Source organism: Xiphias gladius, chromosome 18 (genome assembly GCF_016859285.1).
Source record: "Xiphias gladius isolate SHS-SW01 ecotype Sanya breed wild chromosome 18, ASM1685928v1, whole genome shotgun sequence".
Classification (NCBI taxonomy): domain Eukaryota; kingdom Metazoa; phylum Chordata; class Actinopteri; order Istiophoriformes; family Xiphiidae; genus Xiphias; species Xiphias gladius.
In genome coordinates, this window is record NC_053417.1 from 19,176,502 (window position 1) to 19,247,020 (window position 70,519).

General features: G+C 39.5%; 6 protein-coding genes across 27 annotated transcripts in view; 3 read left to right on the forward strand and 3 right to left on the reverse strand.

Annotated features, from left to right (window-relative positions):
- Positions 1–630: 630 nt before the first annotated feature.
- On the reverse strand, positions 631–8,879 carry eif2d (eukaryotic translation initiation factor 2D). 2 transcript variants are annotated; one of them, XM_040151583.1, is made up of 15 exons: positions 8,570–8,876; positions 7,493–7,683; positions 7,306–7,389; positions 7,121–7,211; positions 6,928–7,035; positions 5,419–5,693; positions 4,971–5,088; positions 4,847–4,892; positions 4,644–4,750; positions 4,375–4,521; positions 3,404–3,493; positions 2,663–2,758; positions 1,507–1,627; positions 947–1,121; positions 631–833 (listed from the first exon to the last, which is right to left on the reverse strand). In XM_040151583.1, exons 1-15 carry the CDS (start codon positions 8,623–8,625, stop codon positions 763–765), a joined length of 1,776 nt encoding a protein of 591 aa, XP_040007517.1. In that variant the 5' UTR covers positions 8,626–8,876; the 3' UTR covers positions 631–762. The 2 variants fall into 2 exon arrangements, 1 of the variants encoding a protein (XP_040007517.1); XR_005709316.1 differs by lacking the exon at positions 631–833 and adding an exon at positions 2,019–2,191 and having other exon boundaries at positions 1,008–1,121; positions 8,570–8,879.
- Positions 8,880–9,549: 670 nt separating this feature from the next.
- LOC120804154 (MAP kinase-activated protein kinase 2-like) lies at positions 9,550–20,518 on the forward strand. 5 transcript variants are annotated; one of them, XM_040153401.1, is made up of 10 exons: positions 9,550–9,902; positions 14,533–14,672; positions 15,364–15,428; positions 15,573–15,652; positions 16,515–16,641; positions 17,837–17,912; positions 18,058–18,182; positions 18,726–18,811; positions 18,916–18,996; positions 19,307–20,518. In XM_040153401.1, the coding sequence occupies exons 2-10, from the start codon at positions 14,533–14,535 to the stop codon at positions 19,445–19,447; spliced, it is 921 nt and encodes a 306-aa protein (XP_040009335.1). In that variant the 5' UTR covers positions 9,550–9,902; the 3' UTR covers positions 19,448–20,518. The 5 variants fall into 5 exon arrangements, with proteins under 5 accessions (XP_040009335.1, XP_040009333.1, XP_040009334.1 ...); XM_040153399.1 differs by lacking the exon at positions 9,550–9,902 and adding an exon at positions 10,943–11,505 and having other exon boundaries at positions 18,919–18,996; XM_040153398.1 differs by lacking the exon at positions 9,550–9,902 and adding an exon at positions 10,953–11,505.
- Positions 20,519–24,048: 3,530 nt separating this feature from the next.
- Positions 24,049–27,734, forward strand: fmodb (fibromodulin b). Its single transcript, XM_040151840.1, has 3 exons — positions 24,049–24,061; positions 24,273–25,166; positions 27,500–27,734. Exons 2-3 carry the CDS (start codon positions 24,278–24,280, stop codon positions 27,649–27,651), a joined length of 1,041 nt encoding a protein of 346 aa, XP_040007774.1. The 5' UTR covers positions 24,049–24,061; positions 24,273–24,277; the 3' UTR covers positions 27,652–27,734.
- A 2,043-nt stretch (positions 27,735–29,777) lies between these two features.
- csf1b (colony stimulating factor 1b (macrophage)) lies at positions 29,778–36,071 on the reverse strand. Of its 4 annotated transcripts, none has more exons than XM_040151842.1 (9): positions 35,855–36,071; positions 34,044–34,163; positions 33,895–33,957; positions 33,596–33,766; positions 33,223–33,421; positions 32,995–33,131; positions 30,681–30,724; positions 30,549–30,583; positions 29,778–30,376 (listed from the first exon to the last, which is right to left on the reverse strand). In XM_040151842.1, the coding sequence occupies exons 1-8, from the start codon at positions 35,894–35,896 to the stop codon at positions 30,550–30,552; spliced, it is 810 nt and encodes a 269-aa protein (XP_040007776.1). In that variant the 5' UTR covers positions 35,897–36,071; the 3' UTR covers positions 29,778–30,376; position 30,549. The 4 variants fall into 4 exon arrangements, with proteins under 4 accessions (XP_040007776.1, XP_040007775.1, XP_040007778.1 ...); XM_040151841.1 differs by having other exon boundaries at positions 30,549–30,586; XM_040151844.1 differs by having other exon boundaries at positions 30,549–30,586; positions 35,851–35,884.
- Positions 36,072–41,456: 5,385 nt separating this feature from the next.
- On the reverse strand, positions 41,457–46,313 carry ren (renin). Its single transcript, XM_040153093.1, has 9 exons — positions 46,185–46,313; positions 45,599–45,743; positions 44,980–45,103; positions 44,371–44,489; positions 44,057–44,253; positions 43,445–43,567; positions 43,165–43,306; positions 42,968–43,066; positions 41,457–41,948 (listed from the first exon to the last, which is right to left on the reverse strand). Exons 1-9 carry the CDS (start codon positions 46,259–46,261, stop codon positions 41,787–41,789), a joined length of 1,188 nt encoding a protein of 395 aa, XP_040009027.1. The 5' UTR covers positions 46,262–46,313; the 3' UTR covers positions 41,457–41,786.
- A 17,942-nt stretch (positions 46,314–64,255) lies between these two features.
- Positions 64,256–70,519, forward strand: part of LOC120804342 (membrane-associated guanylate kinase, WW and PDZ domain-containing protein 1-like) — a 100,092-nt gene continuing 93,828 nt past the window's right edge. For all 14 annotated transcript variants that reach the window (XM_040153744.1, XM_040153747.1, XM_040153746.1 and 11 more), the window contains exon 1: positions 64,256–65,046. In XM_040153744.1, coding sequence (XP_040009678.1) covers positions 64,749–65,046 — 298 coding nt within the window. In that variant the 5' untranslated portion in view covers positions 64,256–64,748. The remainder of the gene's footprint in view (positions 65,047–70,519) is intronic.

The following is a 70,519-nucleotide window of genomic DNA, read 5'->3' on the forward strand; positions in this document are numbered from 1 at the left end:
TCCACTGTTGCAGAGATTGAGGACTGTCCTCTCAAATGTTTTTACGACTGAAAATATAAAACATTCTTGGTCGCAGCAATAAACTGGGTGTAAGACACTTGCACTACCTCTTCTTACACATTCCTGTATAGTTCCCATTGAATTGTAATAGTGGTTTGTTTATTATGTTTCCTCTGCTTATCATTGGTGTACCTTGTCAAATGATCTACTTATTGACTTGTCTTTTTGTCAATAGTCATTATTACTTATTTTAGTCTTAATCTCATTGTTATGAGTTTTTATTTTGGCTTTTATTGCCATAACTGTTATTACTTCAGTTGTTTGGTTTGCACTGGTTTGTTTTGTCTGTACTGAATAAGATACTGGATTTGCTTTGGGATTAATTAAATTTCTATCTAATACAATCTATGCTTACATCAGTGTTTGACCAGTTTGGCGGTTTCACTGTATGTTTAATGGTTTTGATGATCTAAATCTGAGATAAGAGTTTTGTCCTCATGTTCTTTCAACATCAGAAATGAATTACCTTGGAGTGAAACAATGCTCGTCTGGTTTAACTGCCCCATCAGTAACTTTACTCTGAAATATCTCTGGTAGCCAACTCAGAACAATAAAGCAGTAACAACGTCATTCATCAACCTTCAGAAGTTGACAGTGAATCAACTTTATTACATGAAAGGTGAACAGTTTGTTGTTGTTATGTTTACATACAGTAAAGCAGCTTTAAAAGAAAGTAAACAGCTTGTATAGCAGGTAGAAATGCTACTTCTTCTTGCCACCTTTCAGAGCTTTGTCTAGTCCTTGGATGTACTTGCGAGGAATTTGATAGTGATCTAAAATTTAAATAAAAGATTAGACAAACTTAATTTCTTGGTACAAATAAAGCAATTGAGAGAAACAATTGAGAGAAATTGTGAGATATTTTAAGTATTATTAAGTTTCAAACCTAAAAGTAAATTGCCAGCTTGGTGAATCTGGTTGCCTTGGATCTGGACCAGGACTTTATCCTTGGCCCCAGGGATGGGATGTAAGACGGAGCTGGCCTGGACTCTGTACTGCAAAGCAGTGGCCACAACAGCAGGATCCAAACCGTACACTTCCAGGTTTTTTATTAGAGTCACCTACAGAATACCACATGGAAACTGTTATACCAATAAATCAGCCAGGCTGATAGAAAAACTGATAATTTTTGGGAACCCTTAACTGTTAATCTCATGGCATCGTTAGGTCAAAATTTAAATTTTGCAATTTAAACATGCTAAACTAAGATGGCAAAAATAGTCAACATTATATCTGCTGAACAAACAGCATGTTAGCATTGTCACCGTGAGTATGTTAGCATGCTACAGTTATCATTTAGCTCAAAGCACAGCTGTTTCTAAATACAGCCTCAGAGTATTTAGCATGGAAGTTGACTGTAAACTAGTGAATATAAAAAGACTTTTGAAAAAATCTACAATGGTCTATAGCTGGGAAAATGAAAGAGATTGTAGCTTAAGTTGTCACCTTTTTATTGGAGCCTCGAGAAGCCACAGAGATCTCTATGGGCTCAATGTGGCCCTTCTTTATTATGGGTGTTTGTCCAGGGAACATAACTTGATAGCATTCTTGCATTCTTCCCAACGTCCTGTGAAAATGAGGTTTAATTGGTTAATCAGCACCAAATGTTGGATGATAGAGAGATGGACACTGGCAGAGGATAGGAGATACTGTTGAATTGTGTCTACTAATTTATCTACTGTACATGTCCGTCTAACATAGCAATGTATAGCATGTGATTATCAAAAACACATGTAAACTAAAATTGTACTTATACTTCTTTCATTCACATTCAGTGAGATAATGTGAAGGTCTGCACTTGAAATGTTATTGCTACCTTCAAAGGAGATGATAACCAAGCCATGCAATCTTCATTTACCCAAAGTAATAAGGACTGCCCTGAAAAAGTCTTTGCTACATCACAAATATATATATGTCTAGCGTTTCTGAAAAGACACGAACACTGGACCTTTCTTCACCTTGCTCTGTTGTCTTCGCTATCAACAATCTCTCCTGGCCAAGCAAATCACAGCAAATCTTGTGGTCTCCATGTGGTATCTTCGTAGCCCACAATGTGTATTCACATGTTTTGAGGAGGTGCATGTCAGCCTCAGCAGCACCTCCAGTGGAGCTACAGACCTTCTGCAACACCCTGATGCAGACGTATAAATCTGGCTTAAAAATAGACACTCCCACTTCACTCATCAAAGTCATCAGAAATCCTTCAAATAGATGACGACACTGTTAATTCTTAAAAACTCCCGGGATTGGAAAAAGAAATGCAAGGGAGGTCTTTGCTTTTTTCCGGCCAGGGCCACAGATTATATCACTGCTGCTCAGACTTAAAAGCAGCAGTGATACTGTTGTTTACATATCAGATCTGGATTAAAGGTGGCATTAGGGTGATTATTTTATCCCATGCTCCTCCCACAGTGATGATGCTGACTGCCTCCATCTGCCGGAATTAGTAAATACAGTATGTTCGCTGCTGACTCAGGCTGGTATAATGGATGATGGTATTCAAGAACTGAATGGAATGGGTAATGACAGCATTTTTGTTCAATATTGTACATGGTCCCTTAAAGAACAAAATGAGATATAAAATAATAAAATAAGTCTTAACCTGCTGAAGAGGTCATCCCACTTGAGAGACTCTACCTCCTGGTACTCTGATTTCTCCAGCAAGCAGTCACATAGAGTCGGGTTTATGGTCACGTAACTGTCAGAGGTGAGAAAAGCTTATTAAGGTACTTGTAATGGGGGGGGGGTCACATCATACAGTTGATGGCTCTCAACATGTCAACAGGAAACGTGCTGTCCAGGACCATGACAGATTTTATTTAATTTCTCACGTCAGTCATTACCAATTTGTTTCACATCAGATGATGCACAAATTTTCATGAGAAACATGAGATGTCTCCTCAGTTTCTGAGTCACATTTAAGCATTTTAGCCAGTTATAAAAACATCATATGTCCTGAGGTCAGCTCTATATTTGTTCAGTGGCCACTAAGCCTGTCCTTTAACTACTGCATCCAGTTATGAATAAACTGGCAGGGTGGTTATATTTAAACCATCACTGAGCTCAGTGTCTTCAGTGTTGTGTTGATTATTCCAAGAATGGAGATTCCTCTTCCTCTTGTGTCAGCTGACAGACACAGAGTTTGATTGTCAGATGCAAATTCATTAAATCATTCTTAGAACATCCTCATAGACAAACACAAAATACAGCAAAACCATGAGCTCTACCAAACTCTGTTGGTGGAGGTAACACTGACATTATGTGCTGATATCTGTTGTTTTCAGATGCACTCTATGTCGTCAACACACCGATTTCCCTTAAGAGAATTTAAGCACCTACTTACTTTTTATTATTTTCAACCACCAGTTCATTCTTCTTCACATACTCCATGACAATACTTCTCACTTCAGCAGGCTGCAGGATTGTTCCTTTCCTGCAGGGAACCAAAGCACAAATGTATCAAGGTATCTTCAGTTTGAGTTTCCATATATTTTTGTAATGCTACTGAATTCAATTCAATTCAATTCAATTCAATTCAATTTTATTTATATAGTGCCAAATCATAGGTTTATCTCAGGGCAATTTTAATATAGAGTAGGTCGACAGTGTCGCAACATCATGCTCATGCTCATATACACGCCTTAAACTCATATTTAAAACGGTCAGAGAAACTTTCCAACTTCAGCAGATGAATGTGCAAACAAACTGTGCACAGAGAAGGTCAAACATCCAAGAGAAGTGGTGTTGTGCATGCTGGCTCACTGTCACACTGTCATTTCTTAGTGGGATTCTTGAATAAAACTGAACTACTGTTAAGGTTATTAGTAACATCTGCGCTTTTCCTACCGCGACATGTCAGAATGACTGTACACTACTTTCTATCAGCTCTCCCCCAAATGCAGAGCGTCATATTTTATAGATGCGGAAAATAACAGTCTCATGACACTGTGGTTGTCAGTAATGACACAAAATGATTCTGCAGCATGAAAAATTTCAATTTAGTGCCTAGAGAGAAAACTATTGAGTGACTATTATAGAGTATATGGAGTAGTAAATGAGTGAGCAAAGGACTGATTTGGAAAAAGTTTTTACGATAAAGAATTGTGTGGGAATATTGTCTTATTCCCTCGCAGGAAGCTCAGAGGTCGAGGTCAGCTACAGCGCAGCCCTCCCGGAGCTGGTAGGGATTTTCAGTCTCATTCAAGTGAACTTGAAACTTGTGGATGTTTGCTTACACGCAGGATTACACTCTCCCTTCTATGTCCCCCCACTGTCAGAAGGGGAAGCAGAAGCATGCACTCACACACACCCCACCTCTTGTTTGCATCCAGAAAGAGAGGCTCCAGCCGAGCAGACACCGAGTACAGATATGTGATCTCAGGAGGATGGTACGGAGTTTCTCCTTCCTGAACAGGAGCTGCTTCACCATCCGTTTCCTTAGGAACGTTGAACAAACGCAGTCTATAAAGTGTTAGAGTAATGCAACAGAAAAAAAAGAGGGCCTTGTCAGTGTGGATGTGGACAGGTTGTGAGTTTGAATCTCAACCAAGAACTACCTTAAGGTTAGGCAGGGCTTGACTCACTCTGGATTTTTCCAGTCGACCTCCACAATGCTCTCCACACCCTTGGCCAGTTCTTTCACTCGCACAAGGTTGTGCTGCTGCTGCATGGCCTGAAGAAACTTGGACAGCTGTTTGGGGAAAAACAGTGAATAGATGCCTAGTGGAGGAGTTATAAATTAGTCTATTTATATGTGTAAATGTCACATTCTGGTCATCTGCTATACCTTTTTATAGCTGGATTTCTTGATATCAAGTTGCTTTCCACTTGGGCTGAAAAAATACAACGTAATTTTCAGTACTAAATTTAATTCCTCCCCAGCACTTCTTAAAAGATGAACTGTACTTTACCAGCAGGAGAACATGTGGTTGCGGAGAAATGTACTGGTCAGTAGAGGGAGCTCTGATTTCTTCACCTTGCTCTTAAGGGCATGCAGAAAACACTGCACGAGTAGGGCATCCATTACCTCTGTGAAATCAGGGTACGGTATCTGCGTCAAAAACTTCTCTCTCTCAACAGGCTCATGTTTTGCCACATGCGAAAATATTATTCTTCACTTGAATTAACAAAACAGAACCATGGTCACATTGCCCCATAAACCATTTAGTAGTGAATATGTGAAAAATTGATTTCAAGCTGAGATAACAGGACTTATGAAGCTGTGGATAAATCTTATTAAAAGAACATTTTGCATAACTGTGGTGGTAAGTTCTTCAAAGTGAGATGTACAATCTGAAATAATTCCCTTTTAAATTAAATTTTAACAAACGTGATGGGAGATGTGACTAAATCTGGTACCTTGTGGCGTTTTCTGCTCGTCCTGGTTTTTATCGTCTTCCTCATTGCCCTTTTCACCCTTCTCTTCCTCCTGCTCAGCTAGACTCAGCTCCTCAATACGAGAAAAGACTGGATCTGTGACCGTTTCCCCAGGAATCTGCTCCTCCTCCACACACTTCTCAACCTCCTCCTTCTCTTCGTCCTCCTCATTATCCTCATATTCTTCTCCATTCATCCCATGTCCTTCGCTATCTGCATCCGATAAAGTAGGAGGACCTGACTTATCCCCAAAAGCCCTAAAAAAAAAAAAGGATATAAAAAACCACATGTGCAACGTTTACTCGACTCGACTTAGAGAATGATTGAACATTAAAAAAAAAGAAAAGAAATGGGTGAGTGATTGTGATAAATGTGATGTGAATCTTCTGAGCTGGTTAACCCGTGATGGAAGACCCAGATGTTTTAAGCAGAAGCGTTTCTTGAAGCTTGGCCGAGGAGAATAGAGATGAGCAATACAAGTTAATGCCACCCAATTCTGAAGGTCATCTTCTTTGCAGAGCATATTTAAACCCATGCAAAACTCATACAAAACTTGCTACATGTCAAAATAAGGATATTCTTCATGGGACCACAGCAGCTATTCATGCATGTGTGAAGGTTCTATTAGGTACAAAATCCTAAACATTCAACCACATTAACCTAGCTCACATTGTATATTTCATGCCGTACTTTCCCAGGGGCCCTTCAGAAGCTGAAGGACCCCTCTGTTATGACTGTTCACTCCCATGACCGGAGTCTCGGTCCTTCGTATCTTTACAACCTTGGTTGTTATTACAATGGCCATTGGGGACTGGGTCAGCTTTGCTCTATCAACTTCACAGCAGTCCCTGAGATGGACACAGGAGTGGTGCGCTTAGGGCCTACTTATACTTTCCACCTGAAGAAGGAAAAATATGCTTATGAGTGAGGCTAAACTGTCCGGGGGCAACTGTCCTAAGGGTAGCTCACCTGGAAGGTTACACAAGCCATATTACTGTCTCATCTTGATTTACTGGCAAGAATAGATAAAATGCATAATCATCACCAATGGCTGAGGGCTGAAGACAGGTAATAGCAATGGCGATGTAACTGCATTGTTTGCTGTATCTATTGCAAGTGCAAACTTGTTGATTAATTTGGATCCCTGGAAGGCCACAACTTATGGGGATCTCAATAATCAATAGACAACAGCAATATCACTCTCACATCTCTCTGGTAAATATACAGCTACAGCCCCTAGATGGTTAGCTTAGCTTAGCCCAAAGACTGGAAACAGGGGGAAAAAAAGCTAGCCTGGCTCTGTCCAGTTACAGTCTTAAAGGTAAGCTAATCGGCTGCTGGCAGTAGCTTCATATTTGATGAACAGTTATGAGAGTGGTATCGATCTTTTCATCAAACTTTCGTCAAGCTAAGACGACACATATTTCCCAAAATGTCATACTCTGCTGGAAATGGTCATTCACACAATGTAAGGGGATGGAAGCTACTCACCAGAGATTATCCATGTATGTGTGGAGAACACACACTCCTCTTCCTTTCATGCCTGAACTGCGCATATCTGCACTGGACACTGCAGCTGTGCCGACTGCAACAGGGGCTCTACAATCAACCAGGAGAACAGTGTCACAATTTAATCTGTGAGGAACGTGTTAGAAATCTTTCCAAGTCTTTTAGAATAACTTACCTATTGTTCACTAATGTAACAGCACAGCAGTCGCCCTGTGTCACATCGGGAAGACCACTTGTAGGCACCACTACGCCTGGCAGCATGAGATCTTTGGGGAAACACAGTTTTTTTTACTTAACGTCAATTTAAATGTTCAGTATTAAACATCAGACCAGGTCTTGATCATAGAAAAAGGAACATACCTGCTCCGCCGATCAACTTCTGAAGCACAGGAGGCCATGTCCTGAATGTTGGCAGGAGAGCAGGGTAGCGCCACAGCACATACACTGAAAAATATAACAATGCAAAGTCAAAATAAGTCACTTAAAGGAGCTTTCAGCATCACAGCAACTCAGTCATCTCAGTGTTACTTAATAGCCAGCTTACTACCTGTAGGATGAAGTCGTTTCTCTAGTTCAAAGAACAGTGGATTTTTGTGAAGAACATAAAGTGTCACAGCATCGCCTTTATGTGCATAAATCTTCACTACATTTAATTCCTCTTTGTTGGGGACCAGCTCCGACAGCTCTTCAGCAGAGAGTGAAGGAAAGGCTGCAGATACGTCAGCTTTGAGCTTTCTCCTAAAGACAGTAACAAAAACAAGTCTCATTCAGTGGGTAATGTCACACTTTCAATACCTACTGCTACAGATAAGGTACATATTTTGCATATTTTAGAGATGCAATATTTAATACAAGGCCTGCTTGCCAAAGAAATATAAATGTCCTCTGAAATTTTGGTGTTATTTGTGCCCTCTTTCTATGAATGCTGAGTGATTGGTGAATAATCTGTCCCAGTGAACAGGAATTTGCAGGCATTTACCTACTAAATCAGTGCGACTCTAGCCACCAGGGCTGAGCGATATCATAACCAGAAGTTGCTATTCATCCTGGAGCTGAAACGATTAATCAATTAGTTCGTCAAAAGGAAAATAACTGGCAACTATTATGATAATGAAATAATAGTTTAATTACTTTTTCAAGCAGTAATGCAAAATATTTGATTGTTACAGATTCTCAAATTTGAGATGAATTTGATTTGTTGGCTTTGCACTGTTAATTTCGAAAGAAAAGTCTTGTATTTAATTACAGCATGAACAAAAATTCTAAAATAACATTACAATGATAAACAATATTTAGCTGGATACTGACACACTGTCAGCTAATCATGTGCTGATTTTTTCCATCTCAGTCCAGATGCTGGGATTTACAGGAAATTCAAGATAGCTAAATACAACTAACTAGCAAATACACACAGCTTGGGTGTGAATCTATTACACACGGAGCGTCGTGGACAAACATGAAGTTTAACACAAGCAGTACGCTGGGAATGTCAGTTGAGGTCTTCGGCGGCCTTTAGATGGTGAGAGTATTTTGCAATAATTGACTACATTGAAAAAAACACAGAATAAATGGCTCCGAGTAAAAGTAACTATTTTGGTTTGAGCTGGCTGCAGCACTGACTCACCTGTCTGATCCTTTTATCACCGTGTTAGATTTGACACGGAACGGTTTGGCAAACATCTTCTAAGAAAACGAACAACTACTGCAACAAGCTCAACATGTCCGCTTCTGAAATAATGTAACCGTTTTCAGTACACCAGCAAAGATAACCTAAAACAACGCCTATGAACCGGAGACACTGACTAGCATGTTTCTTATTTTGGATTTACACTGATCAACTGTTCCTCTCTGGGTATGATGGTCCGACGCATATTTATTTCCGATGTGAAACTGTAACTCGACAATTGGACATAACGTTAGTTCCGCGAGACGAATGAAACACATAGATTATTATGACGACAAAAATGAGTTTATCTATTTATTTATACTTCTGTTTTAAACTTGTCAGTAATATATCGCCCCCAACCCAACACAAGTACAGCTGAAACGATTTGTTCATTAATCGATTACTTGAGTGACGGAAAAATAATTGGCAACTCTCTTGATTATTAGTTTAAGTTATGGAAAAATGCCAAATATTTCTTGGTTCCAGCTTGCAAAAAGTGAGGATTTGCTACTTTTCCCTTTAATTATTTGAAAAATAGTAACTTGTTTTTAATAATAATAATAATAATAATAATAATAATAATAATAATAATAATAATAATTTGAGGTTTGGACTGTTGGTTGGACAAAGTAAGCATTGTGAAGGTGTCACTTTGAACTTTAGGTAATTGTGACAGTCATTTATCACTACTGTCTGAAATTTTACAAAACAAACAATCTATTGATTAATCGTGAAAATAATCAGCAGATGCATAATGAACATAATCATTAGTTGCAGTGTTATGCAAAACAGTTTTAAAAAAAAAAAGTGGCTCCACCTCAATCAACTACATCAGCAAAATCCTGCTTTTCCATTAATGCACGAGTAATGATAATCAAATGATATATGATGGTGTTACACTCACAGGGAGTGCATTTTCTGCATTGAGTGGTTTTGCTTGTAATACTTTAAGGACAGTGAGGACGTTCCAGTTCAGGATTTTACTTGTAATGGAGATTTTTTTACAGTGTGACACTAATACTTTTACTTGAGTCCAGGATCTGAGTGCTGCCCTCCATCACTGATCAGGATTTGCCCAGTGCAGTTGTAAAAACTGCTTCGAGCACAGTCAGATGACTAACGTTTGGAGTGCCCCCTTGTTGAACAGTGTCCAGCAGAGAGTCAACCGCTCAGCAGTTAATCAAAAATACTGCTGCAGCCGTGACAACCCATCGCCAGAGCTACAAAGAAAACGTCCTTGCTCTTTGCTAAGGAGTCACAGCGAGACGTTGAGCCGCCACGGAGGGATCCTGTGAGTAAAGAGAGACCGAGGGAGGGAGGAAGTGTGTTTTGTATGTACTGAAGTAGGCTACCTTTGAATAGGTGATGCGTCCACTTACCTTTGTACATACCGAAGTCGGCTATCTTTGAGTGGTGGTGCGTTCACTTACAAATACCCTTTGTACACCAAAATAAGCCGGTATATGCAGTTTTTTAAACGCTGGTAAACCCGCTAAAAAAAAAAACAGAAAAAGAAAAAAAAGGGCGATTGGCTAGTTTCCCATTGCCTTTTTTTTTCTGGTGTATCAGTTCAACCTCACAAACGCGCTGGAAAACAGGTTTATTAAAGAGTATAACGTAGCACGGGGGGCAGTGACTGTGACACATCAGACACTTTTGTTACATCTTTTACTTCAGTCTCTTCAAAACTCAAAGCATGCGGTGTTGCACACGAGTAACAAAAACAATAAACAGGCTATTTACGGACCAATCTCCAGAACCATATGATGCGGTGATGCTTTCACTCACTTCTGGTTGTACTGAAGAAGGCCACGTTTGAGTGGTGATGCGTGAACTAATCTACACACACATACCTGAGTGCATCTGAGAAGTGATGATTTCACTTTGCCTTCGTACTTAGCGAAGTGCCCTCAAATAGTGGCGTGTTCACTCGCAGACGTAGACACACTGGGGTGCATTTGAATGGTGATGTGACCTGTTATCGTCAGTAAAGAGGTGAACAAACTGCATAGTCAGTGACCACGAAAGTCTGAACCGAACGAGCAAAGTGAATCACGTCAACACGATTTCCACCTCTTTTCTGCGTGACTCGGGTATCTGGTTTTTCACAAAAACCTGCGGGCCTGGTAGTCCCAAAAGGCCTGACTTGGGGTTTGGGGTGGCAGCCGGGTGGCAGAGTGAGTGACACCCCCCCACCCCACCCACACACACACACACACACACACACACACACACACACCCTACCGGCACGCCCCTGCCCGGCCGTCGGACAGAGATGCTGCTTTAACGTCCACCATTTCAGCCCGGAAGTTTGGCCTTTTTTTTTTTTTTTTTTTTAAATCGATCAAATGACAATCATATTTATGTAATGTTATTTATGGAGTTAAATTAGCGGAGCCAGCCGCTAAACTGCCTCGCCGTGTGACGGGGAACCGCAGTTGGAAGCGGACTTTCTGGACAGCCACCCGGCCGGTACAGCTGCCCGTCGCAGGACTTGAGTCAGAGCTGCGTCGCTGCCCTGCTAGCGGTGGGCTAATGTCACACAAGGACAACAAGAGCCATCTGTTGGGTGCAACGCCCAGCCAAGACAGTGACTTGCAGTGAGGCGAGACAAGGATCGCACCTGTTGGACACCCCTTTGTCTCACTCATGTGTGGCCGTCAGTTAACATGTCGAATCAACACCAGCCGGTTTTCCCGATCCAACAGCAGCCTAGTCTCAACTCCGCTCCTTTCCCACAATTTTTCGTGAAACCTTTTAACAGCCCTCTTGAAATGAGAAGGAATGTGATAACAGACGATTACCGTGTAACGAGTCAGGTGCTCGGGATGGGGATAAATGGCAGAGTGTTGGAAATATTCCACAAAGAGAGTGGAGAAAAGTATGCACTCAAGGTAAACATGTTGTTGTCTTAATCTCACTGGTTTGTGCAATAACGTAGTAATCATCACGACCACAAACGACCACAGGTCTATGGAGTGTGAATTGAAAGAGGTGTAGTCTTCTTCAGAGAGTAAACACGCACTTGCAGCGCCTATTACTACCAGGAGCTCAGCTCTCACCGGTTTTCCCAAGTAATAACAGAGATCTCAGTCGGCGCACTGAGGGATTGTCGAGTTTATTGTGATTTTCTGCCTACTTTTAGTTTCAAGGTCATTTAAAAACTCCAATCCAGTAGTTTGGAATAGATTGCACAGAACTGAGCCACGTAGGGCTGCAACTAACTATTATTTCCATTATAGATCATTCTGCTAATTATTTTATTTACAATTAAGTGATGAACCGTTTTGTCTATGAAATGTCAAAAGATATTGAAAAATGCCCGCTCAAATTTCCCAGAGCCCAAGGTGAGGTCTCCATAGGTCCCGTTTTGTCCGATCGACAGTCTAAAATCCAAAGATATTCAGTTTACTCTCATGCATGACAAAGCAAAGCATTAAGTCCTCACATTTGAGAATCAATTTTGATATTTTTGCTGAAAAAATGACTAAAACGGTTATTCGATTATAGAAATATTTGCTGATTAATTACGTGTCGATCGACTAATCAGTTAATCAACTAATCATGGCAGCTGTACGTGCATGTAGATTTTTTTGGGATAACAAAACAGCATTGTGCATCAATGCCGTGTGCACGTATCTAACATTTCCTTTAGCTGTTGGGCTACTCTTGCGCCATTTACTTGATATCTACATATATACGTATTTAGAGGAAGATTTTCTTAGAGGCCTTTGAAACTCGGTTTTCATTATTTGTGTACAGTAACCAGGACTGAAGTCTGGCTGTCACTGACTAACAACCTTCGTTCATCGAGCTTGTCTGCTATTTGTCACATTCTAAGAACCGGACTAGGAAAGTACAGGTGAGGCTGAACTCAGACTGTGTCAAGCTGAGATGAAAATTAACGGATGCTTGTTTCTTATCTTTGATTTTTAAGAAATTTTTGACAGTCAGTCAGTCAGTCCAGTTTCACAGGACAGTCCTCAGGACAGTGTGCATCCTCCATTAAAATGCCTGAGTTTCAGCCAGTGGGGAGCGATAAATGAATAAGTATGTTACCCCACTGCATTCTTCTGGGATCAAGTAGTCACTCCCAGGGCATGTGTGAGGTGTGTCCAACTACAGAGTAACCATTTTCTTGGTGCATCTGGAGTGACAGGCGAGTATTTCGGAGTTCTACCCGAGTTCAAGAGGTGGAGTCACTGTTGGCATCAAATGTGATTTGTAGAATTTCTTTATCACAGAAACCTGTAATTTTCTGGCATTTAGGTGTTCGTAGACAACAGACGGCTTTCTCAGGGTGTAATTTCTGTTCCAGAGTTTGTAAATCATACATTACCAATAGCTCTGGCCTGTGGCCTACCATGTTCAGGTGTCTGTTTTTAAAGAGGAGCGTTGACTTTTCCTCTCCGAAGGCTGCCAGCCAGAGAGAGAGGGAGGGGGGAAAATGCCTGTGTCTAAAAGTAGCTTCATGCGAGAGGCCGGAGATGACTGAGAGATGATGACTTATGGTGGGGTACAGCAGGACAAGGTATCATGCAGATAGGATACTCTCAGCTTTTATTAGGCTGTGAAGGTGCTTTAAGATGGCCGAACAAAGTGAAGAAACCTGCAAATGACCAATCTTTTTACCTGACCTTTGTTTGTTTAAAACAAGCATAGTGATTATTGAGTTGTCCCTTTTTTTCGGGCTATTTTGGAGAGCCATATATTTGTATAGACTTTAAATGCTAATCTGTTATATAAAACACAAGTGTCTCCCACCCACTTTTCTGTGCTTGCGTGCCTCCTAGTTTGTAGCTGCATTTGTCAGGTAAGGTATATCCACCCCCTTCAGCAGCAGTATAGAGGTTTATGGTATTTATATTGAAAAGAAAAACACTTAATTAGTGTGAAAGGTAGGTCAGCGGCAGCTTTACAGAAACTTCTTTGCCAAATTTACAGGCGGAGTTTGACCCAAAATGGACAGACATGAATGCAGCGAAATATACAGTGTCTACAGCATAAGTATGTAGTTAAACATCCAGTTATAGATTGTGACACTTTGATTCAAGTTTGCCTTCCTCGTCTTATCCTTCAAGTCAAGTCAAGAATTCATCAGTAAACCTATTGCACCCTGTTAAATAAGCCACTAACATTTGTGAGGTATTGTGAAGGGGCATCCTATTATGGGTTATAGTGTGTGAGGCAGACTAATACAAATATAAAAGTCAAGGAAATGATTGTTTCTGAATGTACCACAGTAAATCTTAATGTGAGGTCCCCTGATAGAGTCTGATAATTGTATTGTAAAATTGACATCCCCGAGATTGCTACGGATTGATGTTGTGAAAATATCACAGAGCAGTTCACCTGAAATGCAGCATGCAGTTATTTCTTCTCCTAATATAAGGTTATTCAATTTTTTGCTAGAATTAACAGTATTCTCATTGTTCTACACCCAAAATTGCAATGAGAAAGGATCAAATCTTCACATCTGACAAATTAGAGGCAGCAAATGTTTGGAAATTTTTCTTTCAATTGTCAAAATAATTAGTTTCAGTTAAGGTCATTCACCTAATCCATTAATTGACTAAAAACAGCTCCATTTGTAAGTGGGGCATAGTGTTCCTGCAGAGATGGAAAATGGCATTTAATTTAGCTAAATTCAAACAAAATATGATCGTATTACCAGCTAGAGCCGCTTTACATGGCTACATTTGGAACTGAAATCTCGTCATGCTTTCAGATTTATTCATTTCTTTGCTTTTGCTGGGGTTTTTTTTTGCTGGTCTGCAACAGCAGGGCCAGCCCTATAAACGCGAATGTCTGTGACTGACTGACTGGGCGAGTATTGGAGATTCCCCTTTGGCTGTTGCTCTTTCAAAATGAATTGGCACAAGTCTGAGACCTAGTCATTTTTTTGGCAATCTGTGTTTCAGATGCTGCAGGATTGTCCGGAGGCCAGACGAGAGGTGGAGCTCCACCGGAGGGTGTCACCTTGCCCCCACATTGTGCCCATCATAGATGTTTATGAGAATCTCTACCAGGGCAAGAAGTGCCTCCTCATTGTGATGGAGTGGTGTGTTAGCTGATAATCTGTGTGTGGTCTTAAAAAATGAAAGATTATGTTGACAAAAGTAGATTTCCTTCCCTGGACATTGTTCATTTTTGAATGGCTCCTGGGAGTTGTGGCTTGTACGTATTAGTTGCTCTGCGTGATGATGGAGCCAGCTTCTTTTTTTAATGCACACCAACTGAGGTGAGTAGTTTCAAGAACCCTTCAGGGCAGAGAGTAATAAAAAGCAGGCAGAGGCTGCTTGGTATAGAATGTAACACGGCAGGCGTCTTCCTGATGTCTTCAGCCACCACATACGAAAGCACAGAAAATGTACTCGAAGGTGGATATGATATGAGCAATGTGGTGTCATGATGGACTGTAAACAATAAAAGTGAGTAGACTGAGATAATGACGGAGTTTTCAGTCAAGTGGTTGCAAGTGTGGAATGTTCAGCCACAGTAGATTTAGATTAATAGTTTTCTAATTAAAGAGTTAACTGGCAGGGTATTATTTTGGACAGAGAAAATGGGAGAAAATGCTACGATTGGCCGGATCTTAATTAAATTCTGTGTGCACAAAATATGTAGCCTTTAGACAGCCTCGTGCTACTGCGGCCACATATGTTATCACCTTTGCACTGAGGTGAACTAGAGGAAAATAAACATACCCTTAAACCTTTACACACATAATTCTTCTGTTTTTTCATTTACAGCATGGATGGGGGTGAATTATTCAGTCATATCCAAGACAGAGGGAATCATGCCTTTACAGAAAGAGGTAGGAGGAACAGATTATCGTTATTATTATCATCTATTATCATCATTAAAATATGCTGCTGAATAATTGTTTAATCTTTTTCTATTTTTCTGTATGAACTCTTGTCCATGTTATTTCTCTCTCCTCTGCTCCCTTGTTATTCAGAGGCCTCGGACATCATGAAAAGTATAGGAGAAGCCATACATTTCTTGCATTCCATCAATATTGCTCACAGAGACATCAAGGTAATACCTCTCTGTATATACTGTATGCCAGACTTACCCTGCAATAGAAAACAAAAAGCGCGGACTATTTTTGTGGACCAAATGTTAGATTATTCTTAAGAAATGAAAAGCATTGAGTAAAATTGTTATTTTTCTCTTATGCTTAAGTTTTACTGACAATTTAATATCTTGAATATGTCAAAGAGCCCGTATTTAGAGATTGATTACACTGACAGTCTACGTCCAACCTGCATTATTCCACTTGAGTGGAACCACCAGATGGGATATGGAAGCTGATTTATTTACGTGCTTGCCTTTAGTTGATAGTCTGGGGCAACAGAAACTATGGGGAGAAAGAGAGGGAGATAACATGTGACAGAGGTTCCTGGCCAAACTAAACCGGGGACTTCAAAGTGTTAACTTCATACAACGTATGCGTTGTTGTGTCACCGGGTAGTCTGCAAAATGAGAGAACTGAGCATATAATCAGCATATCTGTAGCATTTTTAACTGTGGTCCCACCTCCTGTTCCTCAAGAATAGAGTTCTACATGTCTCCCTCTCTATTTTGAAATTGTCAGTGGTTATCACCTCTTCAATAGCTTCTCAAGCTAGGAAAAAAGGTTTTTTAAGTATTACCAGACAAATGTGACCGGTGAGCTGGTGAACATCTTTAATTAGATCTGTAGGTCATATTGTTTCTTACTTTCAAAAGAAATGGCGCGACTTGCACGTCATTATGAAACACACATAACTTTTGTTTAGGTTTGCATGTGTTATTAATTCTATTTCTGTTTCTTAATAATTTTCTTCTCTTGTAGCTGATCAGCTGAACAGTTATTCAATTTCTGTTGTCCAAAATCTTTTTTTCCTTTTTCTTTCAGCCCGAAAACCTGCTGTACACCTCTAGAAGACAAGATGCCCTCCTCAAGCTGACTGATTTTGGGTTTGCCAAAGAAATCACCACTTTGAACTCATTGGCAACGCCATGTTTTACCCCCTACTACGTTGGTAAGACCACCGAACTTAAGAATGTAATTATATCAGGTTGAAGATACACTAGGGAATTTGTCCATGCAGACCATGTACATTTATTCAGATGCTTTTATCCAAAGTGACGTACAAATCAGGTACAAACCATGTGGTTGGTGTAAGTGCATAACAGCAATGAATTCGGAGTCAAAGGAATAGTTCAACATTTTGGGAAAGTTTCGCTGAGGGTTCGACGGAAAGATCGTTACCATTCTCGATCGATACCACGCTTCAGTCTTTATGCTAAGCTAAGGTAAGTGGCTGCTGGCCTCAGCTTTATATTTTCTGTACAGACGTGTCGCTGGATGTAGCTTCATATTTACGGTACAGATATGAGAGTGGTATTGTTCTGTTCTCGCCTAACTTTCAGCAAGAAAGTGAATCAGTGTATTTCCCAAAATGTTGATCTATTCTTTCACTGGATGGTTTTTAAGACTGGTCTCAGCTGCCCCACTATCCAACATTTTTGATATCTGTATCACAAAAACTCCTCTTTTCAACACTCTAATGTAACCCCTGTGGTGTTTGGCAGTCACAGCTGTGAACACGCATTTTTGCTTTGAAGAACGTCAAATTGAATTGTGTGAGGTCCTGGGAGATTTGACCTCCTGATGTCAGTGATAGCCATAGGTCAGTAGAAACAACTGTGTCCACAGGATAGTCTCTGTTATATGAATTTTTGTGGGTGTGAGACAAAAATCTGTGGAATTTTGTGTTTGTGCAATACAATATAGTTTAAATATTGTCTTCTGTTAAGTGCAAAGCATTACTTGTCTTGGGACTGCACCGAACATACTGTTTTGGGTAATTACGTGTGTAACTTTGTGATGTGTAATTATGTAATTACAATATACAAGCTACCTGCATTTTCTTTCCATTGTCTCTAGAGTTCAACAGTGTCAAGTTTTTTATAACCAGATTTTGAATCATAAAATTTTGGCATGTGCTTTTTCAAACTTAACTTGACACAGTCATTTTATTGCATGAATTCCCTGAGGGTATTTAAAATTTAAAACATCTGCAGACAGTTTGCTTCCTGTGGAAAGTGGCTACTTTAATGACCTGTGTTTTTTGCAGTCATCTGTCTTTCCGAAGAATGATGAAAGACATTAAATGTGAAAAAGAAGCAATTTCTCCAGTCTAATTTAAATATTTTCTCTCAAAACTGTGGCAGCTCCAGAAGTTCTTGGTCCAGAGAAGTATGACAGATCCTGTGACATGTGGTCTCTGGGTGTCATTATGTATATTCTGTAAGTCAATCAGTGTGGTGTATTTTTTTGTGATTTACTATTTTAATTTTGCAGCGACACGTCTTTCCCACTGAAACTTCTCTAAATGACCGCCACTAACAGGATCCGTCTTGTCATCAGACATTTCTTTCCGTCTTACACACAGACTTTGTGGATATCCTCCTTTTTTCTCATATCATGGTCTGGCGATATCCCCAGGGATGAAAAGACGGATATGTAATGGACAGTACGAGTTCCCCAACCCAGAGTGGTCTGATGTGTCTGAAGAAGGTAAGAGGGAAGCATGTTAGAAATTGAAATAGGAAATGGTTTATCTGTATCTGTTATCTGTAAAGCTCTTTCTTAACTCTACTTTCTGTTTTACTTTGAATGTATGCTCCCACACCTTTCATTGTTGAATATCTTTGGATTTTATACTGTTGGTCAGACAAAACAAAAAATTTGAAGATGTCCCCTTGGTCTGTGGAAAATTATAACAGGCATTCTTCCCTATCTTCTGGCATTTTATAGAAAAAACAATAAATCAGTTAATCAAAAAAAAAACAGCAAATTAATCAATTATGAAAATAATCATAAGTTACTGCTCTACGTGATTCGGTATATTATGCGTTGCAGAACCATTCAGATTTTATCACTTTATTTAACATTCATTTAAATGTTTTCATAGGAATTGGCGACCAGATTGATTACATTTGGAAATAATAAAAGTCCCTGTATTTGCAGCTACTGCAAAATCTTCAAGTATATTGCGTATGATAATGGGACACATGAACAATGAACAATGATGATAATGATGGTGATTTCTTGTTGCAGCCAAACAGCTTATCTGCCACTTACTGAAAACTGAGCCCACCCAAAGAATGAGCATCACAGAGTTCATAAACCATCCCTGGATTAATGTAAGAAGCTCCCTGTAGGCTTGAATCTGTTTGAGCATTTGCTAGTTTAGAAAGACCTTTGGGAGATTTGGTAAACACTTGACCATATTCTCTCACCACTGCAGCAGTCCGTGGAGGTGCCACAAACGCCTCTGCACACCAGCCGCGTGCTGCACGAGGAACAAGATGTCTGGGAGAAGGTTAAGGTAAGTCTTGGTGCTGTTCATGTTTTTTGCTACTTGTTTAAAAGGTAGGAGAAGCTTTGATGTTGGAGGAACTGTTTTGCAACTCTTACTTTTTGCAGCTGTTAAAAAATTGTGCGTGACTTGAGTAAATGGGGGGTGAATTTGACAATGTATGGCAGTTTATTGCTTTTGACATAGATATTTCCTGCCTGAATCTGTTACTGAATAATGAAATCCTTATAATATTTACTTAAAACTGGATGTGCACATTGAGCATACGCCACCTTGGGATGCATTTTTATAAAAGTGATATTTTTTTTGTTGTTATTAGGAGGAAATGACAAATGCCCTGCAAACAATGAGAGTGGATTATGATCAAATTAAAATCAAAACTGTTGAAGATTCAACTAATCCTCTCCTCTTGAAGAGAAGAAAGAAAACTAAAATCTCAGCCACACAACCTCCAGGCTAGCGAAATAAAGACTTTTTAATATGTATTTCGTTTCACACAGACACAAACACACACATGCAAAATATTTTTTAGGAACAAAAGCTTTTAAGAAGAGTTTTGGGGAAACTGGAAATTATCAATGCTTTTGTAATACAGTATGTTTTAGCTGTTTTTATTTTCTTCTGTAAAACTCATGATTTTATTCTCAAAATTTGAAAACATGAAATCCTTCTAGGCATTTTGGTAAATGTGCTTAAAGGACGCTTTCTATGCAAGTATTCTGTATGTGCACTAAGGCTAATTCTTACATCCTACCAATCGCATACAACATTAAAAGCAGTTACCAGTTTTAATGTTGTGGCTGATCAGTGTATATGTGCACCGTATTTTGATCATTTTAAATATTTTGATATACAGTGGCACGAAAAGGTTTGAGCCCCCCTGGTCAAATTTTCTGTTACTGTAAATAGATAATCGAGTAAATGATGAACTGATTTCCCAAAGGCATAAAGTTAAATATGACACATTTCTTTAATATTTTAAGCAGAATTACTTTTTTATTTCCATCTTTTACAGTTTCAAAATAACAAAAAAGGAAAAGGGCCCGAAGCAAAAGTTTGGGCACCCTGCATGGTCGGTAGTTAGTAACACCCTGTTTGGCAAATATCACAGCTTGTAAACACTTTTTGTAGCAGCTAAGAGTCTTTCAGTTCTTGTTTAAAAGGATTTTCACCCATTCTTCCTTGCAGAAGGCTTCTAGCTCTGTGAGACTCTTGGGCCGTCTTGCATGCACTGCTCTTTTGAGATCTATCTACAAATTTTTGATGTTTAGGTTGGGGACCGTGAGGGCCTTGGCAAAACCATCAGCTTGTGCTTCTTGAGGTAGTCCATTGTGGACTTTGAGGTGTTCTTAGGATCATTATCCTGTTGTACAATCCATCCTCTTTTCATCTTCCGTTTTTTATAGACGGGGTGATGTCTGCTCCCAGAAGTTGCTGGTATATAATTGAATCCATTCTTCCCACTACCAGTGAAATGTTCCCCGTTCCCACTGGCTGCAACACAAGCATAAAGCATGATCAATCCACCCCTGTGCTTAACAGTTGGAGAGTTGTTCTTTTCATGAAATTCGGCACCCTTTTTTTTGCAAACATACCTTTGCTCATTGCGGCCAAAAATTTCATCAGTCCACACATCTTGTTTCCAAAATGCATCAGGCTTGTTTAGATGATTCTTTGCAAACTTATGATGCTGAATTATGTGGTGAGGATGCAAGAAAGGTTTTCTTCCGATAACTCTTCCAGGTGTGGCTGCATAGATGAACAGTGCACCACCTCTCCAGAGTCTGCTAAATCTTCCTGAAGGTCTTTCGCCTATCAAGAAATCCTACAAGCAGTTCTCTTGGAAAGTTCTCCTGGTCTTCCAAACCTCAACTTGAACCCCACCGTTCCTGTTAACTGCCATTTCTTAATTGCATCACGAACTAAAGAAATGGTTACCTGAAAACGCTTAGCTGGCTACTTATAGCCTTCTCCTGGTCTGTGGGCATCAATAATTTTTATTTCCGGAAATGCTAGGCAGCTGCTTCGAGGAGCCCATGGCTGCTGATTATTGGACAAACTTTTGCATGGTGCTCCTTTCCCTTTTTTTACTGTAAACTTGTACAAAACAAATCAATACACTAATCTTGCTTAAAAATCTGAGAAGAATGATTCCACTTTAGCTTTATGCCTTTTGGAAATCAGTTCATGTTCTGCTCACTTAACTATTTAGACCACTGGTGCACAAATGTTTTAATACTTAGTATGACATCTGACTTTGTTGGCAACTCATAGATTAATTTCAGGCTGTTTTTTGGACTGCTAGTCTGTTCTCAGTGTTGAAAACCATTTAAACAGACTTTTTGCCTTAAGGGTGTTTTGTCTAAAACAAAACAAAACTGTGCCTCTTCATGTTTCTATAGCATTATATTTCTCCACAGCAGGAATACGAAAGTAGTAAATGAAGGCTGTTGTGTGAAAGTCAAGGAAAGAAAAGTGAATGGCTGTTAACTTTTAGATCAAGGGAGTATTTTAAAGAAGTGCATTGGAAAATGTCGCACAGCACTATTATTCTGTCTGTCTGTTATGCTGGATTAAATCTCTTGATATTCTCTGTGGTTTTGTGTTGTTTGATCAGTTAGCCATTCATGGTTAGCGTCCAAAGTCCAATAAATGACTACCCACTCAGTTATTTCTAATAAAGGATATTTTGAATGAATGGGGTATAAAAGATAAAAGCTGTAGAGTTTGCCATAAGCTCCACTGGCTATTGTCACAAAGGTCTCCTTTCACCAATCATATTTGTTTTTGAGCTTATAAACTGTAGTGAGGTTTCAGGAAAACACCACATTGCATATCGTGTTGTGCTGAAATGAGCTAACAGGCCAACATGTTTCTAGTTGCAGCTATGTAACAATAATCAGGGCACAGTAATGTTTCTTGTAATGTCCATGACATTTTTCAACTAAAGATTACAATCACATGTGGAGGGTAAAATAATTTATCATCATCTAAGCTACAAAATTAAAGAAAAAAAAACTAAAAAGTCTTGAAGTAATAGTGGGAAGCTCACAGTGAAGCTTCAAAGTGAGACCTGAAGATTGGGTGGAAATCTGCAACCTTTTTAACGCAGGAAACATTGGCTAAAGGCTAAACATCAGGTATCTTTAAAAAAAAAAGTTAAAAATGTTAGCATGCATGCATGAATTTAGAGGTATTGTACCATAAACTTAAGACAAATGATGATCTGTGGGTGGTCATGGCACTCCATCACAGCAGTTTGTTAAGAAATATGTACAGTAGAGCCATGGTATGGCCAAAACCTTCCTCAGTCTAAAAAACTATGTATGTTTAAATGTGGCGTTTAAGTTAGTAAACACATTAAACACAAGTGTAGTCTAATAACCCTAACCCTTTAGATTGAATGCATGCACATAAATAAATATCACCACTCTCTCATCTCATTTTTAAAGAATTCCCATGCCCGAAAGTGAATGGTTTAAACTTTACCTTATGGTACAGCTCACAACAGCAGAACGGCTTCAGGCTCAATGTTTAATTGTGTGCTGTCCTATAACTGTAACTATACAGACTTTTCAGGCTGTACTTGGATCCATGAATAAATAACGCCCACATACTATGTTTTGAATTAAACATGATGTTCCAATTTCAAGATAATACTTTCAGCTTTTGCATCCCATTTTAATGTGGACTTTCCTTTCGAGACACACACACAGAAAAGCAAAGTTGTCTTGCCAGATACAAAATCTAAATTTCTTTCGTATTGAGTGGATTATGGGGAGATTTGGACATTATCTGTTCATAATTCAATGATAAATTCAACATCAAAATTGATTTGCTAGAAACTTTGTAATTTCTCCCACTGATTACTGCTACATTGGAAAAATTGGTGGGGAAGCATTTCCTTTTACAATTAATGTTGGCAGCACAGTTATAACACAGTGATAGGCATAGCTTCTTAATCATAGAATAAAATCACTTCGAAAAAAAGACTATTGGCAGTTAAATATTTGGTTTTTAGTTTCAGACTAAAGTGTGTCTTTATGGCCAAAGAATGTGATATGACTATAAATATGCCTAGTCTCTTGTGAAAAAAAGAGTCTCTAATCTGTTTGTCCTCAGGTTCCCTCTCCTCTCAAATGGGATGTAGCTGTTTGGTGATTAAGGCCTACTGATCGCAGTACAAAATCAATTTTCAAATAAGCACATTCTTTTGCACTTTTTCAAAGAGGGGCAGCAGACTGGGCAAATCGTGTTTATCCCTTAAACTCTGCCTCCAGTTTTCCTGCCCCAGTGGAGGGCATGAATGGCAGGGCCCATTCTGAAGACAGTCTGCAGGATGCTGCAGGATGATAATGGCTCTCTTCTGTCTGCAGGCGCCAGCACAAACATATGTTAACTTTCTCCACAGTTTGAACACTGTAATTGACAAAAGTAGTAGTAGTACCTACAAAAGTAGTGAGTACCTGGAGCAGGCAGGAACAGAGAAAGCAAAGAAACAATGTTTAAGGAGAGTGACTGTGAACAAATAACAGGGTTTGTCATAGTTAGTACATGTTGAAAAATACAGTATAGAATAGACGAAAGCACACTGCGATTTAATTGTTACATTTTAAACTAAAACTAAGCTGCATTGTTTTATTTGGAAAGTAACACCACACTAATTACAGCGTCTAGTCTGTTTCGTTAAATTTTCTATACCATAACCCCTCACTAGCTCCATAACCTCCACACCACAACAGTAAACAGCGACCCAGACTTGGAGTGGCTGTGCTGGCTGTGCTAATGACAAGGCATGACACAGTAAGGGAAAACAAGGTTGTTAAAAAGCAGATGTCTATACCAGTTCACAGATGGGATTGATATTGACATGGCTGGAGGTGATATGTTCTAGCATAGGTTCTACGTGGAAAAATGTATGTGCTCTAATGAGACCGGGTGGCTGGGGCTGGGGCTGCAGATGGAGGGAGAGGGGGGTATTTTTACTCTTTGCCAACTACATATTCCGCTCAGTCTAAGCAAGACACAGGTGACGTGAGCAAGGAAGGAGGCAACGTCTTTGATCAACCAACCGGTAGGTATACTGTACCTACTTTATTTTTAAAAAGTGGAGCAAAGAGAATATATCTGTCTTAAATTGCTAGATCAGTGTACTACAGTGTTAGTTGCAAAATATTTCATATTATCAGTGATTACAGTTTTGGGATTGGGTAATCAGGAAATATCCTAAATTTGTCATCATATTGACTTTAAATTACATTTTTCTTCCTTGGGTTTTCCATTAGTGATCATGCGGACAGTGGAGCTCATCCTCCTAATGGGACTAGTGGATCTGAGCATCGGCCAGCCTTACAGTCAGATCCAATGGCTTTCCATTCTGCGAGGGCGGCGGCGGCACGCCGGCTTGCAGGCCGAAGACGTGGACTGCCCCCTGGAGTGCGACTGCCCCTCAGCCTTCCCCACAGCTATGTACTGTCACAACCGCAACCTTCAGCATGTTCCCTACGTCCCCTCACATATGAAGTATGTCTACCTGCAGCGTAACCAGATCACAGGCATCCAGGACGGCGTGTTTGACAATGCTACCAACTTGGTCTGGGTTGTGTTGTTTCACAACCAGCTCAACTCAGACAAGATTGGCAAGAACATCTTCATCAAGCTCAAGAACCTGGACCGGCTTTTCTTGGATCACAATGAGCTTACCCGTGTGCCTCCTAACTTGCCCAAGTCTATCAGAGACCTACGGCTTGGTCACAATAAGATCTCAAAAATCCTCCCCAACTCATTCGAGATGATGGCCAACCTCAGTACCCTTCAGCTCCAGGAAAATGTCATAGAGGATGTTGGAGGTGTGTTCAAGGGACTGAAGTCCCTGACCATGCTGGATATGAGGAAAAACAAGCTGAGAAAAATTCCTGTCAACCTCCCTGAGAGCCTGCAGCAGCTCTATCTGGAGTTTAATAACATAGAGAATGTGCCAGTGGGGTTTTTCACCACGTATCCCAAGCTGCAGTTTGTTCGTTTGGCTCATAACAAGCTGACAGATAAAGGACTTCCATCTAGTGTCTTCAACATCAGCACACTGGTTGAGCTTGACCTGTCCTTTAATAAACTGGAGAAGATCCCTGTGGTCAGTAGAAACCTGGAGAACCTTTATTTGCAAGCCAATAAAATCAAAGGTAGGGACACATCTCTGTTACTTTTTTTACATACTCTGTTTAGATATTTGACGCTATGACATCTAAAAGTAGTTGTGAGCCAAAACCCATTGGAAATACACTATACCGCTAATAACTGTAATAACTGTAATAACTGTAGTGTTTTTAACTCTTATTTTTAACAATCAAAAATAATATCAAATATTTTGAAAGCCAAAATCTTTTTACAGTGAAACCGGTCTTAACCTGTGTAAAGGTTTTTTTTTTGTGATTGAGGTATTGCAGAACAAAATTGTAGACCAAGCACATAGGAAGCTCCACCCTGGGAACAGGAGAAGAGACAACAACCAATCTAGGCTAATAACAAACACGAATAAAGATAAACATTCATGTAAATATGAATGGACCATAGTCAAGCCAGCCAATAAGAATTACAAACAGGTGGACAAAATTTTTCCAATTGCGCCCCTCATCCACACCCACTCCAACACCACCAGCCACCCACCCTTAGCTCTAATACCAATACAGTCAGTTTCAGAATAACCTCTTGGCCTTTAGCCTTGTAGAGACACATACAGTATCCATGACCATACACAAGGTTTTAGAAATACAGAGAACCAAAAAATGAGAAGAAGACTTCGGAGGGCAAAAATTGGATAACAATACCTTTTAAAATATGTCAGTGGGGATTATAGAAATGTGTATCAAACAGTACATAAAAGTTAGCAAAATTATCTGATGAGCAAGATTTTTAGGTGAGGAGAAAATAGTGTTCCAGACTGATGGCTAATTCCAATCAATGGTGATAGACTGAAAATCTTTTTCCCAATTTATTTTTTTACTGGAAGTGGTTTAGTGTCACAAGAAGAAAGTTTTTTTTTTATAAACCGAGGCTACCAGTTTAGGCCTGGTAGTTATTTGAGCTACTAAGGGTGTTGGGCTAAGAGTGTATCCCAAGGTACTCAATACTTTTTAAAAGCTGTGTGGAGCTGAAGATAAAAAGAAAAACATGAAAATCCTGGAAGAGACTAGCACTCCTTCAAATCTTGGAAAGAGTGAAGACCTTTATCATTAAAAATGTCGCCTACCACATGAATGCCTTGTTTAGACCACGGAAAAAAGAAAGGTGTGGACCTAGACAAGAGTGCATTAGTATGTTACTCTAGTAACCTTAGATTATGGTTTATACTTGTCTTATATAGTGGCATAAGTATTGATTTTGACCATTTTATTTTCTGACCAGATAAGGAGCCAAACTTATGGAGTCCAAGATATACAATAGAACATCATCTGCATAAATGGAAATATGATGAGATGTCCCTTTGATTATGATGGGAGGTATGCCATGATTTTCCCTAACTACCTGGGGCTAAGTTATTATCACTTAGTACTGTAGGTTTATTGACTAAGTGGGACACACTATGCTGCTCACTGAGCAATTAACAACATACAAATCTTACAAATCTTAAATGGCAGAAATATGGGTTAAAAGTTTAAACTGTTGTGCACGTTTGACCCTCCCAAAACGACCCACTGGATTTGGTAAATGAAGTCGCAGAATAAATTTAAGGGACAAAGGAAGTAGTGTTTATATATATAAATACTATTTTGAACTAGAGTGAAGTTCAGACATATAACAGTTCACCCATACTCTTTCCAGCTGCCTTGTTTTAACAACATCATTTAACTGTATTTGGAACATCCTCCGGCTTCAAACCAGATTTAGTAGATCAAATTTCTAAAACTTACTATTTTTTCTGTTGTCTCCATTTCTTAAAGTTGGATTTGTGTCTTGTGTCAGTGTCTTGGCTGAGCTTGAAGCAAAGTTGAAAAATTTCAACCATTAGATTACAGCAAAGGCAGGATTTTCAAATTGTATCAGACTTTGAAATGTCGCCCTTTCCTCTGAAGTAGGGGTTTTCCATAAACACTTTCCCCAGTGGAAGCTCATACACAATACAAATAAAAAAAGTTCACAATGAAGAAACACAATAAAAATATATGCAGTAAAGTGTATATTATAAAATAAACTTTATGAAAATAAAAACTACAGAAAAAGTTTGACTGAGTGTAATTAAACAAGGGGAGACATTTTTCTATTGATTGGATGGTGTTACTCCGTGGCTTCCAGAATAGCTGTAATATAGAAATATGTGAGCCAAATCTTGCCTTTTAGCACAGACATACTTAAAAGTCCCAGGAGGAATATACAGCAGTATTCAATTTTATTAAAGTTGGCTTTGTTTGATTACACATGTGATGTGAATGCATGCTACTTAACATGACTCAAAAGAATGACAGACTGTGAGACAACACATAGCCTACCTTTATTTCTCTCTTCTTGTGTCTTTCAGAGTTCTCCCTAAGTAGTTTCTGCAGCACAATCGACATGACAAACTTCTCCAACCTGAGAATGCTGCGTCTGGATGCCAATGAGATCAGCGCCAGAGACATTCCTGCTGAAGCTGCTTACTGTTTGCGGCGTGTTGCCTTTATTGATGTGTAGCGCTTCCTGATCTCTCCCACTGGTGTGTCATAACTCAATCAGGGTGTTGCTCCTTCTGTGACACCCCCACTCATTGTCACTATATTTACATTATATCATTCACTGTCCTCTCTATCAAAGCATACATATAATGTATGACATAATGTTTTTTTAAACTGTTATGAGAGCTATGATTATTATTCCAAATGATCAAACTGTTCCCTTATTAGTTAACAGGAAATACCACAGTTGTATAAACATGTATCTAGATGAAAGGCATGTGGATGACCGAGAGCAATGAACAAGATCCTTTCAACAACCTAATTAGATTATCAGTTCCAGTATTCTGGCAAAAATAATACAGAAAGTATTAAGTTGTAGCTGATGACTACAAGTTCTGCTTGTGTAATGTCTGGCATGGTATAACCTAATCAGTGTGAGATTCAGTTTGGATCTTTGCCTCCGCCATGTGGCACAAGGTGATATAACAGTAGGTTGAGCAGTGACAAATTTCATTATTATTATTTGGCTCACTTATTATTTGGCTCACGATTAATGATATTGAGTTTACTGTTTGTTGTTACATCTTTAGAATAATTTTACTTTAAAGAGTGTTTGTTTCTTTAACTGATGAAAAATATGCATTCCTTCTTCAAATGAGCCTCTGAATTATTCAAAGATAGTCATATGTTGGTTTCAAGACTGGTTTTACTGTATTATCTGTTATTTAATGTTTTATTTTTGGGGTTTTTTTTTAGTAACTGTGTTTCAGTAACTTAAAAAATTTGTTTAGGTTGGGATTTCTGAGCCACTGTGTTTTGTACTGTATATCTCATAGCAGTGTGTCCTTGACAGACAGATTAAGTCAGTAAACTAATATCAATATTTTTAACCTTTGAATTGACATGACTAAGTTTGTATCCACCAAGCCAGAAAGCTATAAATTATACATTTTTGTGTAACGTTAATCTTTTATCTAGGAATCCATCCTTTTGTACCTATTATTACATTTGAGGGTAAAAAAAAAACAGTTTCCAGTGTTATTTGCTTCCCTAAGCATTCACGGTGATACTATTAAATTGTATTATATTATTATGTTGATATTACAGCGATATATTTTTAGCAAGAACAACATGTTCGGTTTCCTCTTATTTGAAGATAAAAGGGGCAGAGAGGTTATGAGAGAGAAACAGGTGGCAGCCCTCTTGACAATAATTCTAACTGGTATTAGGGAGTTCCCACACATTAATTGTTGAACACAATTTACCTTTTCATCGCCCACAGCTGAGATTAATCCTCTGTAGGCACATAATCGAATTATAGAAATACTTTCCTTGTTTGGTAATGGAGGAGTGTCTTGGGATGAAAAATGGATTACTGCCATTGCAAAAGTGGTCTGCACACTGATAAGCAGTAGCCTGTGAAATTAATTGTGTTATAGATCATGTTATATTGCAGGCTTCACATGGTTCTGCAGAGGCTGTGGGGTAGGGCTTTGATTTTCTTCCCTCTTCTGCTTCCTACACAGATTCTACAAAAACAAAGTAGAGGCGAGCACACATGTAAATGATCACATGTGGGAATCTTTTGACAAGATTTACTGATGTGGCCATCTGCGTGACACAGACACATGTTTCACTTTGTGGGGAATGTTTAACCTGACATTATGAAATGTATTATTATAAAACATTAGGCCGGGCTAACCATGAGGATTGAAAGTCATGACAGCATTAAGGAATACGCATGCACTTAGCCCATATTCTCTGTCATCATTATACTGTTACTTATTGCCATGCAATAATAATTAAAGTCATGCATGCATATGAGTACTCTAGTAGCTGTTGTAACTTTAACTGTAGTAGCACATTATTCCCAACAAATCCTGTCATTCCCTGTGCGGTGAAGACATTACTTATGAAACTGCAGCAGCGACTGGTGTGCATCTATCAAGATCTTTTCTCCACCTCTCTGCCAGTAACAAGAGCTTAGTCTGTTTGACCAATAACAGAATATTCTCCAGAGTTCATGTTGAAACTATTCATCCTGTTTTCAATAAAACTGGATTTACAAATTTTAGCTCATAACTTTCAAAAATAGTCTCCATGAAGACTGTGTATTGATCAGCAGTGTAGGCTGATAATGAATGGAACTAAACCACTTTCCAAAGCAGAGGGAAAGACCATTTTGGCAAGGATAAAAGCATTTTTGACTCCTCATAAAATGTTAATTCAAACAGTATATAGGCTATCAAGTGGCTTAAATCTTTCAATGAGGCCATTACCTCTTTAGATGTGATTATATTGTGCTCATGTATGAATGCACTGGTAGCTGGACAGCTTGAGAGCAATATATTTTGGATATGGTATTGATGGTTAACTTTTATTATCAATACGGTAATTGAATAGAGTGAAACTAATAAATAACTTGTGAAATGTTTGGCAAACAACATTACAAACAGTTAAGCCGCAGAAATTGGAGACACATTATTCAACATTCATAACTAGTGTAAAAATAAAACTTTTTTTTAGTGAAGTTGAAAAGATATCTGCAAAAGATAGCACATAACCGTAATATACACAGCACATTATCCAGATAAGGTACATCTTTGCTTTCAGTCAAAATGAAGCTTCAGATTAAATAGGAGAGCGTGATACATTACATACACTATACTGATATGTTCGTGATGGAAAAATATACAGCCTCACAAGTGTTCTGTCTGCTGCCGCAGTGACGTGCTCTTTACCACCTGAGGAGAGAAGAAAAAAACTGAAAATACAAAGAATACAAAGACATACTGTAGGTGCAGTGCATACTTTACACTGAGGCTGACACAGGTGTTAGTTTAAGATATTTAATCTGTGCTGGCTCCAGCTGTTTAATGACCATAGCCCTTTGATGTAGGTTAGAAGGATACTCACATTATTGTGGCTCCAGCTCTGTGTCCTGCAGGTTTCTGCTTTAATCCAAAAGAAAAAGGGATGCATTAGGATGACTCCAATAAACTTGGAAAGACCAGTCATTTTAATTTTTATAGGACAGCATGTTCTTACCTTGAGTTTGTGTAAGATCTTGATCTGTGAGGGTCGTGAGCTTTCTGTTAGGACACATAGTGTGAGTAACTACAGTGTGAGTGACAAAGTAACAGAAACACCTCATTTTATTAAATTCTGATGTAACTAAAACACTTGAAAACTATGCTACAGTTCTGACTGATGAAAGAGCAGGAGGCAGGCGACTGACAGGGTTGTGTGCAACAATTGAGACCAATTTGGGAAAAATGTGACAGTACTGGAAGATACTGGGCATATAAAAGGACTGGCCAGTAGAAGGTAATGCTGCAAGCAATAGAAAAGTCTCTATGGTCGATCCATTTTTTTCACCCTCTGTTAAAACTTCACTGCGGTGAGCCCAAGCTGCACCACAGCCTCCATTCTCCTTGAACGAGTAAACTGCAAACTTTTTACAGCCACCCTTCAAATATACAGTGGGTGAGTGTTTCCTGGTCAAAAGATACATTTTCAAGTTTTTGGAAATGTGATGTTTATGTCATTTCTTTCTCATCCCTGTAGACAAAGCAAAGCTAGATATTGATTCTCAAATGTTGGGTTGTGACCCAAGATGGGTCACGGGATCTTTTTAAGTCTTTTCAGTTTTATACTTTGACACAATGATTCTCACTGCAGGGAAACTGGGCTGTAGTGATGGGAACTCCAGGTCTTTTGAAAGAGGCTCTGGAGACTACAAAGAGCCATATGTGTGGATCCTGCTTGGACTCTAATGTAGTTATAGGCCTGACTCCAATAACGTTTTTGTATTAATATTCCAGTATTGCGCAAAAGGTGCGCAAAAAAGAGCCTGCCTTTGTCAGAGGCAGTTTACGGTCACGTTATTTTTAAGTCTCATAGCATTCAGCTTGTAAATATCTATATATTACAACACAGCCTAGAAAATGTTTGACCATCTGCCTTTGCATGGGACACTAAAATCAACAACATGGACTCCTTTATTTGACTGTGCAGGATTACACTCTTGCAAATATACTCAGAAAAGGTAATAGACCAGCTGCATACTGCAATTCATTGTTAATTCAGCTGACGACAATTAAAAAATTATTGCGCATATATAAACACCACTATATATAATTTAATGTGGCATGGCAATTCATGGTGACAGACCAAATACAGCAACTGACACGATATGCTGATTCTGTAATTTTTAAACAGTATATTCACAGACATGCACCTGCCCCTAATAACGTGTGATTTCCAGTGTTGTCCATTTCCTCACACAGCATTATAAGCCCTCTCCATCCCTCTGTAGTCGCAAATTGTCACTGAGCACAGAGATGATGTTAATTAAAGTCAGAATGGGTTTAGTCCTTAGAACTTAGGCTTTGAGAGGCAGTTGGTGGGGTACCATGTACCCACACACTATGGCATTAGCAGGAGAGGCAGGAAATAGAGTGAGCAGGGTCATAGAAAACGTGGCCAGCCGGCTAGTATAATCATTCTGCAAGTGGAGAATTATCCACCTCATCAAGCCTTTAATGTGGTTACTCTCTATCTGTGTTCTTGCATTCACTGCCAGCCATACAGCATCCGTCCTACTGTGCCGCGTGTATTATATCACTGCATGCAATCATCTTAACAAAGACATAAAAAAATTAATATTTCCTGAACGAGACATCATTCCCACCTGCTTTGTCAAGATGTCTGGTCTTGGTATTTAAAGCTCAATCAATCAGCTCTTAACAAGACAACCCAATACTCCTAACTATATACTGCATCTAGGTCAGATACAGAACATAAATTTCTCCACGTGGATTAAAGGATAAAATGTAGCCTATCGAACTTGATAAAGTGAACACTAAACACAGCCATAGCCGCTTATTAACTCTCATCCGCCAGAAAGGAGCTGGTTCCTATGTGACCACGTTTGGTTTCCTCACAGATAACATGTTAAGGAAGCATGCCACAGCCTGTATAGAGACCTAATATAACTAAACCAAGGTCGGGTTGTAATTCAAAAAAATAATGTTTCTGCTTTTTTTCCCTTTTCATCAAAGACTGTACTGTTAGCATATTATTCCTTTCTAATTTACGTATGTTTTTACCAGGAATACTCTGCAGCTCTCACTGTTTCAGCGCCTTTATTTAATGGGGTTCTTTAGCTCATATCAAACCTTTTGTCATTAAAGCATGGTTGCAGCAGTATTCATTAAAATAAATTAGAGTTGTTTAATCTTAAATAATGTTAAGGTCATAGCTAAAGCTTAATGAATAAGGACAAATGTGGAGGGCTGGTACTTCTGCACGTACTTTATTGCCTTGGGAACCTTTATTGCCAAAACAGAAGCGCCGGTACCTTTTGTGTGATGAGACAGTAGAGAGTAAGTATGAACAGCAGTCCTCCGCAGATGGAAGCTATGATGAAGCCAAGCTTGTACAGGTCTCTGACTGGTCTTCTCTGAGAAGCCTTCACCGAATTCCTACCATAACTGTCTGTAGAAGAGAACAGGAAATCTGTGATTGCAATAGCTCCACACATCTGCATAATTCATTACAGGTCTTTCTAGAAGATTGAGATTCCCACCTGTAAAATATGTGGATGACTCTCTGGATAGCTCTGTAGTAGAGCTAAAGGTTTCTGTGTATTCGTGCTGGCAACTCCAGTCCACTGGTGCATCGCTGGTCGTTACCAGCTCCCAGTAAACAGACAGCACCTCTGAAGCCCTCTGTAGCGCCTCTGAAGGAGACCCACTGTAGAGCGTCTCAAAACTCTCTGGCTTATCCTGCAGCAGATTCCCAGAAACATACCTTAAATATTTTCAAGTATTGCAGATTGATCTCCTTGTGCTGGGCACTTCCTCACATTATTTCTTTGTCATGTTTTAAATGATAGAAAATGTAAACCTTCACCCCTGAGAAATAGGCTACTAGTACACCACTCAGAAACACACACTCACCTCGACCTCTTCATTCAGCTGTGGCACACATTTCTGAGAATAGATGTTGAGGATGAGCGCTCTCAGGGACTGAACATAGTCATCATTGACTGAACCCCGGCTATATTTGAAGTGGGTGGTGAGGAGCTCAAGGATCCAGGGTAAAGCAGCTTTTACAAAGCAACATTTGCTCTGTGGGAAATCAGAGTGTAAGGCACATGAGGTACATGGAAGGTGCATGAAAGCACGATACAGTTAATGGAAGGTTTGATTCAAAGGTTTCTGAAAGAATCAGCAACAATAAACAAATATTACATTACCAAACTTCTCCGTTCTATGAATGTGTAGGTTATCGAGCACCCACTTCTCAACTGGTTGTCCATCTGCAGAAACAAAAAATGTTTGGTGGTGTGATTGACTTTTCTGCTTCTGTTTTAACAGCTGTTTTTAATGCTGTTTCAACACCTACCAGATGCCTGACTGTAAGCAGGTGCTCCCTAGTGATGGAGTGTCTGCATGGACCAGGGACCAAAGCCATATTCAAAGGGAAGCTCAGGAACATAAGCACACACAGACACTTTACCTGCAACTGACACAACCATTCATCATCTTAATTACCTTCACATCCCTAAACTCTTCAAGAAGGGTCTGGCACACATTTATTCAGCTGTAAAGTACAATTCAAGTAGACATTACTCAAATAGATTATGCATCCTAAAATAGCAAAGTGAAGAATACTCTCAACCACCAACTCAGAGCCAATGTGGCATCCTGACCTAGACCATTTCAATATGAGTGCACTTCACATAGCAGTCTCACTCTGATTCAGTGATCCCTCCCAAATTCTGATAATCTTTCCTTAATAAGAGAGCTTTCTTGTAAATTATTTTACAAGGAAAACCAAGTTTTAAAAAAAACTTAAATGGAATTTCCTCCTAATTTGTGCCATAACAGTATAACAGTAGGCATCTGAGCAACTTTTACCCTCCCATCGAACATCTAGTGGTTCATGGACAATGCTGTTCAGTTAGGGTAAAAACAATACCTTATTTCTACTACTGCACATTATTTCTGCTTCTCGACCCGAGTCCTGGCGAAGTATTGGGAATTGAGTTGAGTTTGGGCAACATGTACAGCATGTACAACTCTTTGCTGCGATACTACCAGTGAACGATGTTTAACGCTGCGTGACCTAAGAGGAACCCAGCCGGGTGTTAGATTGGTCCCAGTTATTCTCAAATAGTGCCCTCTACCATGGAAGCTTGGCCAGTTAGAGCAGCATGCACAGGCTCCTCCTGTAGCCAGTGCTGTCTGCTATCAAGCACCTTTTGGCAACTGTAACAATAAAATGGGCTCCAGATGGACACAATCCTTCTACACAGGATTAAAACATGGGGACAAGCATATGTTTCTCACGCTGCGGGCAATATGTCTGCACTTGAATGTATTCTGATCTAATCATGCCCTTGACTCACTTGACCAGTGAGTTTGATGCGGCTTTCGCAAAAAATGGTCAGGACAAATGCCAGCGAAACACTGAACTGAAACAGTAAAACGTGATTTATTTGTTGCTTGGTCGACTTCTGAAGTGCATTAAAGCGCAAATGACAATTCTTTGAAAGCTACCAGAGAACAGAAGTATTCTTTTCATCTGTTCCTCATATAATGTTGAGCTGTACAGTTTAACTCATTTAGGGTTTCAAAACATGTAACATAAACTTCATGCAGATCTTGTAGATTATATGTCATGATTTACCATGACTCTAAGTTGCTCAGTATGCTGCAAATGCAGATCAATTTCTGGGATCCAAAGGAAAGGAAAAAACATTGTGCCATCACGATTTTAACCAGCTATCAAAGCAAATTAAAAACAATAATCTTGAAAAAGTGACATTTGAAACAGAGAAGGTAAAAAAGTGATTCTGAAAGTAAAACAAGATGCTACGTGTGAACTGAAAGACTATCATGCCAGCCGCCAAGCCTTACTGGGAACCCACTTAATGACTGATAATGACACATAATCAAATTAATGTAATCTAATGAAACTATTGATGTTACTGGTATGTGGCAAATGCAGGAACACATGATGGAAATGTCACCTATCACATGATTTGTTTTCTCCATGCCATCCATGACATCTATGTAGGTCAGCAAACCGCACAATCAAGTATCAAACTTCATACTCAGAGTAACACTTGCATGCCCTGTTCTTTTCTTGCTTTGTACTGAGTGTATTGTTGGAGTTTTTACTGCAATGATTATAGAAAAGTTCTCACCTACCTTAGTTTTGCTCTGAATCAGGGTTGACACAAGGATTGTCATCTGGTATGTGTTTGACAATGGAAAACACCAGACTCCTCTGTCACACACATTGAAGCAAAGAGATCCTTTTCATATATTCAGTTCCACTCCACAGAAAGGAATTTGCTGTTAAGTAAATTTGACACTTCGTCATGTGGTGCTGTTCTTCAAAGCATTGCCTGATGTGCTCCTCTAGCACAGAGTGAGTTCAAACCAAGACTAACTGTCTCAGCTGACAGACGGCCCTTTTTAAAGACCTCCCCTCTCGTCTGTTTGACAAGATACGGCATCCCGGTCTCTGCAGATGTGTATAACTTTTTTTTTTTTTGGGCTGTTAATTGACTGGATAATAGGTTTTTGTTCAACAAGTGTGACAAGAGTCCTCATAAATCATTTAAAATGAAAAATTGGACAAAAAGAGCTTATGGGAGCTTTAACATGGTGCTGGTTAAATCTGTACTTGTTCTTGAAAGTCTATCCCTTGAAAGCAACATGCATTTAAATCACTGTTCCACATATGAACCCTCAGAATAACAATTTAGATCACGGGCCTTGCCTCCTCGTTTTCCTCAGGAGAATAAATGCTGTGTTCAAGTGGAGCTACCTCAGTGAAACTGAGCCAGACAAATAAAATGCATTCAACGCTTTAGAAGATCTGAAAATCACTGCGGGGCACTGCAGAGGTTGTTAGAAGCATGCTGCTCGAGGAATACAGAACTTTTCACTTTTTTTTAATCAATGTCATGTTACATCAAAAGAAAACTGGGTTTATTGGGTGAGTATGTACTTCTATTTGCAAGACCTGACTTAACCCAAGAGAGAGGGAAATACACAAATAGACATTCAGATAAACTCCTTTATGAGCTATTTTTGATGGGGAATTCTGCTCATAACATATTAACGGACTTCATCAGAGAGGAAACAAAACATTTGGCCTGGGATCTATTAACACAGGAAGTGACTTCTTGCACTTTGTATTGTGAACACTTAACATCATAAATTCATGTATCTGAATCATTTATGGTGTCATACTGTGGAACGTACTGTTTTTGTTGTTTAGCATTGAAATAACTGGGTATTTACACAATTCTTGAAGTACCAGAGAGGAAAACTTTATATATATTTATTTATTTTTTTTTTTTTTCACATCAAAACACACAATTATTACAAAAGATGTTTTATGTACACAAAGACATTCACATATGTATACAAATGCCTAATATATACAATACAATACAAATTACCTACATATATGTGAAGGTCATGAATTTAGTAGAAAGTAAACTGAATTACCTTAAACTGAAATTTAACCAAAAAAAGCTGTTTCATATTATAACACTGGAAGGGGCCATTCTGCATAAGCAGCACTTAACTTTTAATTAGCAAATTTGGGTGATAATTCTGCAACGTCTGTACTAAAAGTTAGAGTGGAGGACTCATATTTGTAACTATTTTTAAACACCAAAACCAACAATAATTACGTCCTTTCTAACAAGCATTGTGTATCCAAAGCCTGATATATCTTATTCTTCTGAGTCAGTCCCACAAACACCACACTGTTACTCATTATAACATCAAATTTGTATTACTTCTCTGCTGAAAATAGTCCCAAATAAATTCACAATTTCCTCTTTTTTTAGTAACATTGGCCAAAGACTACAGTGCCGGAGTCATGTAGGACTACTGAAGAACATGGCCACCTGAACCAAAGCTTGCAAAGGGATATCCAGATTCCATAGAAATTCCATAGATAGAATATTCTTTACACTGTTGAAATTACAGCTGGGTGTCGACAGCGAGCCCCTCCAAGACTGGAATTACGTTTGCATGACAAGTGAATCGCAGCATGCCAAACAAGCAGAATCCACAGCCACCCCAGTGGAGGGGAACAAGAAGGGTGAAACAAGAGTTTTGTCTGCCATGCAAGCTTCTCAGGGAAAAGCCATTGAAGAAATTGGCCAGGTTAGCAGACTACTGATGAATGCCTGATGAAAACTGCCCTCTGAGGCCTCTGCTACTTGAGCTACTTGAAGTGGGAGAGAGTGCTGGTAGCCACGAGGAGAAAATACAGAAGCGGATAGGATGGGGTGTGGGGAGGCTGCAAACTCTCTTTCTTCCCAGATACGACAAGAGAATGGGCAGAGAAGAAGAAGAAGTTTATGGAGGTGAGGAAGAAGTTTCATGCCCTGGACATACGCTTCACCCTGGAATATCCAGCAGAGCTTTGCCTCACTTGGAAGGAAAAACAAATGAAATTTGATTTGATCACCGTAAAGCATTGGAGTTTTTGAACAAAGACAAAGGTTCTGAGGGTTGGTCATTGAACACAACTCACGGACCGAGTCAGAAGAAGGAGCACGTTATTGAAGGACAGCAAGAGGGAAGGGGCTAAGGGATTTATAGATCTGTAGCTTATACATATACTTTTTTCTTTATCTACCTATACTTGTTGTTATTATTGTTTTTTTGAAATCAGTGTTATGGTTTGTGCAGAGTGTTCTGCCCATGTACTATTTTTCCTTGGTTTGTCAGTCAGACAGCATCCTAAAGGTTTACTAATAAGTGAGTTAGCCATTTTTATATTTTTAACATCTGGGCTAATTCTCTCACATTTTAGAGTATATTAGGGGATGGTTAACTTTATAATGTTCATTAGCAGGAACATAAATGGATCGCAGAGCTTTGTGTAAAGGAAAAAATGCTTGTCATACCTTAACTTCCAACAAGCAGATGTGGCCTCTGTTGTAGACCCATTTGGTTGACTCACAGATATTTAATAGTTCTTACTGTAGTAAAAAGTGTTGGGTGGCAATACTCGCACATAAAAAACATTTTCTTGTTGAAGCAACATAAAGACAATGAAAGCAGAGTAATATGTGTGGAGTCCAAGATGAATGGAGTTAAGGTTCTTGTGAGCAATAAATACTCTGTAAATAAGGAGGAGCCATAATGAAAAAAAAAGTAGAAGGAGGTTGAATGTGTCTTTATTACAGGATCATGTGTTTACCAATTTATTAGAGGAGGATTTCAAATACTTCCTTGAGACAAACAAGTTTGACAAAGAAACAAAGATCAACAAGCTGTGTACTCCTAGGGAAAGGGGCAGTTTGGCACTCCAAAATGTGGAAGCATATAATCTGTCTTTTGAAATGGCCAAGTTAGCTAGGCATTGGGCAGAATATGATTCCCAATTGGATTGGATCAAAGTAGAGAATTCTATGACAGCTCCTTTCAAACCCATAAAGCCCCTCTCACAGATAAGGCAAATAGATAGAAAAAGGAAACCCCCCGTTCAAATTCTCCCCATGGGTGTGTTCTGAGGTGCATTAAATGATGGGGAAATCTTAATAGTGACTCTGTGTGTGTGTGTGTGTGTGTGTGTGTGTGTGTGTGTGTGTGTGTGTGTGTGTGTGTGTGTGTGTGTGTGTGTGTGTGTGTGTGTGTGTGTGTTTGTTTTTTTATTGTTTGGTTTTGGGTTCTCTCCCTTTTTGGGTGTGCATGTTTGAAAAGTTGACTTGTATAATACTGATAACATAAACGTAGAACATGTAAGCCTATCAGACTATATATAATTTCAGACTATATACCTGCACTAGAAAATCAACCAAATTGTGGGAGAAGAATTTTGCAGCTCATGGTTAAAAATGGAAAAGGTCAGTACTAAATTAGAAAATACTCTCCAATGCCCCTTCTGCCACGAACATTTGCATTTAAAGGTCAGTGCCCATCTGTTTCACATTGACTCTTTTGGTTTTTCTAGCACTCTTATTTGGTTGGCTGTTGAGTTGTTGGTAAATACCAGTATATCCACACTTACTTGACAGACTGCTGCCGACATTTCTGGAATTTCCCCTGGAACTCCCCTAATTAAAATGACACAACTTCTGACATTTTAAATTAACACTAACTAATGCTGCTGCTATAATGTTTATCTTCAGTGCCCCTACGAATGAATTTCAACTGTGATAGTTTGAGATTTTGAGCAATGCACTTATTTGCTTATTTCTTATTTCAATATGAAGCTACAGCCACATTAGCTTAATGCAGCATGAAGAAACAGTTAGCCTGGATTTGTCTGAAGGTAACAAAATAATTCCTTTAATGTCATTTGCACCGTGTGACATGTTAGTCTTGAAACTGTAGCCTTGTCTAACTACAGATGAGGAGAAAGACATCACATTGTCCTACATCGACTATGATTTCTTCAATAGAGGACAAAGTTTAACACAGCAAGATTGTCGGGAGATTACACAGTATTCCCTGGCTTGAAATGACGATAATTATATACATAATACTAATAATATAAAGACCCTTTGTTGTTGTAAAAATTAAAAAGTTCAAAGGTAACTGCTTTAAACAAAATATACGGTAACAATAACAATCAGTTATGTGGTATAGTCTGGGGTTTTGTTATGCAATAGTGGGCAATTGTTCAAGAGTCAAGGCATGGATTCTGCAAACATTTCAATTCCAAGATTTTAGCTATAAGTTTGTCTAACAAATGAATCGTAAGAAATAATATAATAAATATTATGAAACATCTGCATCTGGGCAGGTTTCAATCCGGTATAGTTCTGTTGACTCAAACTGAGAGACATGTTTTTGCAATGGTTTGAATATACTGTTGATTAAATGCCAGCACAGAGATATCCACCCTCACCTCACTGCAGACTACCAACAGATAAAATCTAAAGCAGACAATTCATGGATGTGAGAGCAAGGAAGCATGACATCCCCACTGTCATTTGATTGTAGCTTTCCTGACCAATTCAGAGAAAAAGAAACAAAAAGATCTGACAAAAGCATCTGATGAATATGCTTGCTTTTATTGTTTTGTTATCTTTGTGTTTCTTCTGCCTGCTAAGTAAGCAGAAATAACCGCCTTTGTCGAGTCAAGCTTAAAACCACCTTGAAGAAGCATGTTTACTCCTATAGAGTAACCTTTTCTGATGAGCTTTACCTTTATACTAAAAACTGGATTTCAACTCTAAACTATAGTTTCCTGGGTGACAGAATGAACAATAACGGCTCTTTTTTTTGTTTTTTTTTACCCCAAAAAATAACTCTTTTTGTCACAGAAGAGAAAATGTCATGTGTCAGGGATCACAAGCTTCACAAAGACGTGAAAAAGGACGATTTGATTTGGAAAATATAATAGTGACATTATATAGGCCACTGACTCCTGCTGTAACTGTCGATTACTAGTGATAAAGCAACACTTTGCAGAAGCAACAGAGGAGAAAAGCAGGGTTTTCCATAAGACTGTGCAGCACACCACCGCCACACGCTCAACAAGTGTGTATCTGTTTTTTTTTTTACCTTATACCGAAAAATAGAAATGTTTATATACATGTCATTCATAAACAATAGCAAATATTTCTGTGACTGGTCTGGTGTGGCTGGTTAAATCTGCTACAGCAATCTGTTTTCAACTTAAGCCTAGACTTTCACAGTGTCAAAAAAAGCATTCAACAAACATGTAAGGAAACAAAGCAGATGCCAGATGTCATTAATGGAGTCAGGACGGAATCAAATTGAAACCCCAGTAAACAAGTTTATTCTTGTTAGGTCAGTATAATAGAGATATGGATTGCTTTATGATAGTAGTCAGCAGACTCACACACAAATTTGCTGTTAAATGCTTACAAATAAAAACATGTTCAGAGGGTGTTCAGTGCAACTGGTACAAAATATAGTATATAATAGAAGATCAGGATTTGCGAGAAATGTGAGGATGATTTCCTTTATGTGCACTCTTTACTATTTTTTATAAAAACAGACTTATTTCGATCATGAATTTTCATAAAATGCAAAGGAGGGGAGGATTGGACAAAGAAGTATCAAGAAAATTTTGGGAGATAGCAGCAAAAATAATGGAGGAAATCAGGCACAGCTAATGTTTAACTTCCTGTCAGACTGCTGTAGCAAAGCCTATCCGATTATTGCGACGGTCAAACTCTGTGTAGTAGCGGGCAATGAAGTTAGCCCCCAGAATCCAGATGGGACCTGTAGGGGGCGGCACATCCAAGCCCCTGAATGTGACGGTGCAGACATCCCCTTCGATCTGTGATTGCTGTAGATACAAAGAACAGTCAGTTTTATTAAGTTAAGCCACTATAATATAAAATATTTACAGTGGTGGAAGAAGTACTCAGATTCTTTACATAAGTAGAAGTAGCGATTATCAAAAGTAAAAGAACTCGTTATGAAGAATATTCCCCTTCAGAGAGTTATATTATGGAGCCCCCGAGGTTCTGAAAGATTTTTTTAAATTTTTTTATCTTGTGCACTCAAGTTATCTTGTAAACCAAGTTCAAAAGAATAGTTTTTCAGGACTTCAGGGGCTCTCCTTGCTTTCTTGTGGTACATGTTATGACCTAATCATTTGTACTAGTACATAGTGAGCTGAATTCCCAGCATGTGCAGCCATGGCCAACTCCCACCTGACCAGGTCTAATGAACTACATAACTGAAAACACCTGTGTGCAGGGCATTTCATTTATAATAATGGCTAATGTTTATAAGTTGTTATGGTTTCTTTGTAAAATCAAAGTAACTACTAACTGTAGCTGTTGGTTACTGCAAATGAAGTGTAATAAAAAAGTACAATTTTTGGCTGGAGCGCAACAGCACTCACTCAGTCAGCTGACTGACTGAGTGATGAAGTTACACCATTGGCCGGCCACCGAGTGTTGAAGTTTCCCCATTGACTGTTGCGCTTTCAAAATGAACTGGCGCAAACAGTTTCCATTATATCATCAGTCACTATTTCATACTTGTTCCATTGTCTGACAGCAGAAACAGAAAAACATGTAAATGAGAACAGCTGTGTTGGGAATCCAGCTGTATTAAAATACTGTATATGTGAGCACAGAGAGTAGGAGAGAAGCAAACAGATAAACAGCAGACCAGCCATATACTAGGTTATGACCTAGTCTATTTCCATCTGAAATTTAGTAAAGTAGAAGTATAAAGTAACACAAAATGGAAATGCTTAGTGTAAAGTACCTTAAAATGTACTTAAGTACAGTACTGGTTACATTTCACCACTGCATTTTTATATTAAAATGATTAACTATCTGTCATCCTTACCCATAAGATGTAATCTTCCTGAGTGAGTGAGTACTCCTGGCCACCCAGGTGGAAGGTGACACTGGGCAACATCTTGACTGTGTCACAGTTGACTTTGTACTGATGAAGAGCACAAAAAAACAAGTGATGACAGGTACTGAAGTTTTATAGATAAACGTTTTTTTGTGGGAAAACATCTTGCGTGTGTAAAAACGTACTCCACTTTCATCCAGCTGTGCTCCGATGGTTTTCATCAGCACAGACACAGAGGAGGCTGGGCCTGTGATGTATGAAGAGCCCGTGTCGATCACAGCTGTGCAGCCTTCTGCACAAAACACCGTCTCCGTTCCAACAGAAACACTGAGCAAATGAAAGAAGACTTATTTCTGAATGGGTGCGCCCGCGCAAACACACACACACACACACACACACACACACACACACACACACACACACACACACACACACACTTTATAGGGTATAAAGCAAAAATCTTACCCTTTCATCGTAACTTCCCATTTTCCCATCTCTCTCGTGTCCATATAGTTAAAGTTTCCAGTGTAGTAGTTTGGGTCTGTGCCGCCGAGGACCAGCTCTCCACCTGGGGAGTGTTTTGGATCCCTGAAAACAATAAATAAATCATACATTAAACCGACTTTGCTGAGCAAATTCTCAATGTCACTGCTGAATCTGTGAATTTGGTGATTTTCACGAACATCTGCATGCTCCTTTAACTGGAGTTCCTATGACCTCTCATTCTTATGATGCTTCCTAGAGGAAAGGAAATCATCTTTTTTCAAAAAAGCAAAATCAAATAAATTGATAAGAATTATGAGAAAAATTAGTAAATAGACACATTTTTCTCTGTTTTCTCAAAACACCCTCTTGTCTCATCCCAGATCCAGATAAACAGGAGCTCCCAGGATGTTCTTGATTTTTTGTTTTTCCTCACCAATGATCTTTTTTTTCAGCAAAATCTATATTTTCTTACTAAAGACATTTTATTCCTGTTATTTTATCAATCTAAATGAGGTTTTATCATCTGTAGAGGTGATCTCAGACAAAATGACACAGAAACTAGAGGAGGTGAGTTGACTCAGTTCAGCCCACCTGCTGTAGTAGACAGAGAACACCTCTTCCTTGAGGACATGCTGAGACATGATGCGGTCAAACACCGGAGTGATGCCATCAATGGCCGAATTGGGGTAACCCATCCCCAGGACTCCATCAAACTTTGCGAAGATGAAGGGCATGGCAGACAGAGAGGTGGCTTCAGCAAACACCTGCACCACAGGAATACCCCCGATCTGCAGGAATAAAACAAGCAGAACGTCAAAATTTGAATACGTAAGAGAAATTTCAAGCATCAATGGAAAAAAAAAAAAGAACTCCATTATTTTACAAGTCGTTGATTTTAAACTCACCACGACCACATCTTCACTCAGAAAACCCCTGACATTTCCAGAGGCGTACTGGATGGAAAATCCGGTTCCATTCTCAACATAAGTCCAGGATTTAGAAGCATCATACCTGTTGTGAGTAACTAAAATTCAAAATTCATTTGAGTCCTAAAACAACCATGTATCTGGGGAGCTTTATTGAACAATGTTTCCTCCAACGTCTCATTTATTTAAAAATAACATTTACTTTATTTATTTAAACCTGCAATAACTGATCTTTGGCCACTTGGGGGAAGCAGAAAAAAATTGTGAAAACACAATTGCTGTATCATCACTTTTAAGTTGATATTGCGAACTTGTTGGGAAACAGTTGTTTATTGGTACATCCAGCGGTTAATCATTCACTTGAAGTCGTGTTTCCAGCTACTTGACAAATATAAGTCCAATTTTCAGTCTCTTTTAGCTCTGTTTTTGGTCTCTTGCAAATTCAGATGACAATTCCCTGTAGGTTCATCTCTACGAGCGACCCCTTTCACAGTGTCATTTGATACATTACTATTATAAAAATGTAAATTATTGCAGCTCTAGGTAAATGTTATTTTCCTGCTTGTATGTGTGAAAATGGACACTTACAACAGGCGGTGGAGAAAGGTGAGCAGCTTTGCGAGGGCACCCACAGGTTGGCTGAGCCTGTGTCAAACACCACGTTGAACATCTGGGCCGGAGAGCCAATACTGATTTCCCCAAAGTACTGAGTCTATTGGGAATAAACATGAAAAATGTTACTTTGTGATACAATTTCTGACTTTCAGAAAGTGAATTCTTACGTTGGTTTGATGTTGTTTTTAATATTTCTTTAAAAACCCCTTTTTCTCCATTCAATAAGGCACAGATCTAATTTGAGGGTATGAAATATGACTACGAGGGTATGACTCATACACAAAGGATTGTTTAAAGTGCCAGCTCAAAGGCAACTGGATTTGCTGCTTAACTTTTTGAGATGTTCTGACACTTATCCAAGAGAACTGATGAAGCCTCTTGGATGAGTGTCCGCTTCAACCTTCAAGGCTAAAGTCTGTTTTTGTATTCAAGGGTAAAACCACAAATCTAGCTGTTTTTTGCTCAGTACAATTAAATTTCCCATCATCTGCTTGACTCAGAATCTTCCCTCTGACTCAGACACATTCATTATAAATTTTGAAAATCTCTTTTAAGTATGCACTATGACGTAAAATACCCAAAAGTGTCTCACATCCAAGTAGTTGGTTAGAGGTGTGGGAACAGTCCCGTTGTTGTGGACTTTGCTCTCCTGGGCCAGCTCAGTCAACACTTGCTCTACAGAAACACCCATCTCCCGCAGTGTCTCTCTGATAGATGGCATCTTCTTCAGGGTGATTCTGGAGACAGATAAGCAAAATAAATCTTCAGGCAACAAAAACAAAATGAATGCAAAGAGGAACAGTTGGCATCATTACTGAAGAAATGCTAAAGAAGTCTGTGAAGTATATTTTTCATGCTATACAGTATATCTGGTAAATATGCCTGTAAATCTTCGCCTTCTAACAATGAACATTTAATACAGACCACTTCAGCTCTCAGCGCCTAGCCAGAAAAATGAACAAAAACACATGTTAAGCCATTGCTGAAAACATTAGCTTTTAGGATGAATTAAGAAAACACATTTGTTTTCCCGTCCTTATTTATTTTGATGTTTGCTGTCAGTACTATACTGTAGCTTGTTTTTTCGTGTGTGAATGCAATTAAACCGTAAGTCCGTGCTGGTACCTTTCCATCTTTAAGCAAAGCAGGCAGGCATATAAAGGGATAAGTTTTCTTACCTTCTCAAAGCATGGCTTGTGGTCACTGTCAGTGATAGAGCAACCAAACACATCAGGTAATTCATCAGTAATGCCATGGGGACTTCTCTGATGGCAAGCTAAAAATGCAGGGCAGTGATGAAGGCAGTATAGGCAAATCTGTGAATTGTGAATATTCCTCGTTTATTGAATCTGAGTTGGTGAAAGCTGCCACTCTCTCTCTCTCTGTGCTGTCTGGTCCCTTGGCTCTTTTTATACCATGTCCTCTTCACCGTGCTCTCACCCGTGGGCCACTGACTCCAGCTGGGAGATTTCCTGGAGGTGACCACTTGAAAACAACCTCTGCTTCCCTCCCCCCACCAATCCCTTCTACCCTTCTGCCTTGTTCACACAACCCCTCCTGTGATAAACAGGTCCCAGTGAGAGGTCTGAACTTTGACCCCTTAAAAAACACTGAAGACAGAAAGCAGGGGTGCAAAGCTCCTGAGATTGCTGACGTTGGTAGGCTGGACACCTTGTCTGCAGGGCTGTGAGAAGCTTTGGAGGGGCTGAAAGATGCTCTGAGCTGTCGGGGCAGATTAGCTGGATGCTGCTCTCTAAACTCAATTACAAGTCATTTTAAATCTCAGCTGCTGCAGAAATTGCTTTACAAACATGTACTTTAAGACATAATTTCTTCCATGTGGCCATGTGTCCCTTTCACTAGATGGTGTTCTGGTTTTATAAAATGGATGATTTGGTGAAATTGTTTGAATTGAAGATCATGTTAAAATGTTGATTGACGTTTTTGCCACTGTTGGTAACATTTAACTTACCTCTTTTTCCCACAATTTCTTATCTGTAAAGCAGATAGGTTTCCTAACTCTTTCTTTAGACTTCTACTAGAAATTTTTCTCCTCATGCAAAGATCACTGCAGATTGTGCAGCACTTTGGTATTAATTTTTATGTAAACTGGCTTAGGGAGAAAGAAAATTCATATCTGTAAGTTCAGTTCAAGGTCTTAGATAGAGATTGTTTGCAGGAGAGACATGGCCCGTGTTGGGTGTATTATGTGGTGCAGGAGATTGATGGTATGCTGTGTTTTCACACTGTAACTCTTGGTGCAAAACTCAACAAGGCTTAACACTTAATCATTCTGTGCTAGTTCTCACTGGGTTCTGCCACAGGGAGGATTCCCACAGTATCTAGCCTGTCAGGATGGAGTCATGTGTCGGTACTGTACCGACCACCCAGTTGAGCCAGGAGATATGGGGGGGTTCACGTCAGGCACAAGCTCAGACAGCCATACCAGAGGTCAGAGGTCAGCCCCTAAGATACTCCCTGTGGTCAGAGCTTCCAGAAAATGATAGGGTGGTTCCACACAGCTTATAGAGACAGTGATGACTTGCAACAACACTGTACTGCAGCAAGATTGACAAGTATTTTATGATCTTTATAATTCAGAAGCAGTAGCTAATGTTTCCTTGAGTACAACTTGTGAATATAGAAATATGACAACAAACAACAAATATGAGGATATGATTTGTTTATTTAAATCAAATTTCTTTTAAAGTGTATAATCAATCTTTTTATGAGTGTATGAAATGACAATGTGATAATGTGAAAAGGAGTCGCTCGGAGTGGTGAACCTACAGAGAATTATCACTTGAATTTGCAGCTCCAGCTTTTCAGTGCTTTACAGCGAGTTACAGCTCATGGGCCCGCAACTTTACTGTTCTGGTTCAATCTCACTGCTCTCATAGCGTCATTGCTTGCTGCATATATATATATATATATATATATATATATATATATATGCGTTGCTAACTTTTTCCATGTGTTGTTTGGTTCTGGACAGGTAATGTACAGTGGGTTTTTTAGAGCTTTTTCATGAAAAGCAGCTGCCTGCTGCTGCTGGATTCGAGATGTGAGTACTGATTGTGAACTGAAAGAGTAAAGTTGCAGACCAGAAAACCAAAACAATGGGCCGACTCCTTTATAATTACACAGTGATTTAATCCATTGTCAATATAAAAATTTTGATTAGTGCAGCTTTAAGATTACACATTTTACTTAATAAGAGGCCAGTATACCTGTCTTATCTGTCCTTCAATTAGCCCTTCAAGGCTGGTTTTGACAGGACATTTTGGGGACAATCTCACAGACATCTGACTCTTGACCTGCCTAGCCAAATGAATGCCCACAAGTCTCTTTCCCACACTGCCTAGAGAGACCCATGCGTCACTCCTGTCTGGCCTCCCACCTCTCCAGCAAGTCCACTCCACTGGTGGGCATGGGAAATGTAAAACTGTCCTCCTGGAAAAGGATTTTGTTTGAGTTTCATGTTTTTAGTGTCTTTCATATTCCTTTGGAGGCTTGCAAGTCAATATTCAGTCACTGGCTGTACAGAAATCGTCAAAATTGGTGGCAATTATAAAATCTTCTGGTCATGAAAACAAACTGAAGCAAAAAAATGTTCTTCAACAAACTAAACCTCACATGAGACTCTGCTGACAGACGCACATTAGATGCAGAATTCACATAAGAGGATCTTGTAGGGTTGTGAGCTATCTATCATGATAAGAAAAATGTGAAGCAGAGCAGTGGTTCTTTGCAGGAAATGAGACTCAAGGGAAGTTATCACTCAAACAAACAAGTCTGACTCCCAAAGCCACAAAAAGCTCAACCTTAAATCCTGACCAGCTGGTACAAGCATAAAATGCTGTTTGAATGTTTTTGGCTTACTCTTTGTCTCATACAAATGAGTGTGCAAAAAATAGGAGACATTATTTTGGTTTCACTTCTATGTTCAGTTATGTTTTTTTAATTTGAAGCTATGGACTTCAAATTAGACAGGACCATCTGGAGACAATATGTATGAAAATATGTAAGACAGTCTTCACAACAGGGTAGAAATGTAAGATCTGAGACTAAAACAGGGAGTAAAAACATATTTTATGTGTGTCAGTGTGACAGTCAAGAGCACTGTGAGTTTTTGTGGCTGTATTTATCATTTATCATTAAATTAGTGTTTTAATTTTTCTCATGGTTGTGTCTCTTTAGACCTTGTTTGGGGGGGGGGGAGTTAAACGTGCTGTATAACTCCTGGCCAGAAGGTGGCAGCATTGTACTGAAAAAACACATCAGGACAAACCAGAGCACAAACTAGACTTTAACTGATGGAGTTGGTCTGTGACCCCATCACATGCTACTCTGAAAGAAAATATTATTTATTACGTGTGTGTGTATGTGTGTGTGTGTGTGTGTGTGTGTGTGTGTGTGTGTGTGTGTGTGTGTGTGTGTGTGTGTGTGTGTGTGTGTGTGTGTGTGTGTGTCTATCTTTGAATTCTATGCACACTGAACCGTTCTCTACTACATAAAGAGTCAGAAAACCAAGTGGCAGAAGAAAAAAATCCTGTTTAGTTTTCCCTGCTCTGGAAAAAATTAGCCTGACAGATTTTAAAAGGGACATACAGTATTATACACAGGATATTATATTTATATTTTGGGTGTCTATTGTAAGTGTTTGCATGATTGAATGTTCATAAAACACACAGTTTTCTCCTATATTGTCCATTGTCTATTTTAGGTGTGATAGATTAAAAACTAAAGATAAACTGGTTTGCAAAAAAGTAAAAAATAGTCATTTGAAATTCTCATTTGCTGTATCTATATTCTTTCTTAAAGGATAAGTCATCCTAAATTCATCCATCTAGCAAGTATTGTCTGTGTAGCCAAAGCTGGACCTACTTCTGTGCTATAGATGTTCATTGTGGTCCAAAAACTGTTAAAAACACACCACTGAGCCACGTTGATGCAGTGATTGACATTCTCTTTCACTGAGATGAGGATGAGTGCCGCAGTTTGTTTTGAGTCAGTCCCACATACGCCGTTCTGCTGCCATAAATACTCATTTGCCCACTAGATGTGTATCAATCCGCAGCTGAAATTATTCCCCAACAAATACGCTATTTACTCCTGTTGGAGTAACCTTTGCTAAAAACTAGAGTGACCAAGGAAATTATCTGTGTTTTTGTTTTTGTTTTTATATTTATGACCAGTAATTAAAGATTTGTGTCTTCCATTGGCAAGACTGGACTTGTGGGTTGAAAGTCTGAAAATGTTGGTACATTGTTGGTTTTGGTCTTTTCATGTGATTTGTTGACAGTAAGAAATATAGACTCACAGAGCACCTTGTTAGTTAGTTATCCAATAGAATCATGAAGATACAGGTCAGGAGCTTCAGTTAATGTTCACGTCAAACATCGGTATGGGGAAAACATGTGATCCCGCTGACTTTGACTGTGGCATTATTGTTGGTGCCAGACAGGCTGGCCAGAGTGTTTCTTAAACTGGTGATCTCCTTGGATTTTCACACACAACAGTCTCTAGAGTTTTTACTCAGAATGGTGTGAAAAACAAAAAGCATCCAGTGAGCTGCAGTTCTGTGGACGGAAATACCTTGTTGATGAGAGGGGTCAGAGGAGAATGGCCAGACTGGTTGGAGCTGACAGAAAGGTTACAGTAACTCAGATGACCACTTTTTACAACTGTGGTGAGCAGAGAAGAATCTCAGGATGCACAACATGTCGAACCTTGAGGCTACAACAGAAGAAAACCAGATCAGGTTCCACTCTGTCAGCCAAGAACAGAAATCTGAGGCTGCAGTGCACAGGCTCACCAAAACTGGACATCTGAAGACTGGAAAAACCTAGTCTGATGAATCTGGATTTCTGCTGAGGCAAGCAGATGGTAGGGTCAGAATTTGGTGTCAACTGCACAAATCCATGGACCCAAGCTGCCTTGTGTCATCAGTCCAGGCTGCTGGTGGTGGTGTAAAGGTGTATGGATGTTTTCTTGGCAAACTTTGAGCCCATTATTACCAGTCAATCATGGTTTGAATGCCCCAGGCTATCTAAGAGTTGTTACTGATGACCATGTGCATCCCTTTATGGCCACAATTTACCACCTTTTACCACCTGGCTTCCTCCAGCGGGATAATGCACCATGACACAAAGCAAAAGTCGTATTAAAAACATGGTTTCCTGAACATGACAGCGAGTTAAGTGAAATTCAACGGCCTCCCCAATAAACCAGATCTGAACCCAGTGGAACACCTTTGGGATTTGGTAAGACGAGAGATTGGCAGCATGAGTGTATGTATTGCATGCCTTTCTTTTTAATGCAAGAGTAACAAGCAGATATTTCTTCCTCAGAGTTTGTTACAGTCCAACCTCTTTTTAACAGGTACTGTGACTATAGTGCACATAATAACAAATCAAGCAAAAAGTATGGAGGTACATATACGTCAGGGATATTGACAAAAAATACTGAATCATATATAAAATAGAAAACCATTATATCAAAAGTAAGAACAAAACAAATAAAATAATCTTGTCATAGTAGGAAAAGCACAGGTTAAAAACATTAACAATGACTTCTGTGAAAAGGGCCAGTTACAGACAAACTTCTTTTCAAACAGGTAAGTGGTGTCAGGTGAATATAATTAAAGCAAATCACTGAAAAGTGTGAGCGATAACATGCAAAAATATCTGGTCTGTGTCCTGTGAAGATGAACTTCAATTTCCAGGGAACACAGGTGGTCTACAAAAACAGAAAACATCTGCTGAACACATGAGAAACCATGGCGACTGTTGTTGTTTTGCTGCTCACCGTTTTGCAACACAAGAAAGTGTGCCAATCCGTCACCTGGACCCATTAATATTTAATAGCAGCAGCCTCAGTCATACAGTAATGAACGGGTGGATCGCCTTATTACTAATAAGTGGGTCTGATTGGTACTCGTTTCCTTCATACATATGAATCTACATACTGGGAACTCTACAAATACAGCTTAGGTAATAATACATTACCGTAAACAGATGATATTTGGGCTACTGATATTTTGCTTTAATTGAGGAATAAAAACGTAAACTTCTCTTAATTTGTGTCTGTTATAAATGGCCAGTTTCTTTCTTTGTGTATGTATGTGTGTGTGTGTGTGTGTGTGTGTGTGTGTGTGTGTGTGTGTGTGTGTGTGTGTGTGTGTGTGTGTGTGTGTCTGTGTCTGTGTGTCTGTGTGTGTGTGTGTCTGTGTGTGTGTGTGTGTGTGTGTGTGTGTGTGTGTGTCTGTGTGTGTCTGTGTGTGTGTGTGTGTGCGCATTTATGGCCATGTGCACAACATCACAAGATGAAGATATAAACTGCAGTGAGCTGATATAAAAAGACACCCAGCAGTGGGAGCAGTGGAGCCAAAATGATTAAATGAATGAGAGAGTAAAGCCAGAGCGGAGAGCTTTGTGAAGCCAACTGTTTTATACTTCAAAGTCTTGCTAATATCAAAAACAAGGCCAGTCGGGCTGCAAGCAATCAGAACATATCCCATGGCTTATGGAAAGATCCAGCAATTAAAAGCCTGTCGCTTTGTTTAAATGGAGCCGTCCTGTCAAATATGTGCAATGTTTACTGCCAACAGCAACATTAACATTTCACCAGTGGGCCTAAATATTCAGCATGTGGCCTCCCACATCCTTCACCTTAAGTCCTGCTCACAAACAAATAAAACTAAAACAAAACAAAAACTATTTATCAAACTTCTTTTGACTTGCTCTTGAATGCAAGGGAGCTCCCGAGGTCAAGTTGGCTAAGAGCAGATCCCTGATGACTGCAGTTCAATAGCAGAAAAATGCGTGGCTCCATTTTCTGTTTGATAGTAATAATAATATTAATAATAATAATGATAATAATAATGAAGCTGAAGTTGTATACTTAAGAATAGGGTAGTTTTAATCTATTATTTGCATTTGAACATTTGATAGGATGTTAAAACACTTTTTTCTTTTGTCTTTCTTCTTTTTTTGGCATTCATCAGGGTTGAAAACAAACAACAAGAATACATCTGGTATTTATTTTATTTGCAATCATGCATCTTCATTGTCTGTGCACAAAGTGTGGCACTTAATTGTCCTTATTATAGGATTCCTCTGATGTACCTTGTCTATCCTTATTTATATACTTATATATATTATTGTTGTTAATTTTACTTGTTAATTTTACTTGTTAATTATTCCCAGAGATTTAAAATTTACTTTTTAAAAAATTATAATCATATATGTTCTCGCAGAATACCATACCTATGAATGACCTGTAGGGATTTTTTCTAAAATAGCTTACAAAATGGCAGATGTAGGGTCAATCTACAGTCTGATTGGCTATACTTTCTCTGAGCATGCATGTGATCAATCATGTGATCGCTCTTAAAAGTTACTTTTAAACTTTGCTGTAAGTAGGAGTAAGTCACTTGACAAACGTTTGTAATTCTTAATTCGTTTTTTTAACGTTTAGTTTTTTTAACATTTTGCATGGTTAGAGCCCTGTGTTGGCCAGTGCTAGGACTGCCACGAGTGCTCAATGGTGTAAGATGCAGTCATTTTGTTTCCCTTGTATATATTAACATGTCTCGTTGACTGAGAGCACTGACATTGGAGAGGTCTGTATTTAAAGCTGCACTGATCAATATTTTTATATTAAGAAACGATAAAATGGCTATTTGTTATGTGAAAAGTGTGTTGCTCACACTGATGCACCCACAAACTATTACCACCCAACTCTACAGAGCTTCATACCTTCTTTTACCTCACTGTTTTGGTTTTCCTGTTCACAAATTGGCTGCTGCTTTCAGGGAAAAAAGCTCTGATAATCCCACTGTACACTACCAATTCAGCGACAAATGGCAGATTTAGCAGCTAAAGAGCCAGAAATTCCCCTCAGAAATATAAGTAGTCTGTCACATAACCCTGCATAAAATGGGCTCTGTGCTAAGCAACTGGCTGCTGGCTGTTACCTTATATTTAACAGACAGACATGAGAGTGGCATTAATCTTCTCAACTAACTCTTACTATTCATCTAAAAATTTCAAGTTCTTACAGGTCTAACAGGTGCATAGGTTTAAACGGTGTCTGTGAAAGTACCAAGATTCCCAGATGAAGATCTGAGGAACAAACATTTTACCCTGTTGAAATAAAGTCGTTTTATGCACTAATCACTAATCTAAAAATGTCTATAATGTGTGGCAGTGAACAATAAAGGCGAAATCTGTCAACTCCATTAACTCTTTAAAGAGTCAGCTCTCTCAAAGTTGTTGTGGTTACCTCAATCACATGACAGGATTGTGCGCACAGGATATCCTCATTAAAAAAAGGCATCCTCCTCTAATTGCCTGGCTTTGTGACTTCCTGGACAACAAGCGTCCACATCCTCACGCCCACCAAACATCCTCTGTGTGTGATTCACAACAATGAGCTGATTCATCTCTGCAGGCAAACAATGGAAGTCTCTCATTGTATGAGCTCTATTGTTGTGATCTCTTTCGTCTGTAAGACCTTGCTTTTTCTTTGTTTTTGCATTAAGCGCTTTGGTGCCCTGCACTGCATTTCCCAGCAATCAGTCTTGAATTATGTGGCCACTATTTCCCAAAGCCTCAACCTAACAATCTTTCACTGCTCTAATAGGCCTGCAGCAACGTCAGCAGCTCTGTGAGTCTATGATCACTACACACCACAAAAAACAAAACTGCTGGATGAATGAAATGGAGAAACAACTGCCAGCCATGACTCAGCTGGTGGTACATTTGGACAACTTCAGTTGTGCTGAATGTTTGCAACCTAACGTTACAATGTCAAAATTTCTTCAGTTAATTAACAGGCTGACACTAAAATGATGGTGGTTTTAAAGGAATAGTCAAACATTTTGGAAATCGTGATTCACTTTCTTGTTGAGCGTCAGATGAGAATATTGATACTCTCATGTCTTGATGTGAAGCTACACCCAGCAGCCGGTTGGCTTAGCATGGCTAAAGAAACAGCTACCTCCCATCTTCCTGCAGACTTAAGTCCTACATTTTTGTGAGTGAATGTTTTTGTTTAAAGCGATAGTTCAACATTTGCATCAGTCGCTTTTATGTCTGCTCTTTAATTACTAAGCTCCAGTCAGGCAGTGGTTAGCTTAGCTCAGCTAAGCTTCATTACTAGCTTCATTTTCAACGGACGAACATGAGCGTGGTATCAATCCTCTCATCTAACTCTTGGCAAGGAAATTAATGAATCTGACCCTTTAAGCTTGCCAATTATAAGTATTGTATGTTAGTGGAGATACTAAAAAGGTGGAATACTTGGGTTGTGTGTAAGCTCTCATTAAAAGATATAATAAGCTGGCACTCAGTGAAAGCATAAGAGAATCATGATGAAGACACTCATGTCAGCTGAGAGCAAAACCTCAAAATCAGTTGAAAAGATAATGATTCATATCATTCCAGCTCCTCAAATCTTTGAGTGCTTTTCATCTGATAAAACACATGCTGACGTTCACTCTACTTTTAGCTCAAAGACAGTAACTTTGCTTTTAAGCAGGTTTGCTGAGTATTAGCCTTCTGTTGATGCAGTTTGGCTTTCATGGGTACATGTGATGTTTCCTTTTCCTGGTCCGCCGAGCTTGCTATCACTCTTACAGCATAGGCTGTTTATAACAAAAGCACAACGTCCTGTGTGCCAAATAGCCTTTTTATCTCAAGTAGGTTTGTTACCAGAGGCAAATATAGAAAAATACCAATGAAGTTTCACGGTGAGCACAACTCATAGGCAGAAGAGGCGATAAAAACCATTACTGTGACCTAACAGCTACTTTCTTTAGAAGCAGATAAAAAAAACTACATGAAGTCAAAAACAGAAAACAGCTTCATGCTATTTGTTCCAGATTGAAAGACAGACACTTAAGAGGATAGAGTTTAGATAATAAACTATTCAAAAGGGATTTAGATTTTTCTTCTAATTACTGTATCAAGAGTGTACGTGAAGTTTATGTCGTTACTGTGTGTGATGTTTGATGGGAGAGAGTTGTGGCAGCATCTCGGTACAAATGAAACATCTTTTTGATCCCTTTTGTTAAAGATCCCAGTCATGTCTTGGTGAAAGCAACTAGCCTTGATAAAAAGTTGCAAGTCAGTAGTTCTTTTACTTACAGATCAACTATTCCAGTTAATTAAATTCTTTCCACTTTTATTTTTTAAATATAAACTCTATCATATACAGTACATTCCTGCCCTACAATATAACTCTACCTTCTGTTATTATACTGTCAGTCCTCAACAGGTGAATTGAAGACACCTCAAAGGCAGAAATGTCCCTTCGTCCCTTTGTCTTTCATACCACATGAGATTCAAAAGATAAGAGATTAATATAGAAAAAAGGAAATATGGGAGTGTAGTTTTTTGGACATGCTGCTCTTTAACATTCATTAATATCCCGCAGAACTGAGGGTTTGGTTCATCATTGTTTCAAAGTAGATCTGCATGTGTCCGTAAGAATCCAAAAAACCTGAACATATCCACAGACAGAGCACATTCAGATGCATTTTTGAACAGGATCTCCAGGAAGAGGGGAAATTAATATCACATTAAGATTGTATTTGTGTTAAAAATAGACAAGTTGGAAACTGGATTTTGTTGAAGGCAGTTGTTAAGTTGTTCTCTCGTATGCTGTTGAACACAAACATCAAACATGTGATGTGTGAGCAAATTCACTAAAAAGTATCTTCACCCAGGCCATATTAAGACAAGAACTCGTAATTTGAGATCAAACTTTAAATCCACTTCACTGGCTGAGTTGGACTGTCTGTCTCCTGTTTGAAACTGTGAGCTAATAATGAGTAGAGGTGGGAAAAAGTTACATTATATCATCTGAGAAATATATTTAAACCAAGCATGAGGTCTGCTGATGATGTAAATCTCGTGGTTGCTAATAAAACACATCAGTGATCTGCTCCCTATAATGCCTCATATTATCCACGATCACATGTTCTGTGTGTATAGCTGTAGTCTGCAGAAGTATCTAGAGGGCTAACTACAGCTGTCAAAAAATGTAGTTGACTAAAAAGTACAATATTTCCCTCAAGCACAAAAGCACAAAATGGAAATACTTACACCTGCATTAACATAACTTTTGACCACTTGGGGGCAGAGGAGACAAGCTGTAAACACAACTCTGGCATATTATCACAGCTGATATGGTGAAGTAGTTAGCAGACGGTTACTTATTCACACCTCCAGCAGATAAGGAGCAACATTAGCATTCATTGGTAGTCTTGAGACTGTCTCCTCTACTGCATGGGAAACAGTTGTGGAAGGGTCCCACAGAAAAGTTCAGGGAAGCAGCTGTATGCTGCTCTTTAACAGGGGAGGGCTGGTTAACCAGATGTACTGTACATGTCCAAAACCATCCAGTGGTTCCATCCTTGAAATCTTTTCTCTTTTAAAACGGAAAACATAGGTGTTGCTTGTTGTAGTTTTTTATTTAGTGTGGAGTTGGGAAAAAAAAAAAAAAGCACAACTGCTTTTCTCACCCTCCAGGTCTTTTCCACCCTCCAGACTCAGGGGGCAGTAATGAGCGCAATATGGCTTAGCGTAGGCGAAGAAGACACCACAGTAGACAACTGACACAAAGGTGATATTTATGCTTTATATTAAGTGTTTTCAAACACCATTTTTGGCTTGACAAGAGAAAGGGCTTCAAGGAGGAAGGAGGACTAACTACTTGGTTTGACAAATGTAGGTCTGGTCACCCACCTCTTTTAAAGAGCAACCTCATGCCGCTTCCCTGAACCACCTGCTATTGTGTCTCCCACGCAATGAATGAGACAGTCCCAAACAGAACTACTCTGTCCACTTGATGACCGTAGGTCCAGTATTCACTCTCCTTTTGGGTCTCTGCCCGCTGCAACTAGGAAACTACGTTGATGAGAGCGGTGAGACCTAAACAATGAGGTGAAAGAGGCAAATAATTGGGAACTGCAGGGGGTTTGTCCCTATGAGTAACACCTTTCACATACAAGTAGTCGTTTCATCCATTTTTATTTTAAAAATTGTGATTAGTTCAGCTTAAAGTAAAATGCAAGTACCTTAAACAGGTACTCGTTTATGGTACTTGAATAAATTTAGTTACCTTATATCACCGGCGTGGAAACATGCATAATGAAATTTTTCACCACACACTGAGAAAGACACTGGGAATTTGCATAAATAACCAACTTTGCCGTTTTGAATTCTAATTGCTTTGCTTTCCAGACTAAAGTCAACACAGCCCTTGTCCACTCCATTGCTGCGATGTTCTCTGTGCCTGAATAATTCAATATTGCTCACTGTCTGCTCCTGTTGTGTGCTGCATGGTTAAGAACCAGTGAAGGGGAAGGCTCAATGCATGGGGACAGGCCTTGTTCTCTACGCCTGCAGCCAAGCGTGTGTCTTATGTAAGGGAGGGGGGTTGGATGGCCAGAGTGCAACATCCACTGCATGAAAACTCATGTTGCTTTGTCATCATGTGTCTGTCCCATCCCCACTCTAGCTTTCTATGTTACAGCCACAGTAATGACCTAATTATTAATGAGCAGTCAAAATCATCATTACTAACAGTTCTCTGTTGTGATATGTCAATTTCTGTCATTCTGTTGTCGTTCCGTAGCTGACTTTGAGTCAGTCTGTGTTCCCCTTATCTGCCTTCAGCTATTTATCTTTATCTCTATCGTCCCCACCCCCACACTGTCCTTGGTCGTCTTTAATAAGGCACACATTTTGACAGGACAGTCGTGATTACCATTTTAGACTTCTTAAGGAACGCTTTATTTTAGCAGTTTGGTTTTTCCATCATGCAATTTTGCGACATTAACATTTTACATGGGCAAATGTTGTTTGAGTATGCACAATATACACACACGTGCACATTAAAATGTAACTGCAGCTCACTGCATCTTACAGGTTTCTCTAAAGGAGAAGATTTGAACCTTGTATTCTGCGAGACATCTGGAATATGAGGATTCAGCTGGTAACTCCTGCATAATTTAACAAACCCTCCAGCCAACTGATCCTTCACAGGTGTACACGAGTCTGTTTCTCGTGATTCCACAGCACACAAACACTGTTCTCCTCAGATGTTTCTCTGGATTACAAATAGCCTTTAAATTCATCTTTGTGTCAATATGCTTTGTATTCCACAGCCTGAAGTTGTTTCTCAGCCTTCTCAGGTTGTCTGGCAGTGAACAAATACTTTTCATGAGATTAAAACACTTCAATGCACTTGATCTGATGAAAGTCATCAAAATGTACAGCAGCATGCTTAAACACAGTGTTTGCGATGCAGAGTCAGGCCATGTTGGCTTTTTTTTCATGAGGAACAGAAATAAATCTTTCTAAACACCACTGACCAGCTGTGCAACTGCACTGCACTAATCTCTCTCACATGTACTAGAAGGTAACTGAAGGCATCGGCCTGCCCGGCATACAAACTGCAGACTGACTGGACTTCACACCGGACAACATTTACTTAAAGCAGCTATAGTTTGTATTTTTCAACAAGTCTGCCACCATATAGGTCGTTTTTCCCTACCCTCAGATATGACCCGTAGGAGCACGCGTACCAGACCTTCATCGCCATGGTAACAATAATAAAACACGGTTAAGGTTGTGGAAAAGTCCCAGTTTGGTTTGGTTTAGGCACAAAAACTACGTGATTAGGCTTAGGAAAAGACTGTGGTTTGGGTTGAAATAAGTACTTCCTTAAGGTTAGAGGACCGTCATCGTCATGGTAACAATACATACACGGTAACACGCGATTAAGGTTGCGGAACGGTCATGGATAGAAGAAACAGCACTGACCATCAGTCTGAAACGAAATGAACTGTGGTCTCCTGTGTGAAAGTCCTATATTTTGTCAACTCATCCATCTTTGTAACATGGACTTTGTCGCACTATATACTATGTCACCTGACTTCCACCTTTGCTTCCTTCATAACTCCTACGGGCGCTAGAGGTCGCCTAACAATAAAACGTAGCTGTGGGTCGTAAAAAGCTGCTTGCATGGACCACTTATGCGTCCGGTTTTTCCGCCACTTGAGATCAACTTTGAACATTTTCTGCCTTTGCCCTATGTTTTGGATAAATAATATCCAACCATGGAAGTAACCATTGTCTTTGAGATAACAGGTGGGCAGTCTTAGCATTTTTTTTGTTTTCTTTTGTTTGTTGTAACCTTGATTAATTAAGTAAAGAATCACTGATTAGGAGCCGGTTTGCAGAAAAAGAATACTCTTATCTATACTATTAGCTATACCCATGTTTATCACTTTTCAAAACACAGAGGCTTTTTGAAATTCCCAAACAATGTGATAATATTTCCCAATACAACCACTGCAGCATAACTCAGATGTGCAGATATCTACACCTTCATTTGGTATAAAATCCGACGAGTAGAATATACTCTATAATGCACTGATTGATGATCTGCATGTCTTGAGAAAAGTTAAACATCATTCCAAAATGTATTAATTAATTGAAGTTTTAAAAGGTACAAAATCCTTTCCACTGTCACAAGCGATAATTGTTTGTAAGAGGAGGGTTCTAGAGACAATCAGTTTGAGTTGGGTAAATATTTAATTAATGTGATCAGTGGTTAAGTCAGTCTGCCATTGGACACCATGTGCATGGAGCAAAATAAATTCAGAAAGACAATCACTGCGTGTAAGCAAATGCTCTGTAAAGTGAGCGATGGGATTCAATGAAACACCTTGAGTTATCCCAGCTCGGTCTTTTAGTTGTTACAGGCAAGAGCTTTCATGCAGCATATTTTATTCTCTGACCACCCCAACAGATCGATACAATGTTTGCCTTGCTGGTTAATATTTAATAATTGTGTATTGATTGTGGACTCATGGCATTCCCGAGGTTTGGACGGCCAATTATTGTCACTCATAAAACTAAACAAGATCTCTGTTACACAACGCTGGAGGCTCTGCATTCATTATTTCACCGGTTGTTGCCGCAGGCTCACCTTTATATACCATTCGAAGTCAGGCTTTTCTCACTTGCCTTAGTAAAATGACTAGGTAAACAATGTGTTAGTTTAATTTCTATTCTTGTGAAAGAAATTTGTACAAGTTGCTAATTGTTGTTTAGAGTCGCCAAAGAGAAGATGGAGTAGAGCCTCAAATTTTTTGTCGATGGCTGGTTGATAAGGTTTAAAGATTTATGATATCTGTCTATAAATAAACTTAAATAAAGCCAAGATTAGTTTTTCTGACACTCAGAGGAGAAATAATATGCAGATGACTTTAATGCTAACTTTTAAAATCAATTATTTTAACCATTTTTAAAACTGATTTGACAAACTACCTCAAAGTAAATACTGGGACACACATATACATGAAATTATTAAGGATTCAAAGGATAAATGGGCAGATTAGTTCAAATTCTTCTTTATGCAATCTATCAAGGAAAATGTTGGAAAGTTTTATGTGCCCATGATATTCGTTTACATAGCTATCACTCCATAAAGATTTTATGTGACCTTACATATAATCTCATTCACCCAAGGATGGTTTTCAAAGATCAGAAAGTGAGTATAACACAGGTATTTTCACTTGTTTCTATTTCCTGTTGCTGCCACTGTCAGCCGTTCTCTTTCTTTCACATCCATGTACATTGTACCAGTGTAGATTTATGCGGAGTTTTCGGATGCTCGTTTGATCGCAGGGCTGTATGTTCACCTCACCCATCTGAGCACATCAGCGCCCTGGATGTGTGTCACGTTCAGTGGCCTGCAGCCGTTACCTCTCCCCACTGGGAATGCAATGTGACATGTGACTGGCAGAGCAGAGTAAAGTGTCACGTATGTTGTGTTCACCACGTACACATACACACAGATCCATAAGACTCAAGTTAATGGAGACCTGCTAAATAAAGACAGAGAAAGGCAGCTATATATTAGCTGTTTGAGGCAAACACTTTCTATATGACTAGCAGGAGAGGCAAAAGTGACACAGTTGAGTCAACATGAACACTCCCAGCACTCAAAACTGAGATGAAATGGGACGGAAAGCTGCCTTTCATGCACTTCAATCCAGGCCAGTGCCCTCGAAGCCTGTGGTAGAGTGCCAGTTACTGTACTTTATCTGAACGGGCAGGAAACACAGAGAGCCTGTTCTTCCCCTGCAGTCCCATGTGTTTCTCACCTGATCCCTCCTCGCTCTTTCCAAACTGTAGATGCCCCACATGTTTGCATTATTGTAGATAATTTTAGTGTTAAACATTGACAAGGACTCTTTTAGTTGGTTTGGCTTCTTCTTAGGGATGTCGGAGCAAAATCCCTTTGACCTACAAAGTGTCAGCTTTTCAGGAAATAAAAAAACAGGAAAGCACACTTATAAACTGCAATCACACAATGGAAATTTCATGCTTAACTTAAACAGTAATGACCACAAAATGATATCTGAGCTTGTCAAAAACACTAAACAACAAGTGTATTGAGAAACATACATCACTTGTACTGGAAAGTGAAGAGACAATAAGTTTGTGAGAGGGTTGTGTGTGTCTCTATTTTGAGGGAGTGAGGTTGATATGTCAAAGGGTGTAATTTGCCCTCGCTCTGAGTCATATTGGGTGGCTTCCACATAGAGATCATTCATGCTCTGCTTCAGCGGAAAGAAGTTTACGGGAAGATGATAATGAAGATGATATATTTATGGGTATTCATTAAATCAATTAATTTGTTTAGTTTCATTCATATTACTGTCTCATCATTTCAGTCGATTATATGTTTCATCTCTAAGTCACTAAGTGCACTGATTTAGTTACTGTGCTTCAGAACAATTTTGAGATACTTATACTTTCCTTGAATATTTCCATTGTATGTAACTTTATACTTACTCCATTTCAGAGGATAACATTGTTTATGCTATTCTACTACATTTTTCTGTAGTTTACAGGTTACTTTCCAGATTCAGATTTACACATAAAACATATGATCAACAAATAAAACATGATTCTTAAATTATAATGATTAAAATATATCATATCTAAGTAAATAAAGTACATTGAACAGGTTTTAAGTAATTTTAAGTAATTTCTAGTCCTGTAATTTTATATAAGTCAGATTCTAAAGTCATATATTCCAAATTTTATTTAAGTAAATGTACAATTGATATTGATCATATTTTGTGTCAGTAATCTGAATCTACAAAGTAACTAGTAACTAAAGTTATCAAATAAATGTTGTGGAGTACAACATTTCCCTCTGAAATGTGGTGAAGTAGAAAGTAGAAACCAACCGAAAATGGAAATAAGAAAAGTACAAGTACCTCAAAACTGTACTTAAGTGCAAAAAGTAAATCGATACTCCAACACGTTATCTGAGTATTTTTTTACAGTATGGTATTAATAATGTTACCTAAGTAAAGATTTGTATTTTATTAACAAGGCAAAACAAAAAACAAAAAAAAAAAAAAAACCCCAAACATTATCATTAGAGAGAGGTTGAGAAAAGGGAGGAGGAAGGCCCCATGCCTGAACCTGCCTAGGGCCTCAAATCACTAAATCCATCCCTGTCTACTACTATTACTACTACTACTACTACTTATACTACTACTACTACTTATACTACTACTACTACTGATAATCATAATAATGATGATGATGATGATGATGATGATGATGATGATGATGATAAAAATAAACTAATTAAAGGAGAATACATGGTGTTTTCGGTTTGTCTAGGTGAGGGATGGTGTGTTGTGTGTCCAAGTTCTGTTGAACAAATTCATGCAAATACAGTAAATGTAAAGTAGACTTTTAGTTTGAAACTGGCTGAAACACTTGTTCTCTTATAGGTAACGATTCCTGTAAAAAAAAAAAAAAAAAACAAACAAACAAAAAAACACACACACATAAAGTGTGACTGATTACAATGAACTAATCCGGTAAGGGGCTCATCAGGAGTCACCTGCTGTTTGGAGTCCGGATCAGCAACTTTAAAAAACCTGAAGCTCTGCCGAGGAAACCGGGTCCCTGCGGTGTACTTTCCATGATTTATGAGTAAAGAATACAGGCTGGGGCTCCCGGGCGGATTAGACGCGGCGATCGCTGTAATCCGTTTCGGCAACGCTTGCAGGCCGGCGGGTGGGGAGGAGCCTCGGGACCCCGGTAGGTGTGGGATCGGGTAGGATTTTCCCTCGTGGAGTAGCAGCTGGACGCATGCGCCCCCCCCTTCCACTATTTCTCCATCTCCAGCGCAGGGGCAAATGGGATGAACTTGTCGAGTTACCTGCTTAAAGGCGCCGCCGGCTGTGTGTGATCAGCTCAACCTGCGCAACGTGAACGGTAACAGTTTTTCCTCTCCTAGAAAGTTAAAAAAAAAAATGGGGAGGGAGGGGTAGTCGATAGAAGATGTGGAAGAGCTAGAAGACTAATGAGGACTCGAGTGTTTGAATGTAAAGCGGACAAACAGAGAGCGGATTAGATCCCACAGCGAGGAATCAGAGCGTGCGTTGTTGCTAAAGATGCGGAAACAACATCAGAAGCGACAACAATCTGGATTTTGAGCCAGCGGGATATTTCCATGCATCGGGAGCAGCATGCCTTGGCCCAGGAGAAGGATGAAAATGTTCCAACTTGGAGAGACACCCAGACGCCCTGAAGTTTTCTGACTGTCGGGACCGTCTCTGTGCTATGCATCGGCTGATTTTTACACCATTCCGCGGAACTAACGGGTTTGGTTGGACCTGAGCCATCATGTCAAAAGTCATTCAGAGGAAGAACCACTGGATTACCAAGGTAAACGAGTGCGCGGTGGCCCGGGACGCGTGTGGGGAGCTGAATGTGGAGTTGCGCGGCGGAGCGGAGAATGGAGAGTTTCCGTACATCGGGCAACTCGGGGAGGATGCTGTGGTTTACCAGGACGGTAAACTGTGCGAGGGGGAGCTGCTCCTGGAGGTGGAGGGGCTGCCCGTGTCCGGATTACCCCTTTATGACATTTCAACTGTGATTAAATTCTGCAAAGGTCCCGTCAGGTTGAAAACTGTGCGTCAAGGTAAGATAAATGTGAAATACAGAAACTGAAAAAAGTCACCGGCACGGAAGTGTGTGTGGGACATTACCACTCACACACACAGTCAAAAGAGTTAATAACCCCAGTGGAGGTTGTTTCAGAATTGCCGTGTGGCAAAGCATTATACAGTAAGCACATAAAAACATGGTGATGTGTGTGAAGTAGGGCAGCAAGGCAGTGGTGCTGCTGCTGCTGCTGCTGCTGCTGCTGCTCAGATCCTCTCCACAGCAGCTTGGAGTTTTCACCGGCTTTGACATGTAGCTGCCCTGACAGTCCTCCTGCTCTCGTTAACATTGCTAAAGCCACTCGGGGTCAGACCTGCAGGGTCACAGATTAGGCCATTTACCGTGTGTGCGGCTCCAGAGCTTCATCTATAGCACACACCGTGTACTGCCAGTTCACTTCTCTGACATGTGGATGAAGCAAAATCCGAAACTTTTGATTAGAGGCGCAGCGATTATTCGATTAATCAGTTGTCAGAAAAATGAAGGCCTGGGTCCCTTTATGTGGGTTTTTATTGTCCCTGCTGATAGTCTCCCATCTACAGTTTAAATTTCCACAGTGCTTTTTCCAGGATTATTTTCACTGTCAATTAATTTGTCAGTAATTTTTTCACTTAATCGATAAATTGTTTGGTCTATGAAAATGTCAAAAAATAGTGAATAAATGCCAACCACGACTTGGCAGAATCCAAGGGGATGTCCTCAAACGGCTTGTTTTTTTCCAAACCAACAGCCCAAAACCCAAGAAAAGTAGAAAATCCCACCATTGGAGAAGCTAGAGCCTGAGCGTTGTGTAGCAATTTTCACTATTTTTGCTTGAAAAAACAACCGATACAGTTCATGAGGTATTGAAAAATATAATGCGCCGATTGTTCCAGCGCCACTTCCTCCTGTAAATGAATGTAGTGTTTATGTAAACTGAGGGGAGCACTGTTTGAGAGAGCGAGACACTAATCATGGGCAGATGGGGTTATTTCTGGAAGTGCTCCCTGTGTGTTAGATGAGCTTGACCCATTGCCCACGGTCTGCTGCATCTGCATCTGTCTGAGAGACAGCTAGAGGGAGCGGGATACAGCCACGGCTTCAAACTCGCTTCTTGCTTTGTCTCCAGTGTGTTGTGCATGGCTTTTGTTGCCTGCCATCCCGGCCAAGTCTGGATGTTCTCTGATGCCCGAGTGGATATTGAAATACATTGTTAGATTCAAATTTTAAGTGAGAGACATTTGTGTATTTCACCTCAAATGTCTGTTTCATTCCCTCTCTCGCACACTTACACAACATTTGGCAAAGCTTGTGGTGCCTCCTCTCTGGGGAAATCATTAACAGTGTTATATAACCGCGGTTTAGTTTCAGTATAGCATCATCGCCTTTCTAGTGTACTGTATGTCCATTAGTGGCTGCACAGTCAACGCTTGACCTCCGAAGCTGAAGTCTCGACCCCTGGGACAAAAGCCCAGCACTAATGCTGCTTTGTGTTTGCAGAACAGACATTTGTTTGACATAATCAGACCAGGCTTGCACCCTGGGAGATTTTTAATATCCACAAACAGTTTTCTAATTATTCTGAACTCCTATGGAAACACTTCGTGCTGTTCAACCCTGCTGAAACACTCTGACCGTAGACATTAAGGATATCCTGAGTCGTCTTCATGGCTTTGTCATTAGTTTCTTGCTTGACTCAGCATATTTTCCTTGTCTCTAATTAAAGGAGTGGGGTTATACTCCAACTATCTGGGCTGCTCACAAGACCTCCATTGTGCCTCGCAGTCGGTTTGGCTCCCATGCAGAACAGGCCCGGAACGATGATCCAAGCTGTCCCAGACTAGATGACAGGCCAGCGAGATAGATCGGATCTCTCTCTCTTTTCCTCTCTAAAGAACTGTGGGTCTTATTACAGGAGACCTCATCACCTCTGTACTGTATGCGGAAACCCTATCAGTGTGTGCAGGTAGGCAGGTCGCTGCTGTGGTACTCTACAGTGCCCACAGGTGTGTTTCTCCTGCTGAGGAATGCAGAAAGAAAAACCGCCTGAATGAAGTCTGAGCATTCCTGTGGAGAAGGTGGAATATCACACTCCTGTGGTTTTGACTCTGGGGTTTTATTAAGCTCTGTAAATAACACTTCAAATTGGGATGGAATGAACGAGATGTGAGAGAGCTTGTTATTTATACAACAATAATCATACAAAGGAATTTTTCTGTGGTAGATTTCTGTGGGTGTGTGTGTGTGTGTGTGTGTGTGTGTGTGTGTATTTTCTTTTAATCCCACTGGCCTGGTGTAGAATATTTAAATCACAATGCAATGTACCCATGGATGTACAGACAACTATCACTGAATTATGCTGATACTGAATAAAACTTAAAATCATAATTCTCGGGCAGTTTCATTAGTTATAAGGAGCGTGTTTTTCCCTGTGATTTCTAAGCGGGTTTATGGATGAATAGTCTCCATCGTAGATAATGATATCCTCAGAAAGTCACGCTGAATCTAAATGTGTGTATCACGTCTTTGTGTTCAGATTTCTCCTTCTCTACTCTACTCCTTCTCAGAGTTATGACTCTGAGAAGGAGTAGCGTACGGATTTTGATTCAACTTGGGTTATGGCAGGTTTTAAAGTACCTTCATTGCTTCAAAGAGGTCCTTTATGTGTCACAGCCAGCTTGGACAGCAGAATCAACATGTTGGTAAAGTGGCCAAATTACAGTAACCGACCTCCAGTTGTTCTTAGAACAACGGCATGCACCCGTCCCTTTCACCTCACGCTTTGCCTAATGTGTCTCCCAATGTCCTCATTCATACCAAAATACATACTCACAAACTACACATTGAAGACAAATACATGCAGTGACTGTGCAAAATGTTTATCTTTTTTCTCTTCCAATGGACTGTGGTTATTTAGTAACATCAATCATACTTTGTTTACAGAGGCCCCGGTGCATGATGAAGAGATTTATGGTATGGCATAATTTTTGAGGTTAAAGTACAAAGAGGGAGTACCTTCAGACTTGTTAAAACTTTGACCCATCTGTGTCGGGCTCATCTTTTATCAGCAGTTGAATCCAGCCCCTAGGTGAAAGGTTTTGTTGTCATTCTCTTGTCATGGCTGTATTTGTTGAGCACCTGATGATAACAGCGGTTTGCCTTTAGGTGGATGTAGGTGCCTGTGAAGGTGCAAAGGTGGTGCATTAGGTCATATAGCGGTATTAAACTGCTTTTAAAGTACTGCTAGTAAACAGTTTCTGCCTTTTTAGGCTGAGATATTTTGTACACTGACGATACAAAATCAAGAGACGTGTGAAGAACACTGTGTTTTAGTTACTTTGTTTTACAGCTTGGACATTCTTCTTGCCACTTGAGTTGTTTATTTTTCAAGCGAAGTGAACCGCCAACCCCTCGCGCACCTAAAGGGTCTGGAGGTTTTTTACGGTACTCTGATCGTGGGTGGGCGTGGCTGGGTGTCTGCCTGATCTCTGGGACAAATGGCCCTTGGTCGTCTTAGATCTTTGACTTCATTTGAACCCAGCCAGAGTGAATCAGGGCAGCGTGGTGGATGCCAGGCATAGTTGAGATGTGGGGCCAGGAGTTCACTAGTACACCCTGATGAAACGGCCAGATTTCTATGCCCAAAATTCTCTGTTCTCTTCCCTGCTTCACCCCTCATCTCAGGTCACATCTTGCTTTCTCCCGTCACCCTGCTCACTCCTTGGAGACCGGGTGGTATAGGGATTTTGAAGGCCATCTGTTTAATTGTTTAATCCCTTCAAAAACCTTCAGGATAGTAAGCATCTGTCCTGCTTAAGTGTCCTTGAGCCAAAATCAGAGTGTGTACCAACTTTAAGGTCACTAATAGCTGACCCTACACTGTGGGTCTAGTGTAGGCAGCAAAGCAAAAAAACAAAACAAAACAAAAAAAAAGAAATGTATCATAGAACTTGAATTCTCATCACTTTTGTGTAAGGAAATATAAACTATGGTGATAATACAGCTATTGTGGATATTTTTCAAAGGAGAATAAAACCTTTTTAGGACATACAGTATACAGTGATTTCTAAACAATAATCAATTTCAGTTTCAGTTCACCTCTTAATTTTTGTGCATGTTAAAACTGACTCTGTTATGTAAAGACTGGACTAATTTGCATCACTGAAAGTGTGTCTGTGGCTTTTTTGTGTGTGGTTAAGAAGGCTTACACACAACCAGAGGATGTCAGGGCTTTGCAGACACCCATCTCTTCTGTGATGTGCTTGTCCCAGAATGCAAGTCCCTCATACTTTCTTAAGTATGAGCACTTTGTCAGTCTTGATTAAGTGCATCCGACTGCGTGTGTATATCCCTGAAAGGTTTGTCAAAGGCTTGTGACATGAATCCTGCGGCTATCTCTCCTCCCTTCTGTGTACCCTCTGCTTTTTCCTTCTCCGTCTTTAACCACCGTCGCTCTATGAGCAATGTGTTGGCAGCAGTGAGGCCTCTCGGAGGTTTTCTACGTTGTTATCTTTTTTTGCATGCTCAACCTTTCTTGTGCTTGAACTGTGTCACAGACTGAGAGTTTGACATGATAAAAAACTAAATAGTCTAAATAGTCGTATTCACAGGGGTAAATGTAAATATGGCTATTTAGACAGTTTTAGTTTGGCCTTTTTGAGGTAACTTCCTCTCATCGCTAACAATGACCGCATAGCAGTGAAGAGGCAGTACTACCACACACAAGGAGCTTGTGTTATTTAAGCTTGGCTATGTAATTCAGAGACTTTGCCTCAGGTGTTGTGACAGTGAGGTTGGAATGAAACACAGGCAATGGCATTCATTGTTATGATTTCCATTCAGTCAACTGTAGCCATGCATTGTTTTTGCCATATCGTTCATTATGTATTTTTATGCCTCCGTGCTGGCAAAAGCCGTGGACATTATGTTTTCAGGTTGTCCGTCTGCAATATCTGAGGAACACCTTGAGGGAATTTCTTTCCAAACTTTCCAAATATTCTTTACAAATATGCACTTGTACTTAAGGATTAATTGATTAGAATTTGGTGGTCAAAGGTCAAGGCCACTGCGACCTCACAAAAAAACGTTTTTGGCCATAACTCAAGTACACACACTAATTATGACAAAGTTTCACACAAATGTCTAGTAGGATAAAATGATGATATTTTATATCCTAAAAGTCAAAGGTCAGCTTGACTGTGACATCCTAATGTTCTGCAAATACATTTAATACTTTTTATTAAATTCTTTCAAAGTCTTCACTACATATACATACTGAAGGAGATAGAGAAAAGGAGGAGGCTGGGACTTCTGGTGGACGAGAGCACAGGGAGCCTGAGTGAAAAGAGAGGACAGGGAGGAGAAAATAGGCACACAGCCTGGACGCTCATGTGCCCGGGGGAATAAACAAACATAGGGTTAGAGAGATGCAGTGGTTTTCTGTAAATTACAGTAATCTCATCGGCAGGACA

Coding starts and splice junctions, on each gene's coding strand:
- ren (XM_040153093.1), bottom strand. CDS start 46,261: ATGGCATTACTGATGAATTACCTGATGTGTTTGGTTGCTCTATCACTG. Junction 44,490..44,979: donor ACCTTTCTCCACCGCCTGTT/GTAAGTGTCCAT, acceptor TTTGAATTTTAG/TTACTCACAACAGGTATGAT. Junction 43,307..43,444: donor TGGGAAGTTACGATGAAAGG/GTAAGATTTTTG, acceptor TCATTTGCTCAG/TGTTTCTGTTGGAACGGAGA.
- eif2d (XM_040151583.1), bottom strand. CDS start 8,625: ATGTTTGCCAAACCGTTCCGTGTCAAATCTAACACGGTGATAAAAGGA. Junction 4,893..4,970: donor AACCACATGTTCTCCTGCTG/GTAAAGTACAGT, acceptor GTATTTTTTCAG/CCCAAGTGGAAAGCAACTTG. Junction 3,494..4,374: donor TTTCTGGATGCAAACAAGAG/GTGGGGTGTGTG, acceptor GGTTCCCTGCAG/GAAAGGAACAATCCTGCAGC.
- csf1b (XM_040151841.1), bottom strand. CDS start 35,896: ATGACAATCCTTGTGTCAACCCTGATTCAGAGCAAAACTAAG. Junction 33,422..33,595: donor AGCTGAATGAAGAGGTCGAG/GTGAGTGTGTGT, acceptor AATCTGCTGCAG/GATAAGCCAGAGAGTTTTGA. Junction 30,725..32,994: donor ACTGTCTCATCACACAAAAG/GTACCGGCGCTT, acceptor GTGTCCTAACAG/AAAGCTCACGACCCTCACAG.
- LOC120804154 (XM_040153398.1), top strand. CDS start 11,281: ATGTCGAATCAACACCAGCCGGTTTTCCCGATCCAACAGCAGCCTAGT. Junction 14,673..15,363: donor CTCCTCATTGTGATGGAGTG/GTGTGTTAGCTG, acceptor TTTCATTTACAG/CATGGATGGGGGTGAATTAT. Junction 18,812..18,915: donor TAAACCATCCCTGGATTAAT/GTAAGAAGCTCC, acceptor TCACCACTGCAG/CAGTCCGTGGAGGTGCCACA.
- fmodb (XM_040151840.1), top strand. CDS start 24,278: ATGCGGACAGTGGAGCTCATCCTCCTAATGGGACTAGTGGATCTGAGC. Junction 25,167..27,499: donor GCAAGCCAATAAAATCAAAG/GTAGGGACACAT, acceptor TGTGTCTTTCAG/AGTTCTCCCTAAGTAGTTTC.